The sequence below is a fragment of the Neopelma chrysocephalum genome, unplaced genomic scaffold (genome assembly GCF_003984885.1).
Source record: "Neopelma chrysocephalum unplaced genomic scaffold, ASM398488v2 Primary Assembly neopelma1_68, whole genome shotgun sequence".
Taxonomy (NCBI): domain Eukaryota; kingdom Metazoa; phylum Chordata; class Aves; order Passeriformes; family Pipridae; genus Neopelma; species Neopelma chrysocephalum.
In genome coordinates, this window is record NW_020897727.1 from 6,942,059 (window position 1) to 7,010,565 (window position 68,507).

At 54.8% G+C, this 68,507-nt stretch overlaps 1 protein-coding gene across 4 annotated transcripts; it reads left to right on the forward strand.

Moving 5' to 3' along the window:
* Positions 1 to 210: 210 nt before the first annotated feature.
* On the forward strand, positions 211 to 25,651 carry KIAA0513 (KIAA0513 ortholog). 4 transcript variants are annotated; one of them, XM_027685207.1, is made up of 13 exons: positions 211 to 343; positions 14,393 to 14,873; positions 15,643 to 15,742; positions 16,272 to 16,345; positions 16,467 to 16,537; positions 17,063 to 17,270; positions 17,654 to 17,694; positions 18,135 to 18,216; positions 18,802 to 18,879; positions 20,481 to 20,510; positions 22,909 to 22,989; positions 23,291 to 23,385; positions 23,496 to 25,651. In XM_027685207.1, exons 2-13 carry the CDS (start codon positions 14,536 to 14,538, stop codon positions 23,543 to 23,545), a joined length of 1,248 nt encoding a protein of 415 aa, XP_027541008.1. In that variant the 5' UTR covers positions 211 to 343; positions 14,393 to 14,535; the 3' UTR covers positions 23,546 to 25,651. The 4 variants fall into 4 exon arrangements, with proteins under 4 accessions (XP_027541008.1, XP_027541009.1, XP_027541007.1 ...); XM_027685208.1 differs by lacking the exon at positions 211 to 343 and adding an exon at positions 2,076 to 2,393; XM_027685206.1 differs by lacking the exon at positions 211 to 343 and adding an exon at positions 9,381 to 9,513.
* The last annotated feature ends 42,856 nt before the right edge of the window (positions 25,652 to 68,507 follow it).

Here is a 68,507-nt window from a genome sequence, read left to right on the forward strand (position 1 = left end):
CAAAACTGTTTCTGTTTTACCCAAAATTGAGCTGTTTGCTGGTGAGTTTGGCAGGGGGGAGGAAGGGGCTCTGCAGGGATCCCGGGGGATGCAGGGCTGGCTGCTCTCCCAGCCCAGAGCGGGCACAGGCAGCAGCTCCCTGTGACGAAGGGGCCAAAAATAGAAACTTTCCCGCAAGCGGGGAGGAATAATACTTTTCCTGACACTGTTCAATAGCCTTGAGGCTGCAAACGTGGTGATAAGCAGCTGTTTGCCTGTGCTCTGGAACAAGCGTGGTTTATCTCTTCCTTGTTCCAGCCCTGGAGGAAAAAACCCAGCGATTTTGCTGCCGTGGGACCCCCAGGTCTGTATTTTATTATTTCTGTATTCCAGCAGCACCTGGAGATTTGACTTGAATTACCAACCCTGACGCGGCCCCGCCGTGCTCTTGGATTAAAAGCCAGAAGCAGGAGGTGCAGGGGAGCTCTGCAGGTTTTGGGGGGGGGGGGTGATCTGGGCCGATCCAATTCCTGAATTAGTGGTGTTTTGGGGATTTGGGAAGTCGGGGATGTGGGTGCCCATCCGGGCTGCTCCCCCCGGAGCTTTTTGTGGCGCCGGGAGGAGGAAACGTTTCCAGCCGCCTGTGCAAACAAGAGGCCCCGAGGAGGAAACACAGCAAGTGATGCTGGGGAAAATCCCAACCTCCTTGTGCAAACCTCAGGGCTCCAGTAGAGGATTAAATCCCAGGTAAAACTGGGGTTTCCCCCCTCCCTCTCCTGTCCTGCTCCAAAACTTGTGCTTTCAGGTGAGGCGACACCGCTGTTTCATGCAGAGTATGGCAACGTTGGGTTTAGTGGTGCAGTTTGGTGGTCAGGGGAAAACCTTCCTGATATTCTTCATAAAAGATTTATATTCAATATTGAGCTGATTTTAGGAATTTTATTAGCCAGCAGCTCTGGGTGATGATGTCTGTAACACTTTAGTGGCCACAGCCTCTTGCAGCACCAGCATGGAACAGGTTTAGCTGAGTTTTCCCCTCTATAAAACTCCTCAAATCCCCTCCTTTGCTTCCCATCTTCCCTGATGCATGGCTGATACAACCAGAGGCTTTTCCCAGCTTCAGCCCATCTCTGGGAAGCGGGATGACATTAAATTCAAAACAAATTACTTTGTGCATTCGAGTGAGGCTGCTCGAATGCATTTTCTTTCCCTAATGACGGAGGCAGTGGGAATTGCAGCACCATTAATTCCTGCTTTTGCCTCCTGTGAGTTGTCAGGGACTCTCCCCCTCGCCTGGTAAATACCTCATTCGTTGTGTCGGATGCTCTGCTGTGTCCCTGGGATCTTTTGTACAACCTCAGTGCTGAAAAATACCCCCAGCAGTCTGAGAATGCTGTGGGGTGAATCCTGGAGCTGCAGGATGCAGCAGGGATGAAGGGTTTACAGTGAGCTCCGGAAGAGACAGCCCAATCCCAGCATCCCACGGCGTTTCCTTCTGTTTTGTGCCTTTTGAACCCTTTGGGGTTCCTGGCTGTCGGTGCAGGGTGAGGAGATGGGGCAGCTGCCAGGCTCCAAAGAGTTTCCAGCCTGGAGGAAGATCAGCCGTGCTGCTGGCTCTTGGAATGGGAAACTGCCGCTCAGAGGACAATAAAGGTTATTAAATGTCAGGGAGAAATAAAGCTGCCTTTTTTTCCCCTTTTTTTTCCTGTTTTTTCCCCCTGGCTGCTCTGGTTTGCAGGCACTTTTTGCTGCAGTCAGAGCAGGGAGATGGGGATTGGAAGCAGCTGCCTTGGGGCATCCCATCCACTCTGGATTTGGGAAGGGGGGTTACTCCTCAAGCATTTGGGGGTTCCAGCCACAGGCCAGGGGCCTCCAGACAGATTAAATGGTGTATTCCCTTAGTGGGCACAGCCTCCCAGGGGGTTAAATAGGTTTAGACTCACTCTCTGGGATGTGGGATGCATCCAGCCGACTGCTAAAGTGTCTCCAACCTTTTGCCAAGCACAGGGTGTCAGTGACAGCACGAGGGGTGGTGACACCAGCTTTGCTGGCCTCTGCCACACCTCCTGTCCCAGCCCTGTGTCCTCGTGGCTCTGGCAGCAGGAGCACCAACAGGTCTTTCCAGTCCTGCCTGTGGCTGTGTTTTAGCACACGGTCCCTCCGGGAGCTCCCATCGGCACGTCGGGGCGGCACCTGGGGAGAGGGAAAAGCACCAGGTGCATCACGGCCTCACCTTGTTTGGCCTTTACTTTGTCAGCTGTAGCTTTAAGTAATCATTGGACAGCGGTAAATGGTGGCGGAACTGCCCCTGTCACGCCAGGCTGTGTCCGCCCGGGACTGGGCACGCAGGGCATCGCCTCTGCCAGACACTTTGGGAAGGAGCAGTTCCAGGAGGCACCATCCAGGGGCTGAAGGTAAAGGGCATTTTGGGGCTGGGGGGCAACCTGGGGAGCAGGCTGGGGCTGGAGAGACCCCTTGGGGCACCTGGAGGGCGGGTGTCACCCTGCGTCACGGCTGATCCCACCTGTCAAAGCTGGTGGAGTCGGCTGGGAGGAAATATTGGGTGCTGACCTGCACCTCCCACGGCAAGGAGGAGGCGTGGAATGGTAACAGTTGGCATATTTGGTGTAGTTTGGAAACTGGGCATTTTTTCAGGTGGTGAGAAGGGTGACCCCAGGGGTCAGTGATCCAAGTGCAGCTCCCACGAGATCCCACACTGTGGTATCTCCCTTGCTCCCCATCAGAGGCTCATCCACAGCACCGCTGTGACGTATCCATTCCCTGGATTTGTCCCTCCACTGCTGCCTGGTCCCAGTTTAACAGATGGCTGGAGTGACAATTACTGCCTCCAAAGACGATATTTATAAATTCCTTGTTGGGCTGTTATCCGGCATGTGATGGAGCTTTACACAAACAGAGAGCTGGGAGTCATTGCTGGCTGCTGGAGCTGGGAAGGAAATAACAGTGCACAAGGCACTTCCAGAGAGCGTGGGGGGTTGTGCTGGGGAAGCAGCTTTGGAGGGTGCAAGTAAAATCATAGAATCATGGAATGGTTTGGGTTGGAAGGGACCTTAAAGATCAACTTGCTCCAATCCCAACTTGAAATGAGTTTGGCTTGGGTAGATTTGGTCTGTGTTAAGAAATATCACTTGGGGGTGACTGGCACTGGCTGGCTGGCATCTCATCCCATTCCATCTCAACCTGTCCTATCCCATCTGATCCCATTGGGAGGAACATGCTGCATCACAGAGAGCTGCAGGACTGTGAGGTGAAGTTGCCTCTCATGGCTCCTGGAGTTAATTTAGTTGCTTTTATCCTTTTCTTGGTTATGTTGCTCATGAATTGGGAAGCTCTTAATGCAAAACAATTAGGGATGGAGTTCCCTGGGGGTAGACTGATTCCCTTTCTGGAAATGCAATGGTTCTTTTGTCCTCCGTGTTCCTGCCCCTTGCTGCTGACCAGGGCAGTTGATGGCAATACTGATGCTCTGGGCTGCAAAGTGGGGATTGCAGAGGTGCTGGTGATGTCGGGAAGGAGAACATGGAGAGCAGGGAGGTCTGCAGGGAAGTCACACCTGAACAGGATGCTCAGTAGAGGATGGGTGAGGTGGCCTTCTCAGGAATCCTAGTCTTTGTCAAAATTTGGAAATAAAAGCAGGAAAATGGCAAACAGTTCTCTGCCAGCATGTCATGCCTTTAACACCTGCATTCCTGGGCTCGAGTCATCTGTCCCCTTGAGCTGGTGACATTCCCTTTGGTGCTGTGGCCTCTCTATCTCCTAAGCATCCCCTGCACTTGTCCTGTGCTCATGTCCAAATGCTCTGGGGATCCAGGGGCTCCCACCACCTCCTCTCCTGTGTGTGTGGCAGTGGTGAGGGACCACGCTCTGCCTGGGGAACATGGTGATGTTGGAGGTGATGCTTATCCATGGCTTCTAGTAACTGAGCTGGGAAAGGGAGAGGGGACATAGGACACAAGTGCTGTGCTGGGCAAGCGCTGAAGTGTCACAGGCACTGCAGGTGTCACCAACAGCTTGTTTGTGGGAGGCTGGTGGAGGCACAGTGGGGTTTTGCCCAATGCTAAGCTGCAGTTCCAGGCTGCCTTTCCCCATGAATCCCATTGGTTTGCAAGAACCAAGGGATATCCTGCCATGCCAAGGCTCCTTTCACGCTGCTCTGGGAGCCACCACATGATGCTGGTGAGGTCCCCAGCCCTGTGACACTGGGACAGCAGAACACTGAGCTGCAACCTTTGCCCTCCCAGCAGCCCCACCCCTGCTCCTCACCCATCCCGCTGCCTGGCACGGGCGGGAGGGATCAAAACCAACCTCCTTCCTCCCAGCTCTGCCACTGCTGGTGCGCCACGTGTGGTTATCCGTGCTCCCAAGGACTGGTTTACCAGGAATTGAATTCCCCTGGAGCTCTTCCCCAGAGCCATGTGGACTTGCAGGAAGTGATGGTAGTCACAAATGCCCATGCAGGCCCTGGATATTCCTGTACTGAGAGTTTGGTGGAGCCAAACGTGATCTGGGTGTGTCTGGAGGGGAAGCAGAGGGAGAGGAGCCCCCCAGTCCTGCTGCTCAAGCCTGTGTGAGCTCAGCCATCTGTGTTTCCCATTATAAATAGGCTCAGCTTTCCTTTTATGAAAGAAAAAATAGGTTTCCTTTTCTGTGGCATAACTTTTTGGTGCTCTGCAGATTCCAGGGAGGCTGAGGGTAATTATAACTCTTTCATCCTCACTCGCCTGCCTTGCTGAGCTCCTCTAGCACACGTGCTGTGACAGATGTTTGCTCACTGAGAGGACCCCGGGGAGACACAGGAAGGGTTTTTCCTCCCTAAAGGAATTAGCATCATGGAGGTGTGTGGCTTTGACAGCCTGTGGCAAGCTCTGCTTTGCTCAGCAGAGGGGTAAGCCGTGTCCCCCTGACATGGGATCCAGCTGTGGGATGGCCTCAGGGAGGGCAGAGCACCCCCAACACCTATCCACGTGCTCTGGCATCTTCTGTGTGAACAACACACCAAATTGCCATGGTCTGGGGCTTGGTTTGTAACCTGGATCCCAGCTGAGATTTAGAGAGAAGCTGGAGGTCAGCACAGGGCTTGTCCCCTCCAGGTCTTCCCCTGTGTCTGGATAAGGTGGAGAAAACTCTTTAAAAACACATAAATCTCAGCAAAGGAGAACTCCTGGCTGTGTCTGGCTCTTTTACACCACCACAGAGGGAGGGTTTCCATGCCCAGACCAGTGGTGTGACACGCAGGTGATGTGCCAGAGGGATGTGAAGCTGGGAGTGCAGGCGTATCCCTGTCCTTAGCCACTTCCATACATGAGGTGACGGAAGCTCTGGTGACTTCTGCACTGGAGAGTCAACCAGGAATAAGGAAACAGAAGGATTTTCCCAACTGCTGTGCAAACAGGGGCGTTCAGTGCGGGAGGGTCCAACTTAATGCCATAAACCAGATTGGATTAGGACGGATTTGCAGAGGGCCAGTCTGGAAGAGCAGCTTATTTAGGTTTTTAGCAGCCGTGTCACAACCATACGCGGTGTGGCAACACTCTGTTGCATTGTGCTGGTGTTGGGTTTGAGGGCTCAGGGAGTGGCCTGGAGCTCTTGGGCTGGGCAGGGGAGTCTGGGCTGGGAGAGGGCTCTGGAGGACAGATCAGCACCAGGAACCTGATATCTTCCTTCTCTTGGGAGTCTGAACCAAATCTTTTAGCCCATGAGGTCAAGGAGGGTGAGTATCTCTTGGGGCTTGGATGGTTTCCTGTTGTGGGTCTTTTTAATGCAAATTGATTTATCCTTGTGCAAGAGACTTGGTGATGTTGAAGTATCTTGTTGCCCCAGTCCCTCTCTGTGTGCTTTGGCTCTGCTGTGCTGGTGGCACAGCTCTACCCAGAGCAGTTGCCCCTCTTTTGGGGGACTCAGCCCTCACCATGGGGCCAGCCTGGCCATTGGTGTTACAGGACTTTGGCTTTGGGACTTTTATGAGAGCTTTTATTTTGTTTCTCCTTGCTCTTGCTCTACCTCCATTCCGTACAGTGGGATTTTTCATCATGAGGGGCAGTGGAGGGGCAGCACAAACCTCTTCTCTGTGACAGGACCCGAGAGAATGACATGAAGTTGTGTTAGGGGAGGTTTAGGTTGGATATCAGGAGAAGGTTCCTCATCCAGAGGGTGGTTGGGCACTGACCAGGATCCCCAGGGCAGTGGTCACGGCCCCAAGGCTGACAGAGCTCAAGGAGTATTTGGACAATGCTCTCAGGGACAGGGTGGGATTGTTGGGCCTGTGCAGGGCCAGGATTTGGACTGGATGGTACTTGTGGGCCCTTCCAACTCAGGATACTCTATTATTCTATGGTGCCTCTGCTGTCCAAACCCTGGCTCCTTCCCGGAGCTGCTGCTCTTCCCCTGGCCCTTGTGCCTGGCCCCGCTGCACACGGGTGTGAAGCAAAAAATTGCCCAATACCTTAATAACTTCCACAAAAGAGCTGCTTCCTGTTGTAGCTGCCGAGTAGGTGGGGGTGTCACCCTCTGCTCAGCACCCACCCTCCTCTCTGCCTCCCTCCCGGTGCTGGAGACCCATCCCTGGCAGATGCGAGCTCGGCTGTGTCACTGCTGCTGCTGGAGTCGTGCCGTGTTGTGATGGGGAAGGGAAAATAGGGCACTTATCGTGTGCGACAGACACAGCCACCCCCAGAGCCTTTGTCTGCAGAAAGGGAAGGGAGTGATGAACACCCACGTCAGAGGCAGCTCTCCCTGTGCCAACGCTGCAGCTGCGACCCCGGCGCTGGTGAGGCCGTGGGTGCCCTTGGGCTCCGAGTGCACTGAGGAGGGAGGTGGGTGCTGGAGGAGAGGAGAGATGTGGCTGCCAAACAGGGAGGCTGTGGGGGATAATTTCGGGCTGAGGATGGAGCTTGGAGAGGGGTCGCCCTCCCAGGAGCGAGAGTGTTTTTGGGGGAACCACCATGGAGAGATTTCCACAAGCTGCTCAAAAAATCATGGACATCTCATATGGGTGCAGGAGGGTTGATAACCCAACATGACCCTTAGTGGAAATGGACTGCCCCGGTCCTTGGCTGCTTCCAGCAGAGTAACGGGGTAGATGATCTCCCAGCACCTTGTTAAGGGGAACAATTCCTGGGGAGGGCTGTGAGTTGAGGTGGAGGTGAAACAGGGGGAAGAGGCGCAAAACTTACTAGAACCATAGAAAGGTTTGGGTTGAAAGGGATCTTGAAGATCACCCCATTCCAACCCCCTGCCACAGGCAGGGACACCTTCCACTAGACCATGTTGCTCCAAGCCCCGTCCAACCTGGCCTTGAACACTTCCAGGTGCCAGGAGCATGTGTGCTGGTGCACTGCTGGGGTTTCCATCTCCCGTGCTCCAAACCCTGGGTCAACAGCAGAACACATAAAAATAAATAAATTAAGATCAAGCATCCACATGAAAACCCAACCAGCAAGAGCTTGCAAGGGGGAGGCACTAAAACCCTCCCCATTGTGTTATATAAAAATTGGGGATCTGGGAGGTGTTTTTACACGTCACTTGCAATTTCTGAAGTTTGGCTTAATTATAATAATCACCCCTGGCAGACAGTCGATTAGTGATGCTCTCGGATTTCTGCTGAGCTAAAACGTTGTGTCACAAGTGCCTTGTTTCCTCCGTGGGCTGATGTGATGATGATGGGGGGGGTGGCAGCATCCCCTCTGTGTGGGGTTGAAGAGGGCAATGAGCAGTTTCACACTAATTGGCACCATCTGAGATCTCCTGACGGGGATGATCCATGGCAGGAGTGACTCACTCGTCTCCCTCACTCCTGCCTGGCTCCAGAGGACTGGAAAGCCCGTGGAGGACTTTGACTCTCTTCCAAGGGTGCCCTTATGTGGCAGCACCTGGGTTTGGCCAGGCTTTGCCAGGGATACTGCAAATATTGTAACCCAGCAATATTTCCCTGGGTTCATACAGTTTGCTGCCCATGGGCCATGCCCCCATGGCATCTCCAGAGGGGGAGGGTGCTGTTCTTACAGTCAAGCCTGGTTTTTGCTCCCTAAGGGGATCAGAGCAGGACTGCCAGTCTTTTAGGGTGTGCTGGGTCAGCAGTCAATGTTTCCCTGTCCATGGGGGTGCTCTGATGCATGGGAAAGCACTCTGCTCAGGGTTGGGGTGATGCTGGAGCAGGGAGGAAAAGCAGGACCAAGGATACTGGGCTGACACGAAGGGGGGGGGTGTTCCAGCCTCCCCTCGCTGTCAGGGAGTACCTTCCACTGCCTGGGCGGGGCTGCTGCTCCCCCAACCCTCAGAGAGACCTGCTGGGCTAATGCAGGCATTAACTGGGTCCTTTTGGGAGGGCTGAGATGCTCTGGCACAGATACTGGCAAGGGCAGAAGTGGAGGTGTTGGTGGCCTCCTCTACACGGTCGTTAATTCTCTTTGTATTAGAGACTCCTTGTCATTGAGAGCATGCCAGAATTGCCACTTGTAACACCCCTCTGGGACATCCCTCCCAGGGTTCTCACCCTTTCTCTCTGTCCCATCTTTTGCCACAAAAACCTTGGAGCTTTTTCTCTGGGGGGCCAGGAAAGAAACTGGACCCCAGTGGTGCTGCCTCGGAGCAGGCAGCAATTCCCCTGAGCATTGCCCTTATCCTGTTGCTGCACCACCCAGTTCCTCCTCCCCACTGCAACTTTCCTGCCTCTGATCTCATTTGGCTTTTTTTTTTCCCAGAGAGTCTCACTTGGGAGGAGCAGAGCAGGTAACTCACACTCCTCAGGGGTCTGAGTGATGGGGAGGCTTAAAAACCATCTAAAGGTGATGGAAAGGGCTGGAGAACACCCCCCCCCCTTTGATGGGAACTCCACCTAATTTTGGATAATATTTCAGGTGTCATTATGCACGGGGGCTGCTTTGAGTGGTAGAATTCCCCTTTGATGGGGACCCACCTCATTTTGGTTAATATTTTGGATATCTGCATGTGCAGGGGCTTGCACAGGATGTTTTGGTCTGGAGAACTCTTCGAGGGGGACCCCGCCTAATTTTGGTTACTGTGTCGGATATCTGAGTGCACAGGCTGTTTTGGGCTGGGGAATTCCTCTACGAGGGGGACACCGCCTGATTTTGGTTAACATTTCGGATGTCTGAGCGCACAGGGCATTGCACAGGCTGTTTTTGGGGGGTGACGGTCTCGGTGTGGGGATCCTCTCGGAGGGCCCCGCTCTCTCGGGGGCTGCGCGCTGGCCCGGCTGCCGCAGGAAAAGGGGCCGGCGCGGCTCTCGGGAGAGACATCGGCGCTCGGCCGGCCGTGAAAGCCGTGGCCAAATTACACAATGAGGTTTTCCCTCGCCTTTCCCGGGAGCCGCCAGCCGGGCTGTGCGCGCAGCCGTGCGTGCTGCGTGGGCACCCGCGATGCGCCGGGGCTCCGGAGGGAGGGATCGCATCGTCCCTGCCCCGCATCCACCGCCGGCGCCCACGCCGGACACAGCCCTGCCGGATGCTGCCGACCCACCGGCGAGCCGGGGTGCTCCGAGGCTCCTGGGTGCAGGTAAAAGCGAAGGGAAGGAGGGAGGGAGGACGGGGACAGGGGACAGCAGCTCCGCTGTGACCCCGCGCGAGGACAGGCCTCGGCACGGCTGGGGTTTAATCCGTCCTCTTTCCCCATCTCACGCCGGGTGGTGGTAACCTGCTTTGCCGTCAGCACCCACCTCCCTTTAAACCCAGCACATCGTTTGGATGCATCCATCCGTCCTGCCTGGGAAGGATGGAGGGTCCTCATGTGCTCCGAGGGTCCCCAGGCTCCACCAGCAAAAGGCTTCAGCTGTGCTGCCGTGGTGGCTGCATCCTTAACCCATCCACAGGGGCTGGAGGCAGCTTCTCCCGTGGGAGTCGGGGCCTGTGTTAAGGGCAGGGAAAACCATCCGTGCCTTTTGGGGATCTCATTTCCAAAATACAGCCTGGCCCCCCGGGATGAAATTTTGCTGGTGAAAATGGGAATTGTGGAATAAGTAGCTGCGTTTTGGGGCTCCTGGGGATATATGTGTGTCGTGGGGGGGTGTGAGGGCTGTGCTGCTGCAAGTGTGAAAGGAGAAGCCGCTGCTCGGCACAAAAGCCCGGCTTACGTAGCGCAGGTCTATTCAAGAGACATTTAATTCCCCTCTGAAGTCCAGGCGAATGGGGAGCTGCCATCTGGTGTCTGATGGCAGCGGGGGAAAAGGGCTCTCTGGGAAGCGGGGCAAGCTGGGAGCTGCTGGGCTTCAGATTCCCTGGAAATGGCTCCGGTATTAGGGCCGAGCGAGATGGTTCAACACAGTGCCCCGTGTGGGTTAAAGTTGGTTTTGGGAAGGGGAAAGATCCTGCCTGTGCTGCCCACCCGGCAGCAGTGCCCGGACGCTGGGGTCAGGAGAGGAGATGCCACTGGGGAAAAAAAACAGTTGGCCAACACACATCACGTGCCAAAAATCCTCCTGCATCAGGGACAGGGACCCCAGTGCAGGCTCAGGGCAGAGCTGGGTGCTGACCCTGACATGCACCGAGTGTGTGTGGTCTCTGCTCCACCTGTGCCAGCGCAGCTGAGTGCCGGTCACAGCTCAGAGCCCCCTGGCATTCGGGGAATTATTTTTATGAAGTTGCAGAGCAGTAATTCCTGGGCAGTGCTGCAGCACGGCTGCGCCTCAGCGAGGGCACAGCTCGAGCCCTGACAAACAGGGAGCATGTCCCTGCTGCCAGTGCCAGGAGCAGAGCGGATCCGCAGCGGGAACAGGCAGACCTAGCACGGGGGAGTTCCAGCTTTCCAAAGTCCTGGTGTTTGAGCAAGGAAGTTTGTGTGTTTGAACGTCTGTGGGGCGCTTTGGGATGGGGTAGCTGCGGTACCTCCGGATTTAGGGTGGTTGGATGGGTCTGGCACTCAATGGGTCTGCATCCCTCAGCCATGACCCTGCTGCTGGGCTGTTCTCCCTGTGGGAGAGACACAGGGGAACAAGACTGACCAGTTCCCTGGGAGGAAACAGGCCGTTCCCTTACAGCACAGGGAGTTTTCCTTGGCAGACACACAGCTTTGCCCACGGTGCCTTTGCAGAGCCCTGACAGGCTGGCTCAGCGCCTGCCGTGGCACGTGCTTGGCTGGGACAGACCCGTGGGTGCAGTGAGGGGGATGGTTGTGTGGTGTCCCCAGCGGGAACAAGTGGCATTCCTGTGTCAGACTCCACAAACCAGCTGCACGGTGGGCAACACAAGCCCCTGGGACTTGAGTGCACAGGGTGAGGGGACAAGTGTGGATCTCCATGGTGGGCTGCAGTGTGGAAAAGTGCCAGCACTGGGAAATGGCACTTTTCCCTGTCCCTCCAGCAGTGGTGACTCCCTGTGTGTCCCTCTGCATCAGGGCTGCATCCTCTCCAGGGCAGCAGGATGTGGGAAGGGAGGAGGCAGCAATGCTCTGACCCCCTTCCCGCAGGTCAGGAAGGACTTGTCCCATGACACAGCTGAGAAACGGAAACATGGGATGTGTTTAAACAACCTCTGCTGCAGAGCAGCCTGAGCCCTGCCCTGGTCAGGGCAAGATGCTGCCCACGTGCTGCGGGAGCATCTCTCGCCCCCGCACAGCAGCGGGATGAACACAGCCCTTGGCATCCACATCCCTTGGCAGGGCATGGATGCACTGCCGGAAATCTCTGCGGAGCTCGTGGCTGTGTCCATGCACAGTGTCCCAGGGAGCAGAGCCATCCCCTCTGGACTGCCAAGCCGAGTCCTGCGAGAATATTAATTGTGTCTTTCCCCCTTTCCTGGAGCTGAATGTCCCCAGGGGCTCTCAGAGCCCTTGAGCTACGTGTCCAGGTGCCATCCAGCACCCAGGGAGCAGAGAGACAAGAGGGATGGACTCCTGCAGCTACAAGAAGACAGCCAGAGGTTTCTTCACTTTAATTACAGTTTTTAATCATCCTGACAGCTCCAGGCTGGAGCACCGTCTCCATGTAGGATGCAGATGCGAGTGAGGGTTCGAGCACTGTCATTATGTGGGATGTCACCCACAGTCTGAGCTGATAACAGGGATTATTTGAGTTTGTCATCCAGCTCTGGGGACAGGGTGGGAAGGAGCTCATGGGGATCCAAGCCTTGTGGCTGGGAAGTAAGGAGAGCTGGGCCTCAGAGTAGCCAAATTCTGCTCCCCTTCGGGATTTCCATCGCAGCAAACTGGGATTGAACCCCACTTCCCAGGTGTGAATTGCTGAGGTCCCTCATCAAACCTGACCTCAGCATCCAGCACACCTGGGAAAAGCCCCAGGGGGAAACCATGCAGGGTTTAGGGGTACTTGGAGATCCTTAAAGCTCATCTCATTCCAGCCCTCTGCCACGGGCAGGGACACCTTCCACTAGACAAGGTTGTTCTAAGCCCTGTCCAACCTGGCTTTGGACACTTCCAGGGATGGAGCAGTCACAGCTTCTCTGGGCAACCTGTGCCAGGGTCTCACCACCCTCACAGGGAAGCATTTCTTCCCAATATCCCATCTAACCCTGCCCTGTCAGTGGGAAGCCATTCCCCCTTGTCCTGTCACTCCAGGCTGTTGTCCTAAGTCCCTCTCCGGCTTTCTTTGAGCCCCTTTAGGCACTGGAAGGGGCTCTCAGGTCTCCCTGGAGCCTTCTCTCCATCGGTGCCAAAAGGGACTTTTCAGCTGCCTTGGAAGCGGGAAGGGCGGGGGGCAGAGGGATGGATGGATGGATGCATGGATGGGTGGGTACATGGATGGATGGATCACAGCGAGGTCCCTGCAGCTCGCGGGGTGGTTGGAGGCGTCAGGTTGCCGGGAATGCCGAGCTGGGCTGCAGCTGGCTGGCTCCCCACGGGCACCCCGCCAGTCCCTGCTGTGCCGCAGCCTCTGGGCTGCTCCTCTCCCGACAGAGGGAGAGGCCTCGGCAGCTCCCTGAGTGCAGCAGTGTCTGTGTGGCTCTCCCAGGACGCAGGTTCAGGTGTGTGTGAGGAGAGAGTGTCTTCGGTGTGAGGGAAGGGGGAGAACAGGGTGCCAGTGGAGGGGGAGGTGATCGCTTGTGGTGGGTGCATGCTGGTGTCCAAATTTCTGCCACCTGAGGTGACTTGACTTTCTGTCCCTGCTGTTTCTCAGTCCTGGGGACTGTGGGACAAGGGATTTTCCCAGCTGTCTGATGCTCAGGGAGGGTGCAGTATTTTATTCTCCAGCTATCCTGTGGGTCTCAGCACTCCGCTGCCCCAAAGGGTCCCTTGGGATGGGAAGGAGGAGGAGGAAGGTGCTCCTCCTGCACCCTGGGGGTTATTTTCCCAGAGACACTGTGCTCTGCTCAGTGAAACACGTCAGATTTAGTTTTATTTTGCACTCTTTTTTTCTCTGATGAACTGGACATTTATCCTTTGGGGTATGCTAATAAATCTGGGTACTTTTGCTCTGGGGATGGTTGCCTGTGTCCTGGGTTCAGTTCCCTGGAAGGCAGTGGGGCTGTGTCAGTGTTGCTGTCGTGCTAGGTTTGTCACTGTTACCTGTCACCTGTGCTGCTGTCTCTGCTCCTGTGCCACCTTGTGCTGGCCCCATGCCCGGATGCTGCAGTGGGGCTGCTTGTACCAGGATCCCCTCTCAGACACCATCATTTGCCACCTCCTGGGGCAGAAACGTTCTCACAGAGGACGTGAGTGACTCTGTGATGAAAAAGCAGTTTCAGGGCAGCCCTTTCTTTGCCCTTTTTGCTGCACAGCAGCTGCTGAGGTGCTGTCTGGGATGGGCATGTGCTGGAGCATCGTGGTCCATTACCAGCAGGTGCTCCTGGAGCAGAGCTGCCTGTGGCCTCTGTACCTCCTCTGTAGGGCCTTTGCAATCTGGGTTGGATGCCAAAACTAATTATTTGCAGTTCAGAACCCTATGTCCTCATCCCATTACAGTTTCTGTTGTGTCCAGCATCCCCTTTCCATTCCTCATTTAAGTCAATGTGTGTTTAGCGCTGGGATGCTCCACCTCGGAGATGATCCCATTTCCAAATGGGGTCAGACAGACCCAGGAGCAGAGAGGAGGGCAGGAGAGAGGAGGGTGCTTCTCCAGGGCTGCCCTGGAGAATCCCCAGTGTGTTGCCAGCTGCTGGCTCACGCCAGCCCAGTTTTGCCCGTCAGGCCGTGAGATGTCACATCCCAAATACGACATATGGAGCTCGGGCTCAAACTGTCTCTTTTCTGGGCTAAAGGATGGAAAACCCTCTTGAACTGTGCTGAAAGCACACGAGCACTGCATGGGTTTGCTGATTCACGTGGCTGATGGAGAGCAGCCAGCCCTGTCTGCCTGGTGTGTCCCTGTCCTGTCCCTCCACTGCTGATGGACATCCTGGGGACATCGTAGCTGGTGGCCTTGCCCAAGGTCCATGGTGGTGATTCTCTGGGGACCTGTCCTCACTCTCATCCTCCCTCTGTCTTTCAGATGTCCTGTGCTAACCTGTCCCCCCTCAGAAGGTCCTGCCTGCCTTAGCCAGCATCCTGCCTGCAATGGCCTCAACACCTCAGTGAGGGGCAGAAGGACAAGGAGCAAGTCCCTCCAACACCACCACATCCCCCAGGAGAGCCATGGAGGCCCCTGTGGATGTGCCTGTGGGGAACCTCATTGACTTTGATGCCGAAATGCCCGCCTGCGACCCCTCAGAGCCCGCTCCTCCCACTGCTCCCAGTGACAACGGGCACCTGGGGGATGCAGGGGACGTGGCCGGGGAGGAGAGCGATGCCACCGAGTCGGCGGACAGCGAGAATGACATGGGTGACTCTCCCAGGCACTGGGGTGGCTACCGCCGCTCCTCCTCCAACGAGTCCTTCTCCTCCAGCCAGAGCACGGAGTCGGCGCGGGACGAGGCGATGGCCGAGCGCCGGGAGTTCATGCGGCACTATGTGGAGAAGATCTTCACCGGGGGGTAAGCAAGCAGGGCCAGTGAGTGCTGCTGAGCCTGCTGCCCGGGAACATCCCATGGGATGAGATCTGGCTGCTTTCCCACTCCGAGAGCATCGGTTTGTGTCCTTCCCTGGGCTTGGCTGATGCAGCTTGTTGCTCCACAGCGTCGGAGCTAAGAGGGCGTGCAGGCTTTGGCTTGCACCCCTCTCCTGAGCACATCCCAACTCATCTTCCACCCCCATCTTCCCTCCCCTCTTCTTTGTCCCCTTTCCCGTGCCAGGGGGCTCGCTGTGCCGGGGGTCTCCATCTCCTCTCTCCACTGCGCATCTCTGCTGATGCCTGTGCAAATGCCGGTGGCTCACACATGCCCCGGGACCCCCAGGCAGCCCCGGGCTCTGTCCCCATCCCTGTGGTCTCCGTAACGCGGTGTCTCAGCGCATCAAGCAGGATCGAGCAGACGGAGCGTGATGAGCAGCAACAGGGCTTGTTTTCGCTCTGGGGCACCGCGCCTGTCTCTGGAGCTGTTTCTGCTCGCGCTGTCCTTGGCTCTTCCCTTCTCCCTCTGCCTTTGGTTTCCCCCCTGCCAGGGAGGAATAAAAGAGCAGCGTAAGCTGAGGGATGAGAAAATGGATGCTTCCATTCCCCTCTTCCTATGCCTTCCTCCTGGCATCGCAGCGCCGGGTTGTTGCTGCTGAGGGATGATGGGGGGAGCGCAGCTGTGCTGGCTGAATGGGAGACGCCGGTCACATCCTCAGCTTTAATGGTGTTTTTTAAATTTTTCCTCATTTCAGAGAGGATTTGGACCAAGAGGAGAAGGCCAGGTTTGGTGAGCTCTGCAGCAGCGAGAACGGGAAGGGCAGGGAGTGGTTCGCGAGATATGTGAGCGCCCAGGTAAGGGGAGTGAGGGGGAGGGAGCAGGGATCTTTCACTAGACTTTTGAACAGCCTGGGCAGGAGGGTCAGAATCACAGAATCACACACAGAATTACAGAATATTCTGAGTTGGAAGGGGCCCACAAGGATCATCGAGTCCAACTCTTAAGTGAATGGCCCCTACAGGAATCAAACCAGGCCAGGGGAATTTAACTGTACCCCGAAGCAGTATTTTTGGAGGGCAGAAACTTGAGGAAAGGGAGGAACCTCAGTACAGGGAATACAGAAGTGAATAAATGCATCTCAAGGCAGTTGAATACATACTTAGTGCAATGTGGGAAAGAACTCATTTGTTTTATTTAAAATTAAATCCCACCAGCACTTGGAAATGCCCTATTCCCTAAAAGAACCATCCAGAGAGGCAAACCACTGTTTCTGAGGGGGAGCCAAGCTGTGTGTACTCTTTGCCCATGTCCCATGGTGGAGGTCCCAGGGTGGGCTGAGGCTGTTCTTGCTGCTGTGCTGAACCCTGGGCTCTGTCTCTGCAGCGCTGCAACTCCACGTGTGTCTCAGAGCAGACCTTCTACCGCCTGATGCAGTCATTCGCCCTCGTGCTGTTTGAGTAAGTCATGGGGGGAGTCTGGGGCTTCGTTGCAACCACCAAAAGCCCCTGAGATCAGAGCCATGAGGCTGTTTGAGTTTCCATCACTGGGTGTCTTCACTGAATCCTCCCTCCATGTCAGGTGTCACCAGATGGATGATTTCAGCCCCGCCAAGAACCTCATGACCATGTGTTTCACCTACTACTACATAGGTAAGAGGCATCTGCACCCTTGTGCAGGCTTTGCTGGTGCTGGGGACCTGTGTAATGTGAGCCCTGTGCATGGGAAGCGTGGTGGAGGGGCACCCCAGCTTGGCTTGTTCTGGGTGACACTGATACCGGGTGGAAAAGAGCCTCCATGTCTGAGAATCCGTGGATACCTGGCAGAGCCCCTTGCTGGGGTGGTAGCTCATGGGGATGCTGGTTTGGCATTGGCATTGGCATTCTAGCCAGGGATGTTTGCATGTGACATCCCCCAGATGTTCCCCGACCCCAGCCCAGAAGCACCTTGGCTTGTTACTTGGTGTGTGGTGCCCACTCCTCCACGGGGGGCTGGATTTTCTACCCAAAATGTGGATGAGGATAAAGACCTACAGGAATTGGGGTGGGATAGGATCTTGGGTGTTTCCATCTGGCTCCTGGTGTTTGTGGCGCATCTTGTAGATGGAGCAAGTCCCCCAGGAGCTGTCAGCACTCAGGACCATGGAACTCACTGAGCTCCTGATGTGTTTCCCCCAGGCAAGCCCCACGCTCTGCCCTTGGAGGCCAAGGAGAAGCCCACAGGCAGCATCGACTCGTACCTGAAGTCGGCGAACACGTGGCTGGCGGAGAAGAAGGACATCGCAGAGCGGCTGCTGAAGAACACATCAGCCAAGACAGAGAACGTCAAGGGCTTCTTCGGGGGCCTGGAGACCAAACTGAAGGGTCCTGCCACCAAAAAGAGCGAGTGGGTACCACTCCATTGGGTGGGCAGGGTGGGCTGGGGCTGTGACCAAGGCAGAAACCTCCTGGGCTACCATGGCCATGGGAAGGTGGTCTCTAGCCTGGTCCCGTGCTTTGTGCATTAGTCATTGTCACCTCATGGTCTGGGAGTCCTGTGTCCCTTGGGTGTGGAGTTCTGTGGTTCCAGGATCGTGGTCTTCTGCGTCATCTCTGTACTGGGTCTGACTGGGATGGACACCACCATCTCCTAGTCACCTTTCTGGCCCCATGGAAAATGGCACAGGAGTAGGGGGTCTTTCAAATGAGGGTGCTTCCTTCACCAGGGACATCATGGGCTGTCAGGGGGGACGGGATTTTTGGGAGCTGAAACTGTTTTCTGTCCCACAGCGAAGGGGAGGACAAACCGAAGGAGAAGCTGAAGAAGACGGGTGAGTGGAGCCAGGATTGCTGCAGTGGGCATGGTCAAGGCATCCTGGGGGAAGGAGAGAGGGCTGGAAATGCTGGAGTTCCTTGTTTTAGAACAAACTCAACTCTTGTCCTACAAGGAGCTTGTCCTCAGTGTCACAGGCTGCAGAGGTTTGGGCACCACTGCCCTGCGATTTTGTGGTGCATCGGTCTCCCCCAGTCACTGTGTGTGCTGCCAAACCAGTGGTCCAGTCCCTTGAGTATTAGTGGGCTAATACCTGCCCACAAAAAGCAGCCAAAGCTCCTCTTCATGTTGCCATGGATGTATTGAGGATGAGTGTTTGGTTTGCAAACCATCACTGCTTCTCGGATGCCAAGCTGGGAGGGGGGGGCACAAAATCTTTGCTTGGGTGGGAAGCTGGGAGTCGTCCAGACCTTGGCATGTGACTATGTCCCCCCTCAGTTTCTGTGCAGAGCCCAGAGGAGGAGGAGAAGAAAGGAGAGAAGATCTACCTGTACATGCACCTCAAGCAGCAGCCGATCTGGTAAAGCCCCCAGGGCGAGCTGGTTCCTGCCTGGCATTGGCCTCCATGGCCTCCATTTGTCCTCCTGTCCCACATGTTCTCCAGATGTTCATGAGTGCCTTTAGGCTGTTGCCTCTAACAGAGGTGACCTTGGGCTTTGGCACATCCCTTGTGCTAATGAGAGTGTGTTTGCAGCCACAAAAGAGCTGGTCCAAAAATGGATCAAATCTGCCAGACTTGTTTGGGCCATCCTCAAGTCACCTCCTGACCCTTGGGAAGTGGGTGAGCTTGGCCCTGAGAGGATTTGGGGACAGGCTTGGGGGGATTATAGAATCATAGACTGGTTTGGCTTGGAAGGAACCTCAAAGCTTATCTCATTCCAACCCCCTGCCATGGGCAGGGACACCTTCCACTAGACCAGGTTGCTCCAAGCCCCGTCCAACCTGGCCTTGGACACTTCCAGGGACGGGGCAGCCACAGCTTCTCTGGGCAACCTGTGCCAGGGCCTCACCACCCTAATTGTAAAAAAGCCTTCCTTCTATCTAATCTAAATCAGATATCAGGGATGGGAGGTGACCTTCCCTGACATCTCCCTCCCTCCTGCAGGCACAACCTGCGGTTTTGGAACGCTGCCTTCTTTGATGCCGTGCACTGCGAGCGCAGAAAGCGATCCCCCACCACCAGGTAGGACATTCCCAGTGGGAAAAGGAGACTCTGTGTCCCCTCCAGGCCCCCCAGAGTCTAAGGCCTAAGCATGACCAACCACGGGGAAACGCTCTGCTTTCCACCCTGGATTGCAAAGCTGCTGGGACCACTGGGTGGTGGGGTAGGCAGGTGAGATCCGCATCCTCTTAGGGATTTGGGAGCATGAAGGTTTTCTTGCTCGTTTTGCATTGGTTTTGGAAGAACAAAGCCCTAGAGGTGTGCCCAGAAATCCCAGCCAGGGTTCAGGCTGTTGGTGCTGTGTGCCAGCAGATCTGGGAGATGCTTGGTGCAGCCCTCAGGGAGATGCAGTGGATGGGAGGGGATGTCCTGTGTCCCTGCTGTCCCCAGGAGGGCTGTGGTGACCAACCCTGGGTAACCAACAAGGACGAGAGCTGGGGATGGCAGCAGAGCCAGCCCTGAGAGCTGGGAGGACTGGGACAAACCCTGCAAGGGGAAGGGGATGCTCGTGTCACAGGGTGGCTGTGCCTGGGCATGGGGGCCCCTCAGGGTGCAGGGGTGGTGAGACACTCTCCAGGCTCATGCCCATCTCTTGCTCCACCACGGGGCTACTGTGAGGGCTCAAACAATTCCCTCCTCTCGACTGCAGTTTCCTTGCTCCGAAGCCAGACCCTCCCGCTGTCTGTGAGTGCCTTGAGGCTTTGAGCCCTCAGGGTGAGAGTCCTCGAGCTCAGAGCATTCGAGCAGCCCCTTTTCTGAGCACTGACAGCACCTCTTGAAGCAACCAGTCTCCCTGTGTCCTCCCCAAATCCCGAGCTAAGCCGCAGAAGCTCTGGCTCTCACCCTGGGATGCTCTGCCAGGCTCAGCGCACCGATCAATCCCTTTTTTCCTCTTTAATGCTCTTCCTTTTTTTCCCTAGCAAGCACTGAAAGAGGCTATTGAACAGTAATGGAACCATAACTGCATTTGCTTTGATTAAGCCCCAAATTAGCAGCAGCAAATGTCTCACAAGGACATACGCCACCGGCAGCTGCTCTCTGCTCCGGGTGCCTTTCCCAATTAATCTGATGGCTGAGTCTGCTGCAGAAACAAGCCTGACTAACAAATGAGCTTTGGGAGCTGCAGCCTGGTATCTCAGAGGGGGTTGGAAGGTGGTGGTGACCCCCCCCGTAGTCCTCTGCAGAGGATAACAGGAGCCACTGGGTGAACCGGGGTGCTGCTTGATGGACTGAGGATTGAAATCCCTGGCAGGAGAAGGTGGTTGGTGAGGGCTGGGTTTGAAATTCCAGGTTGATGCTTGGCCATGGCAGGTGTCCAGAGGGTCCCTGGGGATGGGGTACCCCGTCTGTGTGGGGTGCCCAGGGCATCTCTGGGGTGGCTGGGTTGTGTCCTCCTGGGGCTGCAGCGAAGCCTGGGGAGGATTTTTCTCCTCTGTGTGGGGAGGGTGGGGAGGGGGGAAAGGAATCAGAACTAAACTCCTCTTTTTCTCTCTCTTTCCTTTCTCTCTGCCTTCTAACAACCTTCTTCCATCTCTTCTTCTCTCCGTTCCCCTCCATCCCTCTGTCTTGCATGATCTTTTCACGCACCACTTTTGTCGGCTCCGTTTCTGCTGCCGCTCCAGAGGGAACACTGGGGAGGAAGAGGAGAAGAGGTGTGTCTGTCCCTGTACTTCATTAGCATCCAGAGGCTGATGCTCACTTCAGGTCCAAATCCTGCCCTGGGGAGGGGAGTAAAGTGTTTTGGGGGGCTCTAGAAGGTCCTTTCTCCACTGGGGAGAAACAGCTGCCAAAGGTTTGACCATGAGCATCACCCTCACCAAAGGGCCAGAGAGGTTTTAATTGGTTCCTCTTTAATGTGGTTTTTGAAAAGGAACATGAATAGCTTTAAGCTGTGAGATTTTGCTGGGAATATCCCTCTGGGCAGGTTTTGGACATGAACTGAGTCTCTTTGTAGAGAAAGCATCCCCCTCTCCTGTCCTTCCCGCTTGCTTCTGGCTTCTGCTGCCACATAGAGGTGCTGAGGATCCTTTGCCAGCTGGAAAAGCTGGTCCTTTTTAGTTTTTTTAATGCACTCTTTTCCTGCCATCCCTTTGTAAAATTAAAAATGCAAATGGGGGCTGCATGTCACGACTGGGAGCATGTCCTTGGAGCCACATCCATCCGTGCCTCGAGTTGGTGTCAGGGCAGAGGACAGTCATTGCTCCTTGCTGGAGCATGGGATCTTGGAGCAAATCACTCCAAGTGGTGGCATTAGCAAGAGGATGAGGGTTCTTTGAAGTCTGGCAGTAAATCTTCCGTGTGGCTAAGGAATGTATTGGCAAAAGGATAACTCAAATATTGCTTGGAGCGAGCGCTGCTCAGGTTTGCTGAGGGGGGAATGCTGCTGCTGGAAGAGGGGTGATGCTGAGCAGCTGATGAACAGTTCTCACCAGTTCCAGTCACTGCAAAGCTTTCCTGCATACCCCAAAATACAACCCCACAGCCCATGGGGTTGCTCACCCCTGAGCCTGCCCTGCTGGGCCAGTATGAAGATCAAAGGCTTTGAGTGGAGCCACATGTGGGTTTTCCCCCTTCCCAGGCATGTTACTCCCCAGTAATAAGCCAGAAACACAGCCAGTTTTTTTGAGGGGGCCACTTTGATAATGTTTTTTCTCCCTCCTTCCTCCCTCAAAAACATAAAAAGGCAGGAAAAAAAATGTTACAAACATGCTTCTTCTGTAAGCGAGCCAGTGGGGTCTGTGAAGTTTTGCTTCCAGATTTCAAAGCCCCTTAATTTTTCTCCTCTCTTTTCAGCCTCCACATTTGGCTGTGGGTTTTATTTGTTATCGTAAGCTTTATCTGGGAGAAATTACACCTTTTTTTTTTTTTTTAAATCCTTTTAAGCATATTGTATGTGTTTCCAGAGCCCTATAAATATGAGCTGGTAAATGAAGGCTCAGATTAAAAGCTTCGCACACCCAGGCTGGGCTGGGTTAACGAGGACGGGCTCCCTTCATGAGGTCAGCCTGGCTGAACACTCATCCTCTTCCAGTTTCAGCCACACAAATGTGCACTGGGCTGAGCCAACCTCACTGAATTTAGAGTGAGACCCCCTTGTCCCAGCTGTACTTTCCACCCAACACAGACCTTCCCTCCTGCTTGGCGTTCCCGCGAGCTACAAATGTGTGTTCTGCTCCTGGTGTTCTCCTCTTCCTTCTCCTCCATACAGCTATTTTTCTTCTTCCTATCCCTGTTTTTCCTTGCTTTTCCTCCTCTCATCCTTGGCTGTAACCTCACCTGACTTCTCGGGAAGGGCCTGGCTTCACTGTGGAGCTGTAGTTTCCCCGGCATGCATGCACTGAGCCCCCTGCCACCACCCCAGGGACATCCCTGTGGCACAGGCTTTATTCCTGGGATGGCGACTCCTGCCACTGCCTAGAGCTGGTTGCAAACATGTAGAGCTTAAAAACCTCCATCCTTTAAGGCAATGCTGCAGTTGCAGGGAGCCGGAGTGGAGCCGGGGCATCCTCAGGGCACCACTGGGATTTTGGCTCATCAGCCCCAGAGAGGGGCCGTGGGGAGGGGTGTGGGAACCCCCTGCGCTGTTGGAGGGGGAGGTATGTTTGGGGAGCAGCTTGCTTGGGGTTCAAGGAGTTGGAGCCCTGCTGCAGATGGGGGAAGAGGTGCCTGGTACCCCCTTTGGCACCCCTTCCAGTTTGGGGGGCTTCAGCAGAGCCCTGCTGGGATGGCCATTCCCCTCCTTCCTCCTCATCCCCCTCACTGAAGCAATGGCACCGAAGGTGAGCTCTGGGCTGGAGTGGTCAATGTTAGTTTTAGCTCTTAATCAGGGCCTTTCAGGGCAAAGCCAAGGCTGAATAAGACCTTTCCCTGGGGCATCTCTTGCTTTGCCCCAGGGCAGGAGATCTGTGCATGGATGCAGGCTGCGAGCTCATCCAGCACAAGAGAAACCCTTTATGGCCTCCTGTCCTTCAGCAACATGGCCCAGGGTGGGAGAAAGCAGGCAGGGGGTCCTGGGGTGACGGTGGTGCCAGATGGACTTGTGCCTTTCAGGGAGAAGTGGTGCCACATGACGCAGGAGGAGCGTGACGACAGCCTGCGCTTCAACGAGAACATCACCTTTGGGCAGCTGGGGTGAGCAGAGCGAGGGGACTGGCCCTCCTGGGGACCAGCTGTGGAGGGGGGACACCTGACAGATGTTCCCCCACTGGGGAACATCCCTGATGGTGTGGAGGGCGCTTGAAGCTTCCCCCTGGGAGCTGCTCCTGCCCCGTATATTGAATATCCAGGTGCCAAAGGGTGTGGGAGAGCTCTCCCACAGCTGAGCACTGTCCCAGCGCCTGGCACAAGGGGCTGTGGAGAGGGAGAGGAATGTGGGGGGAAGAAGGACCAGCTTGGCCCTTCCCTCACCAAGAGCATCTCTGTTCTCCCTCAGCACCTTCATTCACAACATGCTGGCGTTCGGCCTCAACAAGAAGCTCTGCAGCGACTTCCTGAAGAAGCAGGCGACCATTGGCAATTTGGATGAAGGTAGGGGAGATCCCAAGGGATGTGCACCCCCATCATGGGGTCCTGGAGGGATGAAGCATAGATGGGGTGGTTCAGCACCCTCCCAGAGCTCTTTTCTTTCTCCTCTGCAGAGCAATACAAGCTGCTCAGTGACCACATCGAGCAGATGGCCACCGAGTAGCCTCCTGGCTGGCACATGGCGATGGAGAGATGGCAGCCAGACAGGTGGGGAAGGGAGAGAAACCCACCTCCGGGGCTACCTGAGACTGAAGCTGGGATACTTACAATGAAAATCACACACACAAGCTGCAATAAAACCTGCATGATCATCCACCAAACTTTAGAGCTGCACCAGGGCAGCCTGTAGACATAGGAGCTGAAACAGCCCCCTGCCCTTGCCAGACCCTCCTGCCTCTATTTTCAGAGCAGACAGTCCCAAAAGTGAACTTTGTCAGTTAAAAAGCGAAACAAATCACAAGGCAAAAGCAGAAAGAGAGTGACTGTGCAGCCCCCAGGCACTCAGTCTTCAGCCCTCCCATGGAAGGCTGCTGTGGTCTCCAGTGTTTGCAGCTCGGTGCTTTTCCAAGGCTGCCATGGATGGTGGTAAATCCAGAGGTATCCAAGGCTGCTTTGCCCTGCCGCCATCCCCTTGATGAGCGCAGCAGATGCTGGAACTGTACTAGGGATGCAGGAGGAGAGGGCAGGGATCACATCCAGGCGTTGGGGCTGCATCCAGCCACCGAGGAAGCCAGTGCCGGGGGGAGCAGCCGGCTCTGCCTCCAGTTTGATCCATCTCCATATGCCTGTAGTGAGGCAGTGGGTGCTGGGAATATGTGAGTTTGTCCCAGGTGCTGAGGAGGATGATGGGATGCAGCAGCCAACGGGAAGCTCTGGGTCACTCAGGTTGTGTTGTGTATCCAGGGATGTCACCACTGGCTGGGGACACGGGCAGTGCGAGGGGTTGGTGGGAGCAGAGATGGGGCTGTCAAAGTGCTGTGCTCAGGATACGGCTCCTTAGGAGCTGGAAGGAAATCCTTCCCTTGGGAAACCTTCTCTGCACTGCCTGTGTGGTTTTGTACCTCTGGGCAAAGAGGAAACACAGTTTGCTTCATATCATTAGCCTGGATCAGTAGGAAAAAAGCCATGGCCTTGGGCAGGATTGTGGGAAGAGGAGGCAGAGGAGAACCACGTGGCTTGGGAGGAGGCAGCAAAGCACATCCTCCTGCTCCCTGCTGCCCTGTCAGTGTTGGGATGTCGCTGGATTGTGACATTTCCCAAAGCCTCCTGGCTTCCCGCAGCGACCGTGGTAGCAGATTAATCGCTCTCCTTCCCCGGGCTGCTCCTCGCTGTCCCCTCCTTCCCCAGCCCCTTTGCTCCAGCTGATCATCCATCAAACCTGAAACAGCCCTGTCTTAAGGACATCTCCCGTTCTGCTCAAGGGATGGCAGCTCCCACTGTGCAGCATATCTGATTTTTCCCCATGGATCTTGGCGTGGTGTTTGCAGACAGGCTGGGGACATGAGGACATCGCTGGGGACACGGGAACATCACTGCTCCCCTCTGCAAGGAGCATCCCATAGGGTCAGAAACCCCCAGCCCTGCACAGCCAAAGGTCCAACACTCAGTCTCACCCCAAAAACATCATCTTGAAACACAAGTCGAGGTTTCAAGATGACTGTCAATCCATTTTTCCCCATGCTGCCAGCTGTATCCTGTAGGATAAATAGCATAAAATGGTATTTTTTCCATGTAGCTCTTAGTTTCTGGTATTATTTCTGAGCATCTAAGTGATGCTTTTACCTAAGCTGGGCTTCCCTTGCTGCTGGGGATGGGACTTGGCTCCATGTTGGGTCTTGTAGGAAGGATGGATCCAGCACAAATTTTCCCTTGGACAGAGTTACTGGAGAAGGGTTTTTGCTGGGGTGAGGGGCAGATGTTGGTCCCTCCAGCAGCCCCTCAGCTCCATGAACACCTTCCTGATGGACAGGATGTGCTGGACCACAGGCAGCTCAGCATCCTGGAGCATCCTATCCCCATGACATCCCTGTATCTGTCTCCACTCAGGTCTTCCCCAAATCCTCCTTTGTTTCTTTATTATTATTTTTTTTTCCAACATGAAAAAAGAAGTTCAGCGCTGAAGTGTATATTATTTGCATGTGTATTTTTCTATTAAAAAAATAATTAAAATCAAATAAAAAATATCCATAAACCCTTCTCGGCCGGGACTGTGTGAAGGATGGGGTAAGAGAGAGAGAGAGATATTGGAATAAATTACCTTAAATATTAATTTTTTTTGCTCCACTGTTGTCATGTGTTTTAACCAATGGATCTTCTCTGTGCTTCCTGCTTGGCCTCAATGTCCCTGGTGCCTTCCCAGTTCTGCCCTCATCATCTTCTCTCTTTTGCTGACCTATTTTTTAATAAAGAAAAATTGATGCACCTTTTGCAGAGACTTTAGCATTTGCCCTGGAGCCAGAGAGGCACATGAAGGAGATTTAATTTTTATTTTCTTTTCCCCTGTGCTCTCAATCTCTGCCAGTCACCACTGAGTTGATGACAGAGCTGAGATCCTGCTCTGGCCTTGGGACATTTGATTTCAGTGTATTTAAAAATCAATTACTCACAATTATCCTATTAAAAAAAGATGTTCCCTTAGGTTAATGGGCTGAGAGTGTCATCCTCCACCCAGGCTTCGGAGTCCACGTCCCCTTGGGTCTCCATACGGCCAAGCTGAGCCTGTTCCTTGCCCTGCAGGGCTGGTTTCTCTCTTGGTAGCCCAAGGGGAGGGGTTTGTGGCCACGTTTCTCTTAGGAAGGAACTTGCCCCGCTCCTTTTTATTTTAATTACCCTCCACAGAAACCACCATCCCCAAAGCTCATGCTCAGAGGTTTTACCTGGTGTTTTACCTGGATGTGGACTGCCCAGCTATGGAAAACCAGGAGCCACCCACATGCCCTGGGATCACTTTTGTTCCCTCCATCTGCTGAATTCCTTATCACCTTGCTGTGCCTGATAAGTTTGTGTGTATAAGAAAGGAGGGGCTTATTCCTGAGGTATTTGCTCAGTGCCAGGTGCCCTTTGCAGTGGCTGCACCCCAGCATCTCCCTGTTCCTGGTTTTGCAGGCTGGGTGCTTGCAGAAGGGTGTTGGGAGGTTATAGGGGCAGCAGGCATAGCAAGAGGGAAGGAGATCTCTGGCCACTTAATCCCAAACTGTGAGGAAGTGAGATCCATGGTCAGCTAACCTGGAGCTGGGGGGTCTCCTGGGAGCAGTGTCCCTGTCCTGCTTGTTGTGTGGTGGTCATTAAGCCCATTTAATCGTTAATGAATTAAAAAGCGCTGCATTAAAAGCAGTGAGAGGCAGCTGAGGGGTGTCAGCCCACCCAAGAGGGTCGTTGATTGAGCTGAAATGACCCTCATTTTAAAATCCCTGAGGGTGGGTTAGACCAGGTGTGATGTGGAGAACTGCAGGAGGAGACCCTGGGAAAGGTAAGAGCAGGAAGGTGCTGGGCATTACAGCCACAGCCCACCTCCCCATTCTTCACTGTGGGGTATTAGCCACACCATGCAGCAGCTTTAGGAAAACTGATCCAGCTCTGGGATAATGCCACCCATCCATTAAACCCAGGATCAGCAGTGGCCCAGTGGCTGCTCCAGCTCTGGTCCTTCAAGCCTGAGCACAGTGAGCAGCTCTCAGCCCCTCTCCCTCCCTCGGGAGGGATCAAAAGCCGTCTGCTTGCCGGGCTCTGGGGGTTTTATTGCGTCTCTATTAAAGCTGTTAAAAATCTTTCCATTGTAGTAGTGTCTGGGAGTGATAAGTATTCATAACAGAGGGGATTCAAGATGGGTTTGGTTGTAAAAACACCTCTAAGCTGGCTGGATTTATGGCTGTTAAATCATCCCTTCTCTCATCTGTCACAGCCTTTTCAGATGTTCATCACTGAACAACAGTGAAGTTGGGCCATAATTTGTGCCACAGTGTGTGGAGCAGGAGGAGGGGAGTCCTCTCCATCAGTAACTAGCTCAAGATTTATGGAGACTTCTCTTATTCTTTTTTTTTTCCCAAGTAAGAGAGGCTTTGACTCACTTTCTCTGCTGCCGGTTTGCTCGGCCAGCTGGAGCCAGGTAAGTCCTGGTGGATTTAGGGCCATGCTGGAAGGTTTGACAGCAGTGTTCAGGGAATTTGGGGCTGGCCCTTGTCTGCGGTGGGATCTGCAGTGCGGGGCTGTGCCTCTTGCTGTGCTCGAGCTCTGCTTTGGGGCTGGATCTCCTCATCCCCTCCTGGCTTTGGGGTGAAACATGGGAAAATCCCACCAATGCAGCTGACAAAGAATCCTAGAATGGTTTGAGTTGGAAGGGACCTTAAAGATCCTCTCATTACACCTCCCTGCCATGGGCAGGGACACCTTCCACTAGACCAGGTTGCTCCAAGCCCCATCCAGCCTGGCCTTGGACACTTCCAGGGATGAGACAGCTACAGCTTCTCTGACACCAGTGCCTCACCACCCTCACAGTGAAGAATTTCTCTCTAATATCCAATCTAATCCTACACTTTGTCAGTGTGAAGGCATTCCCTCTTGTCCAAAGTCCCTCAAAGAGTTGTGATTTTAGGCAGGTGGGAGGTAGGAAGGTCACCTCGTCTTGCAATTGCAGCATAAAACTTAATCAGCATTTTGCAAGGCAGCGCTGCTGGGGATTCCAGCAGCAACTCCCACTCTCCCTTCCCATCACCACCCTCAGAACACGGAAAAGCTTTTGGAGGTGAAGCCTCCACCTTAGTCCAGGTGCTGACGACCCTCATTCAGCTGGAGTATTCAGGATGCAAGTGAAGCACTGGGATGGCACCGGGACCAGCATCCCATGTGGGTGCTGTCAGCTGTCGCACTGCCAGCCTGGTACCCACAAAGCAGGACCCCAAAACATCTGGCAGAGGCTGTTTTGCCCCCCGTTTTTCCAGCTGTGCCGGTATCTGGTTTCGTAGCCCCATCCAGTGTCTGCCAAGCGAACTGCACCGCTGGCTCCCGGGTCCGGCACCACTTGGCCCAGGATCGCTCATGGATGTTTGGCTCCTGCTGCCTGGAAAAACCTCCCGGCTGATGAGGCCCCATCTGTTCTCCCGTTGGAAAAACCACAGGTGGGAAGGGGGGGTTCTGGGCAGTGCCATCGCCCCGTGGTGTCACTCGGTACCTGGTGGCACCCAGGGCGTGTGACAGCGGTGGATAAATAGTGAAGGTGAGTATGAAAAAGGCTGTTTGGGTGGGGGTGATATGGGAAGAGAACCCCTTCCCAAAGTGGGGGAGCTGAAGGCTGTGTCTGGGTTCCACAGGAGACCCCCAGAACCAATGCACTGTGCTCAGTCCCCTCTTTAGACTTTCAGATATCTAATACATGGTGGCTCAGCCTTGCCTTGGTGCTTTGGGGCTCTCTCCACCAAAAGCTGAATTTCCCACCGATTATGGGAAGGAAATCTGTTGAAATACCCTTATTCTCTCCTCCAGACATGGAACATCTCCAGGAGATGTTTCTTCTTACCCTCTGGTAAATGTCCAAGAAAACCCAGGGGACTCATCACTGTCCTTCCACAGAGATTGAGATGTTTAGGTTTTAAGTCTCTAAATGTAGAGAGATGGGCCCCACCACTGAAGCATTAGATTTTATCCTTCTCTAAATGATTTAAAATCGAAATTGGAAGATTCCCATGGAGAAACGTAACTTTGATTTGTTTTAATTTATTTTTTTTTCCCCTTGCAGGAGCCTGAACTTCCCAAATGTGTTTTATGGCAGCAGAAGGACACTGCTGGGAAGAGATGTGCCGTGGCTCCTTTCGGAAGAGCCCGAAGGCAAGGCTGAGTCACTGAGACAGAGCTGCAGAGAGGGCCTGGACAGTAATAAAACACATCTGTTCTCTGTGGCCACATCCCAGATGTGAGTCACATCCCCTCCCTCTGTGCTTCCAACTCCAGGCCGTGTTTGGACAAGGTCACTGCAGCTCCTTGTCCAGCCGGGAGGCACATGGTGGTGTCTTGGCTGAGTTGTTTTTTTTCCCTGCTGGTTTCCCCAAGGACTTTGAGCTCAGCTGTGAGCAGGCCTTGCCATGGGCTCAGCCAAATTTGCCCCTCTGCAAGCAAAGTGGGATGTGCAGCCCTGTAAAAGCTGGATAAGCTGGAAAATCCCAGAAAATCAGCATGCTTTCTCTCCCAACAGATCCCTCTGGAGCTGGTTGAGTATGAAGCTCCTGGTGGTGAGGATGCAGGACTGACAGAGCCGAACCCACAAGGCAGTTCCCTTCTCTCCTGGTGCTGTTTCTGACAGTGCTACAGAAGTTGTTTGGAGGTTTATTCCAGCCCTGGGGCTTTCCCATGTGTTGTGTCTTCCCACGAGCCCCAAGGAGGATGAATGCACAGCCTGGCTGAGCCGGCTGGTTTAGCAGGGAGAAGGCTCTGGAGCTCCCATCAGCAAAAATCCCAGCCCTGATCCTAGGAAGTTTTTGCACAGGGTGAAAGCCTTGTGTGTGTCCTAGCTGGGAATGCAAGTGGAGACTGAAGGGTGATTTTCCTTTTACAACTAGGATGGAGGCAGGTGTGTTCTCCCTGCAGCAAGCTCACTGTCTATATCCGGCAGTCGATGCGCTCAGCTGCGTCCCCAAGCTTGTGTTTTATGAGCCATTTCTGCACTTTCTCCATGGAACAGGACATTTTTGGCTGCAACCATGAGAGAGAAATCCTGTGGGGCCAGGTGGGATGCGGGGTCTCTTGTGCAAGCCTCTGCCCAAGGTCACCTTCTCCAGCCTTTAGCTATTAATCAGAGAAAAACACCTTTCCTTCTCCCTGGGGACTGGGCATTCAGGATGTGAGCAGCCCTATAAATAAGAAATCCAGGGATGTGGCACAAAAAAAGAAGATTGAGGTCCCCAGGGGATTACTGTGGGGCTGGCAGCCAGCAAAGCTGCTTCCTTGCCGAAGGGAGGCAAAATTGAGCAGTTTTCCTTGGCTGGCCTCTCCTGCCACTGCGTGTGCCGCTTCCAGGCAGGATGCTTGGGGGCAGGAGGGACAGGCAGGGCCACTGCTTGCTTTCCACAGGCTCTCAGCTTTGCTGTCACTCAGGCAGAGCTGGAAATGGGTCTGAAATGACCCTTCCTCATTGCAACCCTGTGGGTTTTGGCATCCAGCCCCTCCTGGCCCCTGTGGAGGGGATGGATGCTTGAAGAGGAGTCAGTCCCTGGAGCAGGCGAGGAAAAGGATGCTGGAACACGCTTAGCTGGGAGGTCAAGTTTCCCAAGATGGCACTGTGGTGGCTTTTTAGAAGCTGTCACTGTCAGCATAATGGGGAAAAAAACCCTCCTGAATTACGTGTGTCTGGTGCAACTGCACAGGGCAAATATTTGATGTGCTGAATAAATGAGCAGGAGGAAGACGTCAGGGAGACTGGGGAGCTCTGACTCATGTTCCCACAGCCAGACACCTTCCCTGCAGGCAGCTGCCAAATGTCCCTGTCCCTGGAGCGTGACACACAGAGGCAAGCAAGCCCACACCTCTGCTTGCAGCTGGGAATCCTTGCAGCACTCCAGGGGTGCAGTGGATGCCCCTGGGTGGGCTGGGACAGTCCCAGGAGTGATGGAGAGACAGCAGCAAGGGGGGAGTGGAGGGGATGTCTGGGAAGAGGGTCCTGGGCTGTACATGCTAGTTTGGCCCCTTCCTCTCCTCCATTTTTGGGGGGTGCTGAGTGCAATCTAGTCATCTCCCAGCCTTATTCCCACTTAGGATGCTCCTATGGAACAAACAGCCTGGAGATGCTGCAGCCATCTCACTGTCAACATGATAGGCTTCACCTCCTGGATCTGACACGGGTTTTGGGTGAAAATACCGGGGAATTTCCTGCCTCCCAACCTGCATTTTAAACGTGTGGTTTTTCTGGCCGTTTGCTCGTCTGGAAAGCTGGTCGAGCTGCGAGCGTTTGAGCAGAGCTCTGCGGTTTTCCTGCCTGTCCGATTGCAGCTGCAGGGGAAAGGCGGAAGATCTCGGCTGAACTCTCATTTCCCATCAGGGCAGCGCTTGTGCGCGGCGGGGGAGGGACAACCTGCAATTCAGTCTCCGGCTCAGGGTACAATACAGCCTGTGTCCCGCTGCCATCGCGGCCGGCAGTGCAGGGACAGCCTGTCCCAGCCTCGTGCTCACGCTGGTGGCACTGCAGCCTGGAGGGACAGTCTGTGCCTCTGAGGACACGGAGTATTTTGTGATGTGCGTTGCCTTTGCTGCGCGTCTGTGTGTGACCGGGAAACGTTTTCCCCCGCCCACTGCGTCCTGAGGTTTGTGGATATGAAAGTCCACATGTCTCTTTCTTCTTTTTAATTGCTGTAATTCGTCTAGCTCTTACCCAGGGTCAGGTCTTACTCGTGGCTTTGAGTTCCCTCCGTGGATTTATTTTGGTTTCGATGCTGTTCAAGAAACAAACCACCCCAGCCCCTTGCGCTGTGCCCTGCGTGTGCATCCCGAGCGAGGGTAATTTTCCTCGCTGGAGTAATTTCCTTGCCCCCAGTGGGACTCCTCTTGTGAATAAAGCTATGTGGGATCAGAGTCTGAAAACCACAGCCTGGGAAATTTATGCAGAGGAGGGAAGGAGGGAGATTGTTCCTAGCAGGCGAGTGGTGGGGCTGATTGCTGTTCTCATGGCAGGCGGACAGGGCTGGTGCTCATTAGCAGGCAGTGGGATGGAGGGCAGGGTTCGAGAGCTCACAAATTGCCTCAGAGCAGAGGTTGGTGCCTCCTGCCCTGGATGCCGTGGTGATGAGTGCCCAGGGGGGTGGGGTTGGGCTGAAGGTGCTTCCCTGTGCTGGTGTCAGGAGTGGGATGCTCGGTTCTGCCCCTGTTTTCCATCATCCTAGAGTTTGTAATCCTTTTTCGTCTCTTGGGAAGGAAGAGAGCCTATATGTGCTGCTGTTACAGGGCTCACTGGCTGAATAGGCAAGTTGGTGCCTCTACATTTGCACTGTGTCCAGGGTGGGGTGAATACAGGGTTTGAAAGATCAGGAAAGAGAATGGTTAAGAAAAACAGTGTTTTTCAAGCAAAGAGAGGTGAAATTTGAAAGTATCAGGGGCAGGAAGAGGTAAAGGCTGATGGTTTTGCACTGAGAGAGCACCAGGCACAGCCTGGGCTGAGCAGGGGACTCTGAGCAGCATGGAGCAGGGGAAGGGGACACGTGTCATGGGACACATCCCTTGGTCCTTTCCCTGCAGACACAAGCAAAGCCCCCATCCCTGTGGGACTTCCCAGGAGCTGCTCCCACAGCCAGGCTCATCCTGCACCCTCCGTGGCAGCCCCATCCCTGTGGACCAGGCACCCCCAGCCCCTTGGCACAGGGGAGGAGCATGATTCCCCCAGAACCCGCTGGGAGTGGGAACCCCAGCAGAGCCGGCGAGCTGCGTGTCCCCACGCCAGCACTGCCACCCCAGGTGGCCTTGTTTTCCTCGGCAAAGGCGGATGGGAGCCACCATCTTCTGAGCAAAGAGCATTTTTAATCTCCTGCTCCCGCTCCGTGCAATTAACTTGATTCCCTCCCCTCGTTTCCTGCAGAGGTTTAATTAAAATGCATTGTTCGCCTCGCCAATTATTTGCTCTGTCCCCCGGATAACCTCTGTGCAGAGGCTTTTTTTTTTTCTTTCTTTCTTTCTCTTTTTTTTTCCCCCTTGTTGTTATTGAGGTTCCTCTCTGCTCCCCCCTCGGCATCTCCAGCAGCGTTTACCTGCCTGGGAGAGCGGGATGGGGGGAATTATGGAAGCACTGCAGCCCTGCACGCACAGGGGCGAGCGGGGGGCCGCAGCATCCCTGTGGAGCCGGTGGGGGGAGGCACATGGAGCTCCGTGCCCCCGAGCAGCTGAAACAACAAGACCTTGTTGACTTGCCTTTGAGTTCCCGGCACTCGGCAGCTGCTGCTCCAGCAGGTGATAATTGAAACCGGGAACGAACCTGGATGGCGTCAGGGGTTGAGATGTAGTTCAGCCTTCATCCCCCTCCCTCTTCTCCCTCCTGCCACGGCAGAACGGTGCTGCTGGCACGGGAGCTTTGCACAGGGCTGGGGACTCCGGGGAAGGTGGGTGGGTGACACTTGTGTCCCCAAGGAGACGGGTGGTTGGACAGGGAGCCCAGCGGCTGCAGCTCCGCAAGGTCATCTCTCGAGGAGCGGTTTTGGAGAAGGGGTGTTCAGCGCTTTCTAAAAATAACCCCGTTGCAGGACCAAAATAACAAGCTGCTCTCGAGCAGCGCTGTGCTTGAACCCGGGCCAAGGCAGCTGCTGCCGGGCCGGCGGCGGCCCCTCGGTGTGCGGTGCAGCTGGTCCTGCCAGGGGGGCTGCCGGTAGTCCCCCCCACCGGCAAGGGGTCGGCCATTGGAGGCAGGATACCTTGGAAAGATGCTGATGCTCAGCCCTAAGATGCAACAAGAGGAGGAAGGGCAGGTTCTACTCTTGGGAAGTTCCCTTGGGAAGTAGGGGTTGATCCCCTTCGAGGAGCTGGGTGTTGGGAGGGGACACAGCCGTGTGGTTCGCCCCTTTTCCAACAGTTTGGAGAGCAGGACTCATGTCTGGGTCTGCTGGAAGATGCTGGGTGGCTGCAGAGCATTGGTGTTATCTCCTGCAAGGTCTCCCTAACATGTCCCCAAAGTTTACTCTGCTCTTGCCTTTTGCAGATCCTGCTCTGGTTCTTGGCTTTCCTTGCAGGGGCTCCGGCAAATGTCATCTTTATGGTGGCCCCACAAACTGGGATTTACTGGTTCACTGATTTCAAGGTGCAGGTCTGGGCTCGGGGTGCGTTTCATCAGGGTCTGTGTGGCTCCAGGCTGCAAACCAGGGGCTCCCTGCTCTGCCAGCCAGGGGGGGAAATTATGGAGACCTGGAGGGGTATTTGTAGAGACCTTATGGCTTTCTACAACTACCTGAAAGGAGTTTGGAGCTGGGTGGGTACTGGTCTCTTCTCCCAAGGAACAAGTGACAGGACAAGAGGAAATGGCCGCAAGTTGCTCCATGGGAGGTTTAGGTTGGATATTAGGGAAAAATTCTTCACCAGAAGGGTTGTCTGGCAGCTGCTCAGGGCAGTGGTGGAGTCCCCATCCCTAGAGGGATTTAAAAGCCGTATAGATGTGGCACTTGGGGACATGATTTAGTGGTGGCCTTGGCAGTGCTGGGTTACTGGTCGAATTTGATAGTCCTAAAAATCTTTCCCAGCCTAAACAATTCCCTGATTCTATGACTCTTGTTAAAGTGGTTTCACATGTGAAATCCCAGGGGATGGCATGTGCTGTGTCCTGGTCTGTGTTGAGGCGCTGGGAGGTCCATCCATAACTGCGGGGTGGCATCCTCTTTGGTGAGGATGTGTGCTTCCCCCATGATTCTATCCCAGAATGCCTTGTCAGTCACCATGCTGTATCCTCAGCTTCGAGACCACAAGTGCCAAATATTCCCGAATGATGTGGGTGGGTGATCCCATCGACTCCTGGGTGCTTTGGGAGATGCCCCAGCACAATAATGCCAAGCTCCTTTAAAGACATGGGCTTGGAGAAAGGGGGAAACAGGATCACACCTCTGCTCAAGGTCGTGTCAGGGCTGCCGGAGCTAATTACTGCTCAGGGATGAGTCTTGACCCTGGGATATTTCTGGGAAATCAGCACTGCTCGGTGCTTCATCCTGAGACGGGAGATTAACTCCAGCTCCACGTTCTGCCGACGGCCGGCGCGGTGCCTGGGGATGGAGCAAATTGAGCACAGCGTGGCGTGTCCCCTTCCTCCTGAGTGCCAGTGAGAGGGACCAAATCCGGGCTTGCTAGAGAGACTGGACCTGCTGCTGTGGTGGCCCGTGGTCCTGCTGGTCCTGGGGGTGATGGGGAGCTGTGGCTGTCACAGTTATTCAGTAACTGCCTTAATGGCAGGGGGTGGAACTAGATGAACTTTATGGTCCCTTCCAACCCAAACCTCTCTGTGATTCTGTGAATTCTCTGATTCCTGTAGGCTTTTCCTTGCACTTGTAATCCCCTCCTCCCGAGCATCGTGCTCCCACAGCGTGTGGTGCTGTGAACTGGTGTGAAAGCTGGGTGGGAATTTGATGCAGGTTAATCCTGGCCCAGAGAGTGGGGATGCACAGCGAGGAGAACGGAAGGGAGAAACTGGGAATAAACCTGCCACGGAGCCAGGCTGGTGAGGAGAGTGGTCTCAGTGAGGATGTTGAGCAGTGAGATGCTGGATCTGGGGAGGCCAGGCTCTGTTTTCATACTTCCAGGAGGGGTTTTGGGGCCTGATACTGCTCTTCCCACAGATGATGGGATTTATTGACATCTACAAGGGGTTAGTGGGGAATGGGATTCAGCCATTCACGGACCTCTGCTCCTTAGGATTCAACCCAGCAACCTGGCTGGATCTGGAAGAGCCATCCCTGAGAAATGTAAGTTGAATTTACTCTTAAATGAGGATGAGCTGCTTTTTAGGCTCTAGAGTGAGCAGACATCCCTCCCGGGGTATTGTCTGGGTGCTGCACTCGAGCCCAGCAGTGCTGAGCTCCCCTCTTCTCCCACGAGCCTTTCCAAATCCGCTGATGAAACTTGGAGCAGTTTCCAGTCTAATTGCAGCTTCAGACTGGGAATCCCCAGCCCTGCAGGGAGGATAAATCCTCTTTTATCCCTCTGGAAGAGGGTACAGCGATAGTCTGGGGAACACAGTCCCACTCCGTGTATCCTTCAAAGGAAGGGTCCAAACCTGTCCCACGTTCCACCTTAAAGCCTGGCCTCAGGTACAGCTTTGGTGCCTTCCCAGCCAGATCTGCAGGGCTGATTTTTTGGGAGAGAAGGGCTAAACTCCATGTCACAAGCTGTTCACATTGAAGTCGAACCAAGCCCGTTCATGGTCTGACAGGGACCTGGTGGTCCCTCTCCACCCAGTCAAGCAGCAGCCGACCTCTCCCAGGACAGCGTGTTCTGAGTGCCTCTCATTTTGGTTTTATTTTTTTTTTTTTTTAGGCTTAAAATCCATACTCCTGGCTGTTCCTGCCTTTATATGCATGTACTCTATAATTGAAAACTCTCAGTTGTGCACTTCTTCCATGCAAAGCCAAGGCTTCAAAGCAGCAGGTGGAAATTGAGCCGATATCTTGGCTGCTGAAGTGAAAATTTGAATGAAAATTTAATTTTTTGCTCCTCAAAGCAGGGAACCAGGTTCCTGGGGTCCTGGCCAAAAGCTGGCCATGACCTTGCCTTTCAGGGACAGTGAGGGGAGCAAACCCCAGCTCTGCCCCAGAGATGCAGCTGATTTGGTGAAGGAGAAGGCTTTTCTGGAGCATGTCTTGGCCAGATGGAGTTTCAGCTGCTGTGTAACAATGTCATCTCCTGATGGTTTTATGGGGTTTATGGGCTGAGGAGAGGAAGCTGAGCATCTTCTGGGCTTTGAGTATCACCAGTGAGGCTCAGAGCTCTCCTGCAAGGATGCTCAGCAGCCTGAGCCCATTGGTGATATTGAGTGGTGCTCCATGCTCAGCCAGGTCGTGGTGCTTCCAGACTGCAGGTGTACTTAATCCAGGTGCTTTTCTGCAGCATCAAGCTGCCCTTGATCCTATTTGGCACCCTGCTTTTCATCACCACCAACCAGGTGGCCCAGGACCTTGTGCTGGCCGCTGTTGTCACCTGCAGAAGGCAGCGATGACGTTGGCATTGTGCCAGAGATAAAACATTGCCGTGAGCATCTGCTCCTGGGCTGGGGGCATCCAAAGGCTCCTGGGGGGGTGCAAAGGGCTGGATGCACCGTGGAGGGTGTGTGGAGCAGGAGCTTCCCATCCCCATGCTCACACCCTGGGACCAAAGCATGGAGGAATGGCAGGAAAGGAGGGAAGTGAGGAGAGGGAACCTGGCTGGAGAGGCGCTGTGTGAGCTGGAGCTGTGCCACTGCTGCCTCTGTGAGGGAGGAGTGTTCCCCCGGAGGGGCTGGGGGCTTCTGGGGGGCATGTGGCCCCATGGGAGCATTTTCTCTCATCCCACGTGGATTTGATTTCTCGGCCCACGGATTCCTTTCCTCTGAGGAAAGCCTGCGGAGCCGCCCGCGGGAAGGAGCTGCAGCAGGAGGGTTCCTCTCGGATCTTGTTTTGTGTTTGTTTTTAATTGAAAGACAAAAGGCCGCGTGCTGGAGGCAGCCTGCCTTTCCCTTTGTCCTGCCTCCTCACGGGATGAGGAGAAGGATGTGAAGGGAGCACACTGCAATCCCTGGGCTGATCATCACCCATCCCTGGGGCCACTGTCCCCTGTTCCCATGGGACCACCAGACCCCACCGAGCACCAGCTGCCCCTTTCCTGGGGTGAACGGGAAGCAGCTGCAGGGTGAAGCCGCAGGCAGGTGTGCCATCACGCCTGCTCTCCTGAGCTTTAGTTCTTTCTTTTCTTTTTTTTTTTTTCTCATTTTAATCCCTGTAAACAAAGCAAAAGGGCAGCTGCACCCCGCAGCACATCCCACCGCAGCCGCCCCGACAGGGCTGGGGCTTCACCCTCGCGCTGGGTCTTGGCTTCGCAGGTGATTCCTGCTCCGTGCCTTTGCCAAGGCAAACCCCTCTCACTGGCCATGGGGTTTCCAGGCAGGTCAGGGGGTTGGCCGGAGCAGGGATACTTTTGGGAGCAACCCACCCCGTTGTGTCCGGGGCCGCCCAGCAAAGGGGTGGCTATTTATGGGCCGAAAAAGGAAAATTGTCCAACTGCCGAAATTGGCAGTGAATCCCATGACTATAATAAACAACTTCCCGGCCAAGGTCCCTGGCTATTTTCTCTCTGTTTTGGCTCGGAGAGGAAGATTTATTTTGTTTACCACTTGGAATTTTTTTCCTTTCTCTTTTTTTTCCCTCTTCCTTTGGGGTATTTAAAGCCAACAACCCCCCTGAGCCCAGGCTGGGGTCACTGCTCTCCTGAATGTCTCTAGGTCCATGGAGGTGTCAGTGTCACTAGCTCCCATTGTTGCACTGGAAGTAGAACCTCTTGGAATGAATTTAAAGCCCATCCCTTACAGACATGCAGGATATTTGTATCCTCCAGATGAGCCTTGATATTAAAAAAATTAAATCATAAAACTAAAAAAAACCCAAGCAGAAAAAACTCCACAGATGTCTAGAAAGGGTTTTCCTGGCTGTGAGACTGACCGGTGAAGCAGGAAGGTGGATTCTCTGTGCACCCTTTTCCTTCCCCATTTTCCCTGAGGAGGTGTGGGCTGCCAAATCCTGGTTTGGGAGGCCCTGCATTGCTGTGCTGTCCGTGGCTGACCCTTTCCCCATCCTGCAGAGAGACCCAATTGCATTCCTGTGGGATGCAAAGGGCATCAAGCTGGATAAATCAGGTGAAAGTGGTGGGAGAGTGTGCAGCATCTCGATGCGGTGACAGCTCCGGGGGTGCAAAGGACCTGCAGCATCCCAATCCCTGTGCCTGCAGCAGGCTGGAGCACAGGGGCTGAGATATTAGGAGTTGAGGTCCATGTTTTGGGACAACCTTCACTCTGTACACGTGATGGAGCAGTTACAGTGAGAGACCACCAGCACCCAAATCCACCAGGAGCTGGGGCAGACCCTGGAGCAGGGCTCTCCTTGCAGCCAAGGCAGGACAGAGTTCACAGCTTGTCACAGAGGGGGTTTGGCAGAAGCTGCTCCCCTCTGTTTATTGATGTAAAATCCAGGTTTACTCTCTTGAAAGGGCTTTTTTCCCCCCAGCTGATGGTTCCCATCAGATTTCCTGTGGCACAACTTGTTTTGCTCTCCAGCTGGGGAGCAGGGTAAGGTCCGGGTGTGTTTTACCTGACACCAAGTCCTTGAGATGCTGCCAAGGACATGAGGTTTTGAGCAGGGGACCCCCAGGAAGGATCCCTTAGGATTTTGCATGGAATTTTTTTCTTTTCCCACAGACCCAAGCCAGCTGGTTGTTGTCAAGCTGAATGTGGACATCTCCAAGGTCTCTTCTTCTGTCTGAGCTGGTGCATCCTTGGAATTATTGGGGGTCATTCCCCACTGGAGGTGGAGAGGCAGAACAGGTCAACAGGGGTTGGCAGCATTCCCACAGGTGTAGCACCTCCCTGCAGAGAGTCCCATGGGACACAGTGGGATGTGTCGGTATGACCCACATCTGTCCAGCATTTCTGTGAGACTAAGAGCCAGCTGGGAGACATGGAGAGCTCCCAGACCCTGTGAGCAGCTGTGCTCCCTGTGCTGGGAATGGGGCCGGGATGAAGCTGTGCAGAGCACGTGCAATGAGGAGGCCAGGTCGCAGCTGAGCAGTGGGAAAGACTGCCTGGGGCTGGGGTTTTGCTGAGCTGGATGTGCTCAGAGCCCTGTTTTTGACTCTGCTGCAAGTGGATTTGGTGCATTTATGTGGGCAGCTCATTCCTTGGTGCCCCAAAAACGTACCCCTATAACTGTTGGCACCGGGAAATGAATAGGATATTGGAGGGGTTTCCATTTCCTTCCACGGGTACCCCACATGGAGGCAGAATGATGAGATCCGGGGGCTGTGCCCTTACTCCATTTCCCAATGAAAATGGGGTGCTGCCCTATCCTAAACCCACGACTCCTGGATCCCTCTGGCACAGGGAGGCTTTGCAGCACCTCTCCATGAGCTGCAGCCCCTGGGGAGCCGGCGCTGACACGAGCCAGATTTCGGAGCAGGGCGCAGGAGGCTGGCAAGGGCTCTCCTTGGCAGAGCAGCCAGGGAACAGCTTGCGGCAGCCTCTCTCCCTCTCCGAGCGCCTGCTGGGGTGCGTTCCCTAACCTTTCCTGCCTCCGTTCCACTCCTGTGTTTCTCTCTCTCTCCTCTTCTTTTTTTTTCTCCTTTCCCCTAACTGTAAATGCGCCATAAAAATGGATCAAATTGCTTAAATCACTGTCATTAAATCAGTGTGAGTCCCCCCTCCGCCCCTGTGCTCGAAGCCTGGCAGAGAACATTTGTTCCAAAGGCTGAACAGCCGTCTTATTGCTCTGAAAGCATATTTGCTGCTTGATGGAAGGAGGAGAGGGGGAGAAAAACAGCCTGCAAGGGAAGGAGGGGGGTGAAAGCACCGGGGGCTGTTTCTCCTTGGACACAGAGGGGGGAGCGGGGGATGGATCCTGCAGGCTGGGTCCTACCTGCTCAGCTCTCTGTCACTAGTAGGTGATGGATGGCAGGGATGGGGAGATCAGGGACACTCCCAGGGTTGGCTTTGATGGTGAAGCAGGGGGTTTCATGGCTTAGGGGTGGTAAAGTGGTGTGGTGGGGATCATCGTGCCAGCACAGCCCCCACAGCCCCATCCTGCAATCCTGCAAGCCTCGGTGGAGCCACTCTCCATTCTGACCGGATTGAAACCCAGCAGTGATGCCGTCATATGGCTCAGTCTGGTGCATGCACAGGAGAGCAATGTATTCCCAGTAAACAAGGCAGGTCGAGCTGGTGAACCTTTCTGAGCCCTTGGGTTGATTAAGCCCTGCCAGTCCCAGCTTAAAGAGCGGCTTTAGACCTGCTGGTGTTTGCACATCCGAATAAAAAGCTTTTGCAAACCCTCGCTATGGGCCCCGCTGGAGCCGGCGGCTTGGAAGAGCTGGGGAAAAGCATTTGCTCTGGAAATTCAGCGTATTTTAGGAGCCTGGTTTGGCAAGTTAACGATGGAGGCAGAGACAAGGCTGACTTCAGGAACTGCCGCGTGTTCCCACGCCGGCACCGGGCCACACGGGGGAATGCAGAAACGCTTCTACCCAGGTGGTCTGGAAAATCCCTGTAGAGAGGAACACAAATGCCAAGGAGAGCCAGGAGCTGGAGGCGGATCAAAGGCAGGGGTTGGGGAAGGGGCTGCCACAGGTGGCAGGTGCTGGAGGGGCGAGCACGGCCCAGAGGCACCACTGAGCACATCCCAAAGGCACCGCTGCCGAGCTCTCCTGTTTTTACAGAGCTCCAGACCAGGCTCTTGCAAAGCTGTTGCACTTACCAGTGACTTTCTGGACCAGTGCTTTGTCCCTAGGAAGGTTTCTCAGAGGATGCTTATTCCCTCCCCATCCATCATCCTCCACCCTGCTGAACTGGGATGTCGCCTCCTGCCCTGGAGCTGCCTCCAGGGCTTTGCTTGAGCACTAAGGATGGGCTTGGGGTTTGCCTCCAAGACCAAAATATGACCCTGGGGATGCTGTACAGTGGGGGCTGCCCCTGGATCACGGCAGGGCTGGTTGTAGTGTCCTGCTGCACCAATCCATGCTCCAAAGCCCGCGGGAAAGCAGGAAGATGAGATGCACTGGCACAGAGCCCCCCGCGTGGGGCAGAGCTGGGGGGCACAGGCAACGGGGCTCCTGCCTCTGCCCTGGATACAGTAGCTAAAAGCCAACCGAGCCTAAATGCAGAACAGCTCCGAGGGCTGGAGAGCTGCCCAAATTTCTACAGCGCCAGATTAAAGACGCACCATCTTGCAAAGGCTGCCCGGAGGCTGGGGGAGCTCAGCCTTCCCGAGGCACGGCACGCTCCGGCTGCCCGCCGGCACAGGCTCGGCTTGCCTCCAGGTATTGCTCTGGGGAGCCAAGGTGGTCCTCCCTGTGTCTTTGAAGACCCTGTGCCATGTGAGCAGGGACTCCCATGCCCTTGAAGACCCTGTACGTAGCAAGCAGAGACCCCCTCGCCATGAGATGAGATCTGGCTTTTGAGGGTCCCCCTTGGAAATGGGAACGTGGAGAGGGAAACGCAGCCGTTCCCTCCTCCAGGGCTTTACAGATTAATTATTCCCAGGGCAAGGAGCTGCTTAATGGCTCTCCCACTCCTCCCCCCTTCCCATGGGAAACTGCAGGGACAGCTTCTCCTTGTCCCTCTGGGGCAATGCGTGTCAGGCTTAATCCCTGAGCATCCTGCTGTGTGCTAGGGACACTCAGAGCTGATCCTTGGCCCTGGTCTAAATCAGGAATAACTCCCTTAAAGGCAACGGGGGTGAGTTAACATCTCCGAATGCTGTGACACATGAATGCTCCCTGTGGGAAAGCAGGACTGATAGGAATAATCAGGTTTTGTTTAACTGTATGGTACTTTGGGGAGAGGAGCAACATTTCCCCGCCATTCCCAGCTTTTGGTCTTTACTTCGGGTTCTGAATGCCTGAGGGCAGATCTGTCTTGACAAAAGTGCTAATGGAGAAAAAAATGGATATTAATTCAGGGGAAGTGTTTTCAGACAGGAATTCATCTCTGTAACCACCACTGAGGTACAGGAGCTGTTCAGTGTGAGCAGTGATTTTCCTTCCGACTGCATCCACAAGGATGCTGACAGACAAGGCTCATTTTGGGCCTATCTGCTCTATCCTGGTCTCATCCATGCTTTTCCCAGACCAGCTTTCCACCCCATAGAGCTGTATCCTGGCCAGAGCTGGGCAGAGCAGCCTTGCTGGGCTTACTGGGTCTACTCCAAAGGTGCTGTAGAGCTCCAGGGACTCAGTGACCTTCACATCCAGCCTCTCCATCCACAAGGAAAGGGGATGTTGGTCTGCCAGGTAGAAATGGAGAGCAAGCAGGAGGAAGAACTAGCATGGTTGGACCAGATACAGACCTGGGGGTCTCCCAGGTGGTGATGCCAATCAGAGGATCCAAAAGACCCTCTTGCCTCCAGGTTCCCTGTACCACAAGGCAGTACAGGGTGTGATTTCCCCATTTTCTACCCCAAAACACTCTGAAAAGCAGAGAGGGGTCATAATCTCAGGCATGGTCAAACCCTTGGCTTGATCTCTCCACAATGGGGTGAAGGACCCAGTCAGACTTCATGGGAATGGGCATTTCTGCCCTGGGATGGTGCAAGCAGGAGGGAACACATCCCTCCCAGCAAAGGCAGTGGCTACAGCACTGCAGAACCCTCACAGCTCCCTTAATTGCAGGTGTGTGTTTATTGCTTCCTGACGGGAAGGACCACATCTGGGACCTATTTCCTTAGGACCTTGTTAGGGGGTTGTGGTCTCGACCACTCTTTGCCTTGGCCTGACCGTAATCCTGCACTTTGGATAATTCCCTGGCAAAGCCTGGCACAGCATGTGGCTCTCAGTGTTGGCATATCCTGTAAGCTGCTTCACCAGGAGGACCTCATTGCCAAGACTGACCACCTTCTGCATGTAGGAAGCCATCATGGTGCTGAACTGGCCAAGGACCTCTCTGTGTTAACCATCAAACTCTCCATGAACTTCATCCAGCTGTGCCTGAGGCTACACACATGGAGGGATGGCTGGAATTGCCAATAACACTGGGCTGGGGTGGGAATTTGAGCCATTATGTCCTTCAACAAGATAAGTAAGTGTCTTTTCCAGCTCCTCAATGTCTGAGCTAACATTCTCTTTGACCATTTGCTCCCCAGGAGCAGTCTGCCCACCAGATGGTTCCTCATCCAAGAATCCAGCAGACCTACACCTTGCCAAGGCTGGCAGGAGCTGTACTTCCTCCTCCAGCCTCCCCATTGCTCCTGCCCTTCCTAGTTCATGGTGCTGGTGGTGCTGCTGGGCTCTGGGTTGATGACTGGCAGGATTGGACCCTGGTGGGATACACGGCTTGAAGCCACCACAGCCACACCCAGCAGGTTCCCACCGCAGCTACCTGCCCGGTAGGAGAGTGGTGAGGATGAAAAGGACTTCTCTGCTGGGAAGAACACCTGGAGGAGGAAAGAGGATGCAGCTTGGCTGTAGCTGCCTGGGAACCTCTTGGGCTCTGGAGCTTTTTCCCGATGAGGCCCCGCAAATCCCACAGTGGGATCTTGGCTCCGATTGCAGGGCGTAACGTATGGATCCAATATAGCACAACCCATGTTTGTCAGAGCAGCCCTTGAGCTCCAGCAGATGCAAAGTTTCGAGGAAATTGTGGTTTCTACATGTGTCTCTAAATGCTGGATCCAAACAGGGCCTTTCTCCTCCACCTCCAGCTCTTGCTGGGAGGTAGCAGGACAGCAGGCTGCTTCTCTCCCTGCTTTCCTCCCTTGAAAGAGATGCAGGAGGGGCTGCGATTCCCAACACATGGTTTTCCTGGGGAGGCTGTGCTGCCACTTATGCTGGTGGGAGAATAAAATCTCTCGTATTTGGGGAGTGAGGCTCTTGGACAGCCCTGTGGCAGCCAGTTCCAGCATCCCCACGCAGGTAGTCATGGCCAGGCGTCATCACTGTGCTCGTTTTCAATTAAAAGCTGATTTGCTACAGCCCTTTCCTGACCTTCAGCCTGGCAGGCTGCTGTTCTGCAGGGAAAACAGCCCCGCTCACCACCTCCCTCCCTCCCTCCCTCCAAGCTCTTGTTTCCTTCTACTGTGCCCGAGATAACACCCTGTCTTGCTCTGTCATCATGTCTTTATCTTAACCCTACAGATTTTTTCCTTTCCCAGTGAGCTGGATGATTTCTTAATGCTTATTGACAGGGTTTTGTGAGCACAATATAGGACCTGGGTGTAGGACACACAGGATCCTGGGGGTGGTCTGTGCCCCAGTCTCAGCGAAGGGAAGGCTGTTGGGGCATCTCCCCATAGAGTTGACCCTGAGGGGGTTCCCAGGGCTCAAAACAGACCCAGGGGACTGATGGCAGGAGGTGTCACACACACACAAGACCCTTGGCTTGCCTGACTGAGACCCCCAGCTGTGCCCACCCCCAGCACCTGCAGCTGATGCTGCTGCCAGCGTTGCTGCTGCATAACCAGGGTCCCAAGGGATTCCCCTTTCCCAAGAGTCCTGAGGCATCTCCCATTCCCAATGCCTGATGCTGCTGCCAGAGTTGCTGCTGCATAACCAGAGTCCCATGAGATTCCCCTTCCCTGGGGTTCCAAAGGCATCTTCCTTCCCACTGCTCACAAAGCATCCCTACTCCCCGTGTGCTTTGGAGATTTCAAGACCATGGAGTGGGCAGGAATTGCTGGGCAGGCTCTGGCTCAGCATCCCTGGTGCCAAGCCTGGGGACCCACAGGCAGGGCAGCTTTGGCCAGGCCCTCTGCCAGCTCTGGGACTGCAACGAGAGCTTTGAATTTAGCAAGCTGCAGACTTTGCCTTCCGGCTGCCAGCCTCCCAAACCTCCTATGGATTTGCTTATGAGAGGGAAAAATGTTGAGCTTTGGATCAAAGGAAGGAGGCGGGAGTTACCTGTTGGGATAGAGACCTTCCACCTGGGGATGGAGATGGGAGTGGGAGGCAGGGTGGCCCCAGGGGAGGTTGCAATCCCCTAGGAATGGAGATTTGATTTGTATCCTGGGGATTTGTTTTATTTACTGGAGTTTTTTTTTATTTCCCACATGGAACATGTTGCCCAGCTCAACTGAGTGTCTCTGCAGACTCATCCTGTAGCAGGGGCTGTAAGGAAAAGCCTTAAGTGAGAGGTAACAGTTACCTGGATCCAGAAAGGCTCTTTGCTAGCCAGGGGGATGGAACAGCCACACACGAGTTTGCCGAGGCGGTGGGAGACAGGCTGAGCACGGGCACGCTCAGCACACACGTGGCAGGAAGGGGCAGAAAGGTCTCCACCAGCCGAGATGGAGCCTGCGGGGTGAGAGCCGGACTGTCCCCGCTCTCCCTGTCCCTGGACCAGCAGAGGGCAACAGTGACCTTTGCAACCGGCTTGTCCCCAAAAAATCACCCTCCCTGCACCAGGGAGGCTTGGCTGGTGCATCCCGGCTGCAGGGGACAGGGAGGTCCCAGGGGGTCTCCTGGTCTTTCCGGGGAACATGGACTTTTCTCAGCATCTGCTGTGCAAAGTGGTAGGTTCGTGCTTGACCCCGAGTGGTGATCCCGTCGATGGAGTGACAATTTCCATCGATGGAGTGACAATTCCCATCTTGGAGTCCATCAATGGGAGGGAATAGTCACGCCCTGGATGTGCTCCAAAGTGGGAACTGTTCTTTCAGTGAGGGGCTCCAAGGTGGGAATCATTACCATATCAATGGACTCCAAGGTGGGAATCATCACCATATGAATGGACGCCAATGTGGGAATTCTTACCCCATCAATGAGCTTCAAGGTGGGAATCGCTATCCCATTGATGGGCTCCAAGGTGGGCTATAAAGCAGGGAGAGCTGCTCTGGGCCTGAATTTTGGGGTGTGCAGAGCTAGCTCTGCTCCTGGCACTGCCTCCGAGGATGATGGTGTTGCCATCAGCAGAGCTGCTGTGCTTCCTAGACCGTGCATCCTCTCCAGGAACACGGTTTCAGGTAAGGACCAGTAGTACTGATGAAAGATGCTTGACTGCTCCCCTGAAGCCCAAGTAGCAACCCTAATGCTTTGGGAGGGAATGACATATGGATGCCCACATATACTGGGATGGGCAATGGGATGTGGCTGTGGTAGGTGGTGGAACAGCCCTAGCAGAGGTGCTGGAGGAGGGCTGGGATGTGGGAGATGGGCACAGCTGGACCCAGCTCAGCTGTATTTTGGAGGCTGAAGCAGGATGAGTGCTGAGGAACCTGAAACTCAGAGTAGATATGAATCCTCACCCCCAATCCTCGGTTGCCAGCCCCTCTGCAATTAGCCTCCTGAACCAGCCAGCAGGCTGAAGCCACAAATTTCCTTATGGAATAGCTCAGTCCCTCGCCCTGCACGAAGGTCAGACCCAGAGCGGCCGTTAACGTCGGATCGACCTCCCCTTAATGTCCTGGAGCTGCTGGGAGGGGGAGTCTGGCAGCCGCAGCCCTGCCACCCCGGCCAGCCAGAGGGGTGGGCGGGGGGGGGGGGCTTCGATCTTCCCGCAGATGTGGGAGTCAATCCATTTGCTGAAATGAATGGGAAATGCTTGAAAGGCTAAACCTCAAATGAGGTATTGACTATCTGCCGAGCCGGGCAGCACTACCTGCTGCAAGCTGTGTCGTGCTTCCCATTGCTGTGCACACATATGTGTGAGTGGAGTGGTTGGACCCCCTGGCTGTGCCAAGGGGGTTGCTGGCATCCCATGCTGTGGCTCCAGGGATGCTGGAGCAGGCACCACCTTGGGATGAGGTTTTCCACTGCCCACTGTACCCACTCGCCGGGGAGCTGGAGCCTTCAGTGAGTGTGCGCACTCCAAGGCGAGACAGTTGGGCTGAAATCCTGCTGTCACGCTTCGGTTAATATTAAACCATTAAATGTGCTCAGCTCTTAATAGAGGGGCTGGTTGGAACCTTAACCCTGTGTTTGCTGGCAGCTGGTGAGCATCTGCCTCTCCTCTCCCAGGGATGGCAGTCCTGGCCCTGGTTTGCACATCCTCGCCACCGAGGTGTTTGCTCTGTAGGCTATTTTATTTTACTTTAATTTTCCCTCTAGAGATATTCTGCCTCCTTCCCCGGTCACAAATCCAAGGCCACCCCGCCAAATATGTTTTTAAAAGTCTATTTATTTGAAATCCTGTGATACTCTGCAAAAATGGTGTTTGAACAAACTCGAAATCATACTTTAAAGAAAACACAGCTGTTTAATTACAGCCTGCATGCAAAGCAGCCTCCATCATGTGAGGGTAGGAGCTGGGTGCTGACTGTGTGTTTGGCCTCTGATCCCCTTTAATCTCTGCAGTCAAAGGATTTTGGTTTGATTTCCTTTTATTTCCCCACCCGGCTTGGAATCTGCAACCAATTTGTTGTTGTTGTTTGGGAAATAAACCCCAGGGAAAAGGTCTGGATCCGGCGCAGCCGGGCTTGCACTGGCTCTTGCCGTGCCGCCTCCTGGTTACCCCAGCGCCAAGAAAAAAATCTGTTTTCCCTTTGCCCATCCTGCTCTGCTTTTTTTGGCCCATCTCTCTCCCGCCCCGAAGGAGCCGATGACTTTCGCATCTGCTGCTGCATCTGTTTTCCCCATCGGGTCCAAATGTGCCGATAACTTCAGCTGGGAATGGGAGCCCACCGGTGAGCCAGGGCTGGGAGGAAAAACCTCGCTCCAGGAGGAATTAAGTGTGAAAAAGGTGGGGGCATGCGAGTGGCTGGGTGTCCCACCATTGCTTGGACCCCTTCAGAGGTGATAAATCCAACCTGGGATTTTAGGCAGTGAGACAGGGATGCTGGTTGCAGTCTCCTTCCACAACATCATTTTCTTTTGGGATGGGGAGCCCTTAAGTGAGGACACCAGGGTGATTGACTGGCGAGGACACAGTGATGTTACTGCAGGCTGCAGCCCCAGGTTCATCCTGGTACAAATCCGTTGCTCCCAGGCTCTGCCTCTGCCATGGCTCTTGCCTGAGGGGGATTCAACAGCAGCAAGCAACAAGGCAAATAACCCTTGGCCCTGAATTAAAGCACAAAGCTCCAGGCAAGCCCTGGTTTGCATCACTGGGAGGTGGCCGGGGGCTGTCCCTGAGCTCCAGTGGTGGACTGGTTTCCCAGGGCATTGCTGGCTGTGCACTGGGACCTCCAAGGCAGCAGGATGAGCTCCCTGGGTTACAGCAGCTGGTTGTTCATCCAAACAAGATGTGGTCAAGGTGGGAGGGTGTGTGTCCTCATGATGTCACCAGCTGTTGGGGACAGTGGGTTATGTCCCCTTGAGCTATGTTGTCTCCCTGGGGTGACCCTGGGATAGCTTCGACCGGGCTCTCCTGTGATGCTTCACACAATCCAGACCATTCCCTGTGCCTCTCCTTGTCCTGTTGAGATTTATCCCACACATCCAGCCTGGTCAGCCCTGCCTGGATCCTGCACCCTGCATGGTCTTCAAGCTATTCTCAGCTTCAGTCTCCAGTTTTGATTCCCCCTTGGAGGCTTGCACCAGCCTTTCATTCCACTCTCCTCCGCCGTGGCCGGTGCCTGTGCCATGAGCCTTTCCAGGCGAACATTAAAGCCTTTGTCTGGTTGGGAGTGCGGAGCAGACCATTTAGGAGGAATTAGTGGTTACATTGAAAGGGGAAAATAAGGGCTCCTGGGTTAAATGCACTTTAAATGTCTTAATAATTGCAATTGGCCAACTCGTTCCTCCCCGGAGCCAAAAGCCTGTAATATGGGAAGCTTTTCTCTAATCAAGAGCAGCACTGATACCTTATGTAGGAAGCCACATACGATGGAGGGAATTAGTTCTCAGAGCTGCCTGTCTGTCATCCCCCAGCTGCCGGGCGGCCCCTCTGAACCCGCCGGTCACCAGCACAGCCGGGATGGGCTTTGGGATGGCTGTGTGCCCTCCCACCCCCGGTGATGTGTCTCTGGGACATCAGTCGTGCTCTCTGCCCCGAGCGAGGGTGGCCCTGCTCTCCCCAGTGCCAACCCCCCCGGGTTGTCCCCCTGCCCGGGAAGCACCGCGGAGCCCCGGCAGCCGCCGCGTTGCTGGTGAGCAGCCTGTTAGTGCCATCCAGGTGGCTGGCTGAGCCCCCGAGCAGACACATCCCGGCTCCCTGGCTCCAGCCGCCGCACAACCACGTCATCCATCAGCGATGACAAGCTCCTTTTGCAAGGAGCCTTTGTTGGCACCCGGTGCTGAGCCAAGGAAGGGGGGAAAAGCGGGCTCGCTGGCTTGCGGCAGACCTCCAAGGCGAGAGCATCGGCCCCGGCAAGGACCAGCCCCCTCCCTCCCAGCAGCCGGGGGAGGGAGGTTAAAAGGTGCAACTTGGAGGAGGTTAAAAGCAAAGCGGCTTTTAATTTATAATGTGGCCGAAAGAGAAATGGTAGCCAAAAAAGATAAAGATGCTGGAATAGCTGGAATTCTCCAGCCGCCACGACTCCGAAGGGTAAAGCCGCTGGAATGTGTGTGTGTGTCGGGTGGGGGTTCTGCTTTGTCCCCCTCGGGATGTCCCCCACATCCCCTCTGCGAGAGCAGGGCAGCAGCAAGAGGCAGGAAGGAGGGAGGTTGCGATGCCCCAGGGTGCGTGTGCACCCACACAGCTGCGTCGGGAGTGGGACTGCTGGGGTGCAAGTCTGCCCCTGCCCTCGTCCCCCCGCGGCTGCTTTTGGTGCTGAATTGGGACCTGCCACCACCCTGCCTGGGCGAGGGCAGGCTCGGAGGTGCTCCCGGGGCAGGGACAGGGGCCAAAGTGCCTCCATATTTGGGCTCAGCACTTGGCTCGGCGTTTGCAAGGAGCACAGCCAAAATTGAACAAATGCCCAAGGAGGAGGATGGTCTGGGCTGCTTCTGCCATGGAAAGCAGAGAGAGCAGGGGCTGCCCCCCCAGCCTGCATCCCTGGGTGAACCCCCGCAGCAATGTGGGTGGCAAGGAAGAGGTGCAAGCTGGCTGGGAGGTCTGCTCTTCCAGAGGGGCCATAAGGATGGGTCTGCCCTTTCGCAAGGTCTTTTGCATCTCGGGTTTCTCAGATCTAGGTAACCTTCAAGCAAGGCTGGCCTTTAGCACCTGGCCGCATCGCTCAGGGCTCGGGCCACCAGCCCGAGACGGGAGGAGTCCGCTCCCCATCTGCTCCCTTCCCTCTCCCCGATCTGCTTACAATAGCCCATTCACAAATCCATCCCTGGTCCTGGAAGAGGGGAGGAGGGAAAGAACCATCAAACCCCGCCTAGATGGGGAAACCCCCTCAGAAAGGGAGGGGGAGCGCTCCATCCCCTTGCTGCCATGCCTGCAGTGATGGGGCAAAGCATCTCCCCTGCTCCGGGGATAAAATGCCTCTGCTGGGGAGACTTGAGATGGAGCTGGTGATGCTTGTGCTGCCTTCCCACGCTGTGCCATCTGCTCCGTGCTGGGAAAGCCAGCTGGAGCCGTTGCAGGGCTTTGGGGACCAGGAGAGGACAGATGCCCCCAGCACACCCATGTGCACCCCGGTGTACCATGGCAGCGCTGCCCCAAGGATGCTCAGTGGGAGCTGTGCTTGTCTTGGCTCTGTGCTGGAGTATCCGTGGGTCTCCTTGGACCTGGCAGCATCAGCAGACATGGGTCAGGGGGAGAAGGGCCTGTTGGAGTGGTACAAAATGTAGGGCCTGGGTGTGGATTCGTCTCCCAGTCCCTGGCAGAACAAGGAGTCCCTGTGTGGCTCTGGCAGCGAGCGCCGGGCAGGCGGCTCGGCCGCAGACGCCGCTTGTGTGTCTGTGAGCGGCTCCATCCACTCTCCCAGTGTGAGCTGGGATGGATGTCCATGCCCAGGCTGGTGGGCTGGGGCTGGGGCAGCTCTGAGCCTCCTGCCCCAGCCTTGCCAGCTCTGCCTGCACGGATGGATGCCCTGACCCAGTTATTGGCTCTTTGCTATTGCAAACTCCAGTCAGGCATGAAAACCAGGGCTGGGGCTGCCTTGAAAGAGATGAGGGAGTTTTGGGGTTTGTTTTCCATACCAGGCTGGAGTGAGATCAGCCTTGTGGCTGGAGGCAGAGCCTTTCCAGCCCCATCCCTTCCCCATACAGTGTGAAACCACTCAGGGCATCCTGGGTGGTGCCGACTTGCCCAGAGCCAGCCTGGGTTGCTGACACTTATTTCAACTCCCTGTTTTCTCCTTTTCATGGTTCATTTTCCTTCCCTTCAGCTGGGAGACAGGACAAGTGGCTTCCTTGATTTTTTTTTTCCATGGTGTTTGTAACAGCAAATCTTGTTCCTGTAGCCACTTAACAGGGATGGTGTTAAAGCAACAGAGTTTATTTGTTGCTGCACCTCCAGGCTGCCTGACATCCCCTTTCCAGTGGGATTGGAGGCAAAATCTGGGGTCAGCAGCCAAATTATCCATGTTTCGTTTGTGTGGCAAGGGGAAGCAGCCCCTGGGATGGCACAACTCTGCTGTTGGGGCAGAGAGGCCTGGGATGCTTCCCTCAGTGATATGGGATCCCCCCCAAAATAGCAAATATTTTCTGCTCTATTCTCCAGTGGTTTTGCTCCCAGTCTGGATATGGGGAGTTGTACTAGTAAAATAAAGCACCCCCTTGTTCCTGTGGGTGCTCAGGGAGCAGACCTAATGCTCAGAGCTTTAGGGGGTGGGTGGAAGCCCCCAAAAGGCACTTTTCTCCCCAAACTGCTCTGACAGCTTGAAGTGACCAAGTTTGGCTCTGGGTATCGAGGTCAGGCCCAAGTGCAGTTTTGCGCCATGCAACAGAGCTTCTGAGGTGGGGGAAACCCCACTACTGCATTCAGGGGGGAAGGAAGGAGATTATGTCCCCCTGCAGGGTGAAAAAAACCCCAACATTTTCCAGTGCCTACAGGGAATGTGGAAGGAGTATGTATTTCTCCCCTTTCCTGCCATATTTGCACAGATGCAGCTTCCAGCATCCTTCTGGCCAGAGAGGATCCCCATCCCATCTCCCCTCCAGATCCCAGCCAAGGTCTGTCTGGCTGTGTTCATCCCAGGCTTTAATACAAACAGTATCCTTACCAGGAGCGAATGGGGCAAATTATCCTGACTTTCCTGCTCCATTGCTGCACCTTCCTTATTTACTTTGAGTTATTTAGGTGGAAAAAGAAGTAATACCAGGACTGAGCCCTCCCCCATTGCCACTGCTGTGTAATTAGTGTTACAGCAAACCCATTAATGCCATCGCTGGAACAGGAATTCCTCCAGCTGCTAGCCTGGGAAACAAAAGGGATTTTTTTTCTCCCCCTATGGCTTTATTGTTGTGGGAATACCCAGTGCCCCAGCTCAAAGCCATCTCAGGCAGATGTTGTCAGCCTGAAAATCCTGCTCCTGAAACCTCATTCATCTTGCTCCCACTCTTCCCTAGTCTTCCTTCCTCTCACCACGATGGAGGTTTAGCCCTGATTTGTGGGATGAGGATGGGGCTCCTTTTCCCTGTGCTCCTGAATCGGAGCAGACACTGGAGGGAGTCTCCGTGGATAAGCCAGGAGGCAGAGGGTCGTTTTCTCTGCTAGAAGTTGTTTTGCTGCTGAAAAGGCTGCGTTATTTTACCCAGGGTAAGTCACACCTGAGAGCTTTCCTGCAGCAAAAGCTCTGGCTGTTCCAAACCCAGCAGGTCCGCCCAGGAGGGTGCCCGTGGCCCAGCATGGGGAGTTATTTCATCATAAAATTAAAGCAACTCCTCTCTCTGCTCTGTTTTCACCCCGAGACTCAGCAGACACTGCTGAGCTTTTCTCAGCTTGTTAAACTCAAGTCTAAGCTTTGAAATGGCAGCGCTGTCCCTGCGCTGGGACACTGGGTAAAAATAATGCTGGGGGGATGAAAGAGGATTTGCCATTTTTAGTTGAACTGCTGGAAGTTCTGCTTTTTGGCTTGTCATCAGGGCATTGCAAGGGGGGCTGTTCCCCTGGCTCCCCCAGGCGTGGGCTCTTGGCTTCGGAGCGGAGGCACCACGTGTGGAGCTGCCTGAGCTAAAGAGAGCAAGTTTTCCAGATGGGAAACATGTTGTTTTGCGGCCTATGTTAAATAATTTTAAATCTATAATCCATTAACAAATAAAAGCTCTGTGGTATAGGGTGAGGCAATGCTCTGGGTGCTGCTTTCCCACTGCAGCATGCCCTTGGGCTGTGAAAACCAGCTCTGAGGCTCCTCTCTCCTTATCAAACTGAGCAAAACCACTGGTTTTCCAGTGGTTGGGTTTTAGAATGGCATCTGGGAAAATCTACCTTCAGAACTGACTGGATTATGGTTTTACAGCCTGAGATTCCCCCTTATGCCCATGGTTTTTATCCCCATCAATGTACCCACAGATGCTCCTGCTATTCATATAGTGGCCTAATAGATATTTAGTTGTCGGGAAAGTAATAAATCCATGACTTTAATCCTGTTGAGCTTCTAGCTTTGCCACTGTGGAGTGATGAGGAGTTCCCCAGGCTAGCACTGAGCCCTGTTTTGGAGACAAAAGGGAAGTAATTGTCTTTCTGCAGGCTGATTCCCCCTGCTTAATGTTTCCTCTGCAGCTCTCCTGGTCCCTCTCCATCCCATCGCCAAAGGATTTCTCCTCCTGTTCCTTTCTGCTCCTGCATTTCTGTGATTGGCTTCCCTGCAGGAAGGCAGTGTTGGGCAGCAGGGTTGCCTGCCCTGCCTGCTCCAGCCCCTTCTCCTCCTCTTCTTCCTCTTCCATCACCTTCTCTTCCTCTCTGGTTGTGCCTCTCTGTCCTGGCGCGCTGCGAGCCGAGCGGTTTGCATTGATCCATCTGCTGCCACGCTTAGATCTCCTTCCCAAGGGATTTTGAGCCTGGCAGCATACAGGAATCACTCACTCCATCTTTCACGTGCCTTCCTTGCTGCTGAAACTCATGTGCTGCTGGCATGCCCCAGGCCCTTCCCCCAAACCCCTGATGTGCTCCAGCCCAGCCCTACAAGCCCCTCCGATGTGCTCCGGCTGAATCAGGCCTCAATTCCTTCCCTCTGGAGCTGTTTGCAGCCTCCCCAACATCGCTGACCTCCGTGGAGGCTGCGGCAGCCCTTGGCAGTGCTCTGCATCCTTCACCTCCCACCCCCTGTGCCCCCTGCCATGCATCAGCTGCCGTGTCTCCCTCTATGCACGAATCCTGTTCAGCCCCTGGCAAACTCCCGTGCCAGGAGCCGTTAGTTGGAATATCTTGGCTTGGCCAAGCTCCCTAATTTGAAGGTTTGCATCCAACATGCCCGTGCTGGCGCCCAGCGCTGCGTCTGTGCTGCCGTGTGGGTGGTGGGGAGCAGGTTCAGATAGTTTCCCTTTGGGGGGGGAAAGGCTTTCCTGGGGATTTTTCAGCCTTAAAGCTGCTATTTTTTTTCCGTGGGCTCTCCAGCACGAAAGGAGCCTGGGACATCCTGCTCTGGTACAGCAGCAGTGAGTGATCAGGGAGACTGGGGAAGAGCCATTGCCCTCTCTGCTGGTGGCAGTGGCCTGAGGTCCCTAAATTGGGGAGGGGAAGCCTGGACCACATTTATCCAGGAGTTTCCAAAATGTTGAGAGTTTAGCTATGCATCCCAGATTCCCTCCATGCATGGGCTGCTTCTTTCTCCTCCCCCTCCAGGAATCCCGGCCCTAGGGTGAAATGATGGTGGTTCCTCTAACTGTCTTGAAGTCTGGGGCTCCTTCTGTCCTGATTGGGGTGAGGGGGCCCGGGTGATATTTATAGGACCTGGCTATCTCAGCACTGTTGCAAAAAACCCCACAGAGTGCCGGGCTGGATCCGAGTTCTCTGGGACTTTCCCTCCTGCATTTGTCAGTGTCAGCAGGAGTAATTTCATAAATATGCTGGGAGCAGGGGTGGGGACTTCACCCAGACTTTACGTCAATGTAAACAGCCCTAATTGGTGCTGGAGCCTCATAATTCCAGGATTTCCCCCCCTCCTTGCCCGCGTGCATCGAGGAAACTTGCAGTGCCAAGGCGAAGCGTGTTTTCATTCATAAATCCTGGGAGGGGGGAGAAGGGGCTCGCTGGCATTTCATGCCTGGGGGTGCTTTTTTTACATCCCTCCCTTCACCCTCCCAAATCTGACTTGTCACTGTCTTAAAGCGGTGGCAGAAACATGATGTGTTTAATGGGGAGTGCTGGGAAAAGAATAAATCCATTTACTGCTCAAAGGCTGCTCTGGGGGCTGCCTGATGGCCCCTGGGAGCCTTCCTCCCTCTCACAGTCCCTGTCTGATGGCCCATGTGTGACTGGAACCATGTGGGCTTTTTGGGGGGGGCACACCCACCTGTCTGCACCTACCCTGGGGTTACAGGGCTGGGACACCCCACCTGGGGGCTGTGGGGCCGGGGTTGTGCAGGTCAGTCCCCTGGAGCAGGGAGTGATCCCTCTTTTCTTGCTGGCATGCATCACCCAGGGGCTGTTTGTATTTGCAGTGAGGGTTTAATCCATCCAGTGCTGGGAAACAGCTGGGATGGAAGAGGCAAGGGTGGGTGTGTCTAGTAAGGGGTCACAGAGCCCCTCAACTCCTCCTTGGCAGCCCCCAGCCCAAGATTCCAAGCTGCCAATCACCCACTTGCACTAAAAGTCTGTCCTTCCTATGAAATTTAGCTCATGAAAGTAGAAAAATCCAACTTAGCAGCCCCCAGGGCAGTGTCATGCTCAGCTGCAATCACACCCTGTGGCTGACCCACAGCGAGGGATGTGGCTCTTGTGCTATGCTATCTGGTTTCTCTGTTGGGTGTGTGTGGGGGTGGATGTGTAAATTTTGGGGTCCCAGGAAGGCCAGCATCACCCCTTCTTCTCCTTTTGAGCCTGGGAGACTGACTCAGTGGGTGCAGTGTGGTGTGCAGGAGGGATTGTGGTCTCTCTTCTATGCTGGGAAAAGGGAAACTACTCACAGTGTCCAGAAATAGACTTAAATCCTCTCCCCTACTGCCCCCCAAAGAGCTGGAGTAAAATCCAGGGGAAATCAGACATCGTGGCTATGTTTGCTTCCCACATCCCAGTCTGTGGGGACTGTGACAGATGGCAAAGCCATGCAACCAAGGTGGGGGACCCCAGCTGGTCCCTGGGGGGCTGCGTGTGGGTCAGACCCCTCTGCTGGCAGCGCCTGCCTGGGGACAGCAGCGGGAGGGTGTGGGTGCAGCCTTCAACATCTGGGATGCTGCTGTGGGTGTTGGAGGCAGAGGCTGCTGGGTACACTCCCACCACACTGGGTTTGCCGGGGTAAATCCAGCTTTAAACAGAGCTGGGCTCCATCCTCCCCAGCCAACTCTGGTGCAAAAGGCAGCCTGTTTATTTAAACCATGTTTTAGCACCTCCGCTCTGCTGCTGGAGGGAAAACCCTGGGAAGGGCAGTAAGCAGGATCCGGGTGTCCTCGAGCAGGACTGGCTGCTCTGCTGCCCCGGCGCCGGGCGCAGGGACGTGCCGGGACTCGTGTCGCCCTGCCCTCCAGCACACACACTTATTTACGCCTTCATCCCCCTCCCTGACTTTGACATATTGCAGATGTTTTCTTTTCAGGCTGGTCAGTGGAAGAGGAATGGCTCCGTGTACATCGGAAGCGCTGTAAATCACCGCGATGGGTTTCTCAGAAGGGCTTCCAGCCAGGGCCATAAACATATTGCCTTGGGCCAATATGACATCCGTGGAGCTCCCTGGCCGTCCACCCGGCCGGCGTGAGGCTCAGCGGCTCTATCCCATCCAGCTAGCACTCAACAGCTGATAACTTTTTCCCCCTGCCTTTTCTTCCAAGAGTTGAGCTGTTCTTCAAACTCAAAAGCTCAGAAGGGCCTCCAGCCAAGAGCTTAAAGTCCAGGATGTAGGTTTTGTGAGCTGGGTGGTTTAGCGGTTACAAAACCCGTGCCTTGGTGTTCAGGCTGCTCCGGGACCTCCATCACAGGCCAGGTTCCCCCCCAAGCAGAAGTTCAGTCCCCCTCTTGTGAGCAAAGGGTCTGGTAACTCTGGAAAAGGTAACTTATTTCTACTGGCCACAGCATCTCCCACTTCTTTGGGGAAGAAGTTAAAAAAAAACATCTTTGAGCACAATTAAATTTTTTAAACCATAGTCATCCCCTCTGTTCTCCAGTGATTTCCCACCGGCAGGGTTAGGAAGTCATGTTTTACATCACTTTGGCTGCCGACCCTTGTGAGAGATGCTGGATTTCAGACAGGAGCTGGAAGGGATCTTCTGAACTCACCTCAGCCCAGGCAGGAGGAGTCATTTCATTAAGAGGTATAGGAAGAAGTCTGGGCTAAAGAAAATGGCATTGAAAAAAAATCCTGGGTGATGGATACCCTGGTTGTACTGTGGAATATCAAGTCTTCTGCTGAGAATAAGGCTCAGTGTTTCTAAGTCCTTTGGGACCTTCAGGGAAGGGTTGCCCTCCCAAAAAGTTTGTAGCAGATGTGATTCTTTGTGAAAAAGAGCAAATTGGGGATTTTAATTTAAACTTGTCAATATTTAATTACTGCACAGTCAGTGTTTCATCCACAGGTCTCAGTATCCTCAGGAGGATGACCGTGGCACAGGGGAAACGATGGGGCTGGGACCGTCATGGGAGAGGGAGGGTTTTCCAGCCCCCTTTTTTGGGTGTCTCTGAGCCCCACTGGTGCTCACACCAAGGTCAGGCTGGGATTTTATCCTGGCTCCCACTGGGTCTTTCCCTGTGGGTGGCTGCTTGGCATAAGCCTCTGCACAGCAGAGCTGCCTGCCCTCAGGATGCTCCCAAGAGACGTAACTCGGCTCGTAGACAGGTATCTGCTGCCTTTTAAAGGCAGGATACTGGCTCTGATGCTCTGACCCCCTCACCTCCAGCATTCCTTTTGACCCTGTGGGATTTGGGGACTCCTCCATGGTGGGGTGTTGCACGCAGCATCCTCGCTGTGGCATCCTGGACCACCACGGTGCAGGTGAGCTGCTGGCAACAGAACAAGCCGGGAGCTGCTCCCCCACCTCCTGCTCTCCCTCCCTCCCTTCCCTGCAGAGCGTTTGGACAAATAAAGTTCGGAAAAAATCCGAGCTGGAGCTGCTGACTCCTTGTGCAAGCGGTTTAAAATAGGCCACGCTGTTCCAGGCTGGCTGCAGCCAGCTGGCCCTGTGGCCTCCCCACTGGAAAACAACCGGGAACAATAACACGGGAGCCCCGTGCCGAGCCTGTCACTGCAGGGCTGGGACGTGACCTGCTGCCACCCCACCTCCCTGCCCCAAACACAGGGCTGAGGGACCCCAGGGGCATCACAGGGCTGGAAGGAGCAGAAGGGCAGCTTGGGGACATTAATGAGACATTTTCCTTTGTTGTGCAGGTGGGATGTCACCAAGACAGAGAACAGAGGGATCAGCACCGGAGCCAGGACGTGCCAAGGAGCATCCCCAATGATAGCATCTCCCCGTCTTGCCCCAGCTGTGTCCTTGTCTCTGCTCTGGTGGGTTCCTGGGCAATCCACCCGCTGCTCCCATTGTATTTGTGGATTTTGCAGACAAAGCAGCAGTGCTGGCTGGGAGCCCGGGGGGAAGCGGGCCCCAGGTGGGCTGGACAGCAAGGTGCCGGGGGGTAGGACTGTGTCCCCCCAGGGCCAGCCGGTGCCGTCAGCCCACAGTGCCTTTTCCGTGCTCGGCGGTCCTTCGGGGACAGGAAGGGCTGCATTGTAAGATGGCCTTCCAGGATTTCCTCCGGCAGCCCTTGGAGCAGGATGTGTCCGTCCACCAGCTTCCAGGGGAACCTGCAGCCTGCAGGGATGCTGGGGTGTCCTGGGGATTCTCCACTGCTACTTTCCAAGCCAGCCCCAAGGCAAGCCCAGGTGCTGTGGTCCTGGTAATCTCGGGGCCAGTTCCCATGACATGAGGGAGGGCTGAGAGCCATCAAGGAGGCTGGAGCCCCATCTGCCCTGGTTTGGTCCAGCTCAGCCAACAGCCTCGTTCACACCCTGTCTCCAAAAAAGTACCATGTAAAGGAGGCAGCAGGATCCCCAGGGCAGGTGGTTTAGCTCGTATCTGCTCCTAAAGATGATCCTAGAGCATCCTTGGCAATCTCAGGGAATGTTGTGCCAGTGAGAGCTCAGCCGGACAGAGTAGGAGGAGCACAGTCCCCTGAGGAAGATCCCGAACCGCAGGCGTGGTGATGCAAGTTGTGAGGATGTGAGCAATGTGCTGGGGCTCCCAGGGGACCAGGGATGTCACCCCATTCCAAGCCTGTCTGCACACACTGGGAGCGCTGTCCCCGCCTTGTTCCCTTGTCCCTGACCACCACTTCTGGCCTCTGCTCTGCTTCCCCTCATCACAGTGCTTGGATTGTTTTGAATCTTCCTTCTAATGTGGGCTGGGAAAAACAGGAGAGCTAAAGCATCCATCCTTGGGGACAGAGTGGCCAGAGCTGTCTGCTCTGGCAGCACATCAGCCCAGAGTTGGGGCATCAACCACAACCTCTCTGAGGGGTGCAGCATCCTCCCTGTCACTGGCAGGACATTGGCACTGCCACTCGTCCTCTGTGCCTGCTCCCTCCGCTCCGAGAAGGGCTATTCCTTGTTGTGAGGATTAATGGTTGTGTGCAGCTTGCCTTGAAGAGCTCTGCACCTTGGCTGGGGGGAGGAGGAGGAGGATTTGGCAACCGGGAGCAGGGGGATTAGCAGAGATTTGTTGGATCTCAAGGAGAGAGGTGCCAAGTTTTATTTGTCAGAGGAGAAGTCCTGCGGGCAGGGGACCCCCAAGGGTGCTGTGTGTCCCTATCAGTTGGCTGCAGTGCCTGGGGCCAGCCAAGGGGGACCAGGGTTTTCTGTATGGGTGACCCTGTGGGCCAGTGCTGGGGGCAGATGTCATGGAGGAAGCTTTTGTTTTGGAATAGGGCCCACAGGCTCCTGGCTGGTGGGGTTATGGGGGCGTCCATGTGCTGGCAGTCCTGGAGGATGGAGCTCTGTGGGGCAGCATGAGATGGAGCAAACATGATGCTCCTTGAGATGTGCAGGTTAAAACCAGCTTGGGTTTAAGCTCAGCCCACACAGTGCTGGTCTCAAAATGCCCTTGGGAGTGCAGATCCCTGCTGTTGGGGAGCAGGGAAGGGGGTGAGCTTGTACCCTGGGCACGGGGAGCCTGCAACATCTTGTGTAACAAGGAGCAAGCATCAAAGGGAAATGCCTGAGCGAAGCAATAACCCACGCTAACAACAGAAAAAAAAAACCCTCTCCCCTTTCATTTCCCTCCCTCCCCTCTTGACCTTGAAGAATGCTGGAAGGTGTCATGTCATCAGCATTTCCCAGCCGCTGGGAGCTTGGGGGGGGAATTTTTTTCTTCCTTCGGGGCACCCTGCCAAGAATAACAGCCGACTCCAGCAGGTCGGCACAGGAAGGGAACGGCTGGAACCTGATTTGCAGTCAGACGCTCGGAGAGCCAGAATGCGTTTTATTGAAGAGGTCTCCAAGGAGGCATAAACCTTTCCCCAAAAAAAAAGGAAAAAAAAAAAGCCTTTCCGATGAAGCTGTATTTTTTTATATACATTTTAAAAAGTCTTTAAGATAAACTTGCTTTTGGTTGCTGGTGTTGATTTAGGGAAAGGGCAGGAGTGGGGAGGAATGGGGGGATGCTGGGTTTGGGGTGCACCCTGATTTGAGGTTGTGTGTGTGTGGAATCCCCTTGGATGAAGGCATATTTTCCCAGTGGGATCAGGCTTCATCTCTGCTGCCTCCAGCGGGTCGAGTGCATCCCTCGGGATGGATGTGTTTAGCAGAGGTCAAAGGAGATATGCAGGCGAAATTCCTCATGGGAAGGGGATGTTGCTTGCCCGGGAAACAACCTGGGCACAGGTCAAGAGATCCAGTGTCCCCGTCATGACTGGTACTCCTGAGTCCCACAGTGTGGCTGGAGGCATGGGGAGGTCCCCAGGGCAGGGACTGCTGGACTCTGAGAGCATCTGCATGGCTGGAGGGGGCAAATCCCTGATGGATACCCATATTTGGTCTGGGAAGTGATTAGCAGTATACATTGCTCTTCAATCAGACAGGAACTGGCAAAGGAGATGATGCCTGGCCCACATGGAAGCTGCAGGAGGAGGGAGGGCTTTGGGGCCACAGAGGTACCTTCCAAGGTTGGTAAGGGGCTCTGGGGGCTGGTGGTGCCTTTTGACAGGAAGAGGGGAGCAGGGATTGGTACAGGGAAATGATGAGCTGGTGTTATGGGAACTTGGGAGGTCTGGGCTCACATTTCCACAGATTTCCAGATTAGCCCCTTTGCCTCAGTTTCTCCAGGTGTGACAGCTCCAGCCTGCATCTGAAGGGATGTGTCCATCACGGCTGATGGGATCCAGTGCCATGTGGGGAAGGTGAGCCCACAGCAACAGGTGTGAGTGCCTGTGTCACCTGCACCGTGGCACCTTTCCCTGGCATTTTTACTTGCCATGAAGGAGCTGGACCCTGCATGGGCTCCACTTGTGCTGCGTGGCCACGGACTTCTGCCCCTGTATTGCCAACAAAAATCTTTCCAACACAGGAGTTTCTCCTCTCACTCTTTGGCTGCAGAAGGGAAGATTGATGACTGGTGTACTCCGGCCTGCATTTACCAACCTGCCTTCACAAAAGAATGAAAACAAACCCCATCTATCCATCGCTTGGCCACCCGAAGGCACAGGAGAACCTCCCAAACAAGCACTTCCACCAATTCTTAGAGTGAAGACACCGGCGGCAGCCCTTGATCTCCAGCCCTGGTGGTGAACCTGCTGAGCTCCAGCCCTTGGTCTGCTAATCTCCTCCCTCAGCTCCCTAAATCCAGGAAGATGTTCTCAATCAGGAGAGCGGGCCAGGCTGGGTTTGTTTGCAGAGCTTCATCCTTGGGAACATCTGGTACCCTTGGCTCTCCTGAGCTCCGGTAGGCTTTGGGGGAGCAGGAACTGTGGGTGGTCACACCCTGATGAACTATCACGGAGTGCCACAGGGTTGGGGTGATGATGGGGTGACAGCTGCTGGTGCTGGGATCTCAGGGTGCTGCTGACTGGGTGCTGTGCTGACAGCTTGGTTCTTCCCGGCTTATCCATATCCCACAACCAGGAATCACTGGGGAGGAGTGGGGTCTGTGCTGCCGGCTCGCCGCCGGGGCTGTGGGATGTGGTGAAGCCATGCAGCTCTCCAGCTCCCTTCTAATTCCTTTCCCAGCTGCTTTGCCTCATCGCCATGACCAGGCTGTAACCGGAGCAGGTCAGTGTTTTGCTGATGGAATGTTTTTCCATCGGGAAATACCAATTTCTGTGGGAACATCTCAATTTTGACCAAAGTTGTTTTTTTTTTTTTTTTAGGGGGAGGGATAATACTTAAAAATTTGGCCTTTCTAGGGGTTTTCCTTCTTCCTACCATTGCACAGAGGCTGGGTTGTGGCATGTGAAAGGTATGTGCTGATATGGGAATAAAATCATGGCTAAGGACAGACCATGGTGTGCTTCAAAAAGCAAGAATATTTTTGAAAAAGTCAAAATGGAGTAAACTGGTGCATTATCCTCAAAAATACATTCAAGCTGGATTTTGGAGTAAGATTCTATCTTTGTTTATGTCTCTCTCTCTCTCTCTCTCTCTCTCTGCTTGGTTTGTCTTTTCCCATGCAGTGCTACTTGGGCATCCCAGGTATTGCCACAGCCTGGGTTTGACATCCCAGGTACCAGATACTGGCAGGGGGGATTTTTGGCTGGGCAGAAGTTGCTACCTCTCCCTGCTTCCCTGGGAGATGAGGGTGCCCAGCTCCCCTGGGCTCTTTTGGAGCTCCACCAGCCATGGATGTGGCCCCAGCTCCCCGTGGCTGCCCAGCGGGGCAGATGCATCTTCGGCTGGTGAATAACGGGCTGGGAATAGAAAGCTGAAACCAGAGACCACGTCTTCCTGTTGCATCTTCAGCATCATGTGAGAGGCTCCTTCCCTCCCATCCCACTCAGCAGCAGCCAGGGCTTACCTAGAAATAGCTCCTGGCACTCATGGGGCAGGACCTCGACCTGCCCCGCCACGTGCCAGGGAGCCGATGCCGTGCACAGCCCTGCCACGGCTCCCTGCATCAGGGCTTGAAGGCCAAGCAGGAGCACAGCGGGCTTGGAAAATACTTGGAGCTTGGAAAACACTTTGTGCTGCCCACAGGGGATGCCAAATTGCTGGGATGGGTTTGTGTTCTGGAAAGTGCAGAGTCCCTGCTCGGCACAAGCACCCAAGGGCACTGCAGGGGGCCAGCTGCTGCTCCCGGTTTTTTTACTGCTCTGCAAACTGTTATTATTTGCATTGACAAACCTTTTCTTCCTTTTTTCCCCCCTGCCCTCCCTCTCTTCTCCACCCTTTTTTAATAGCAGCCTCTAACAGCCACACTCATTCTTCTTTGTTGACATGGCCCTTTGGCACCAGCACTTGGCATTTGTGGAGCTGCTTGCTCTGGAAGGAAAGGAAAAAAACCTCTGAAAAACAAAAATCTTATAAAGAAAAAAACCACAACCAGCAACTGGGCCCTTGTGCCTCGCAGGGGACGTGGCTCCCTCCTGTCTCACGGAGCTTGGGGACACTGGGGGAATTGGGGCCTGTCCCAGAGTGGGGGAGAAAGAGGTGGAGCACAAGGTCAACTCCATCCTTCCCAGTGGGGACTATCCCAGCAGCACTCCTCCCAGGCATGGACCACCCTGGATCCTCCCTTGGTCCATAACTGCGATTCCAGCATGGGATGGCCATGTCCCCTTCTCCTTGGCTCACCCCACAGCTCCCTGTCACCTGTGCACAGCTTTTCTTGGGTCATTATTTTTTTATTTCAGGCTCCCTGCTGTGCAGAGGCAGATGTTCCTGCTCACACCAGCTGTGATCTTGGCTGAGAGCATCCTTGACTCACCTGCACAGCCACACGAAGGACCGGGGGAAATAGTTCACAAGGAGGAGAAAAGCTGAGCTTTTCCAGCAAATGGAACAGTAAAAAAAATCAATTAAGCAAGTCCAGAAGTTCAAAGAAAAGTTGAAGCAGCAGATAAGGGATATATCCCGACTGTTTCCATGATGCAGCCCTATCTTTTCCATCTAAAAAATCAGCACCGAGTGCGGAGATCAGCCTTTTGAAAATAAAGCGAAAAAAAAGCTTGCAGAGAAAAATACAGATGCTGAGTGCAGAGTTCAAGGTCACTGAACCTCAGGCCAGTGCCCCAGCGTCCCACAGAGGCCACCCTGCCACCTTCGCCCTGGGCAGGTGACACTGTGTTGCTTAGCTTGGCCTCCCCATGCCTCAGTTTCCGCAGGTGGCATAGCAGGGATCATCACATGTGGTGGCATTTAGATGTCCCTGCTGGATTTTGAGCAGGGATGATGGCAGGGCTGGGCTGCCCTTCCCAGTGCCCTTCCCTGCCTGGGTTTGCTCTCTGGCAGGGCGCCGGGAGCCCATGGGTGGAGGTGGGAGCCCGGACAGGCGCTGCCTCAGCGGCTGTTCTGCCTCCCCGGCCATGCACGGCTGGGAATTGCCTCTTTGGAGAAATATTCCCTTTTCAAACAGCAGACCCTGCCGAGGATTATCCGGAGGGGGTGGCTGGGGGAACAGTCACGCTGTCTCAAAGGCACTGTGTTGTTTGAAATGCTCTTTAAGGCACTTGATGACTCACAGCAACAGCTGGAAGGAATAAGCAGTTGGTAATTTCCATATTAACCTCCCGGTCTCGGAGACGCAGGATCTGCAGCACGTGGCTGCTCCTAAGGGTACCACAGAGTGGGTGCTGCTTGGCAGCATCCTGCAGTGCCCCAAGGGCCAGAGGGATGGGGATAGGGACAGGGATAGCGACAGGGATGGAGATTGGGGTAAGTATAAGGATAGGAATAGGGACAGAGATGGGGATTGGGATGGGGATGGAGACAGGAATGAAAATGGGGATGACCATGGGGTGAGAATGGGGATGGAGTTAAGGATGATGATGGGGATAGGGATTGGGATAGAAATGGGTATGAGGATGCAGATGGAGGTGGGGATGGGAATGAGGGTCAGAATAAGGATGAAAATGGGGACAGGAATGGAGAAAGGAAGGGGGATGAGGATAAGGATAAAGGATAAGGATGGCAGTGGGGATGGGCATGGAAACAGGAATGGAAACAAGAATGGGGATGATGATAAGGACAGGCATGTGGATGGAGATGGGGATGGAGACAGAAATGGGGATGAGGATAAAGGTAAGAATGGGGGTGGCAATGGGAATGGGCAGAGGAATGGAGGCGGGAATGGGGATGGAGATAAGGATGGGAACAGGAATGGGACTGAGGGTGGGGATGCAAATAAAGATGAGTATAGGGATGGCCACAGCACTGGGCAGGCTGCTCTTGCGTCCATCCTGAATCCCTGCCCGATCCAAGCTGGGGGAGCCGCACCATGCAGCCGCTCAGGGCTGTTTGTACAGCACCTTGAACAACTCGTGCTGAGTTCTGACACAATCTGTCCCTAACCCTGTAAAGGATATCTATCCCTGGGGCTTGTCTTTGTGCAAGGGGACATCTCTTCATCACAAGCCAGCAAGGAGGTCTAAGGTGGATGCAGTGGGATATTTGCCTCCTGACACTGGACTGCACCCGTCCAACATGAGCAAGGAGCCACCCTGTACTGCATCCCGCTCCAGCTGCATTGCATCCCGCTATCCCCACAGTGCCGGGCTCGGGGGAGTGGACCTGGCTGTCACCAACCCCAGCCCTCGGGTCTCTTTAAAATGCCGGCTCTGGCAGGAGGGCTGCGCGCCGGCGGGAGCCGCGGTGGAAAATCCTGCGCTAGGCTCGCCTTGATCCCCGCACGCCCCGGGGGACGCGTTTGCCGCCAGGGCATATGTTTTCAGTTCTTGCCGGGGCCGACTTGAGAAATTTTCTCTCCCTCCCAGCTTCTCTGTTGCAAACAGCAACCGCAGGGCCGGGGCAGCACAGGATGATAAATGAGCTGCTCTGTCCGGGCGCAGCCAAGGCCCGGGAAGCTGCTCTGAGGCTGTGTCCCGGTGGGGCGCGGGGGGAGCCAAGGGCTTGTGGCGCCTCTGGAGAGAGGCATGGAAGGCTGGTGTTTTGGGGCAGGGTGGGGAGGGGGGTCTGGCCCTGCTGAGCCCTGGACCTTGAATGCAGCGCGTTGTTTTCTCGCCCATCTGCGGAGCAGGCGGGAGAGCATCTGTCGGCTGCGCTCGAAGGGTGAGCTGAGCCGGTGGCTGCGGCTCCCCTGGGAGCTCTGGCTGGGCAACCAGGGTGAAGCATTCCCAGATCCGGTGCTGCCGCCTGGGGTCAGGGACCCCATCCTGCCCAGTGGCCCCTTGCCATCAGGGATAAAGGGTGACACTGAGAGACCATGTGAACCTTTAAAGAACATCTGAGTCATGTCCATCCTGATGCCGTGGCGTTCCCAGTGCCCTCAGTGCATAGAGCAGCCACCACATCAGCCCTATAAATAAATAACATATAACGAGGCCTTGCTGTCTTCTGGAAACCCCTGAAAAAGCCCCGTAGAGCCAGTTCTCCCAAGGTATCGTGTTCCCGCTTTGTGTGTCGCCTCCCACCCCCTGCTTCTTTACTGCTGGAGCCATCTGCGTGGAAACTGGATCCGGGTCCCCGAAGAGCCCTCCTGCCCCTGCCCGCGCTCCAGCTGATGTCACACAATCTGTTTGATCTCACAGCCAGTTGCTGGGGAGCGCCGGACGCCGTCACCCGCAATCCGGGTGGGAGGTGACATGGAGAGTTGGTCAATCCAAGGAGGATGCAGACGGGGTGCCCTGAGGATTGTGCCCACACTGAGAGGATGAGGAGTGGGGACAATGTGGCTTTTCCTCATCATCTGGGTGTGTTGGTGTTTGGTTCAAGGCGTTCATCCCGCTATCCCTCCTATCCCTCTATCCCTATGTCCTATCCAACCACTGACCTTGCCTCTTTGGGTTTGTTCCTGCACCCTGCAAGCTCAGGGATTTGCAAGGACAGCACCAGGGATTGTGCAGTGACTTGCCATGAACTCAAACTCAACAGTACTGCTGGGAGCAGGCTTCCTCCTAAAATGACTGCTTGAAAAATATCCCTACAGCTCCTAATATATTTATTTAATTGGGAGAGCCATGCCGAGCCGGTGGGCATGCTGACTAGCTGCTCAGGTGGTTAATAAGTCAGGTTTAATTGTGGCTGGCCCTGGGTACAGTTTGCGCTTCCGCGGTGCCTATTGTCCAAGGACAGCAAAGTGCTTTACAAGCATTAAATCTTATCTCAGGCTGCGAGGCAGGTAAGGATATACCGGGATTATTGCATGCACCGCTGAAACGCCGCCAGCTCCGGCTGGGAACACATCAGCTATTTACCAGTGAGTGGCAAAGCGATGCAGCATTTTAGGACCGAGCGGGAAATAGAATCTGGTATTGAACTGGAACAGTGGCAAGAGTTTTAAAATGGGAAATAAATTACTGGGGTGGTCGGGACACCGAGTTAATGGCTGGAAAGGGCAGGAAAGGGCTGGTGCTTTCAGTGGGATCCGTCCTGCCCGCGTGAAGCTGGACACAGTGCCTTGCCACGCTGCTTTGGGGAGTGGGAGATGCACAAAACGCCATGGTGTGGGGAGGGGGTCGCGGGTGGAACATTGGTGATGGACGCAGAGGGGACAATGCGTGCGGGCCGCCCCGCGTGGGGCCGGTTATAAACCCCCTCGGTGGGGTGGGTTTGTAAATCCCCACGTCCCTCCCCCGTGGGGTCCCCCCGCTCCGCGCCGGGCTGGCGGCTGGCGGGCGGGGGGGCGGCAGCCGCTCGTTCCTCCCCCCGAGCTCCCCCGGGCGGGCAGGGGGGGCGGCAGCGGCTCGTTCCTCCCCCCGGGCCCCCCCGGGCGGGCAGGTCGCGGCGGGGGGGGCCGGGGAGGAGCCGGGCCGGGGGCGCCGGGGCCGGGAGGCGGCCGGCAGCCGCCCTTCCTCCGCGCCGCCGGCGGGACCCAAACTTTCGCACCGAACTTTTATCCCGGGTTTATTTTTGTTGCCGTGCGGGGATATTTTGTTGCTGTTGGGAATTTTTTTTTTTTGGTGTGTTGTTTTATTTTTTTTTTTTTTTTTTCTTTTTCTCTTCCTT

Coding starts and splice junctions, on each gene's coding strand:
- KIAA0513 (XM_027685207.1), top strand. CDS start 14,536: ATGGAGGCCCCTGTGGATGTGCCTGTGGGGAACCTCATTGACTTTGAT. Junction 20,511..22,908: donor GGGGAGGAAGAGGAGAAGAG/GTGTGTCTGTCC, acceptor TGTGCCTTTCAG/GGAGAAGTGGTGCCACATGA. Junction 22,990..23,290: donor ATCACCTTTGGGCAGCTGGG/GTGAGCAGAGCG, acceptor GTTCTCCCTCAG/CACCTTCATTCACAACATGC.